The sequence below is a fragment of the Homalodisca vitripennis genome, chromosome 4, assembly GCF_021130785.1.
Source record: "Homalodisca vitripennis isolate AUS2020 chromosome 4, UT_GWSS_2.1, whole genome shotgun sequence".
In the NCBI taxonomy this organism is placed as follows: domain Eukaryota; kingdom Metazoa; phylum Arthropoda; class Insecta; order Hemiptera; family Cicadellidae; genus Homalodisca; species Homalodisca vitripennis.
In genome coordinates, this window is record NC_060210.1 from 124,135,535 (window position 1) to 124,207,623 (window position 72,089).

At 33.5% G+C, this 72,089-nt stretch overlaps 3 protein-coding genes across 6 annotated transcripts in view; 1 reads left to right on the forward strand and 2 right to left on the reverse strand.

Moving 5' to 3' along the window:
* Positions 1-3,599: 3,599 nt before the first annotated feature.
* LOC124361176 lies at positions 3,600-34,831 on the reverse strand. The gene is given in 10 exon segments (XM_046815216.1): positions 3,600-3,827; positions 11,350-11,598; positions 12,988-13,209; positions 14,502-14,907; positions 14,910-15,477; positions 28,174-28,228; positions 29,851-30,099; positions 30,819-31,040; positions 31,862-32,838; positions 34,678-34,831. Coding segments are annotated over 9 exon segments (3,102 nt in total). The 5' UTR covers positions 32,826-32,838; positions 34,678-34,831; the 3' UTR covers positions 3,600-3,660.
* Positions 34,832-37,246: 2,415 nt separating this feature from the next.
* LOC124360100 (cytochrome P450 6B1-like) lies at positions 37,247-44,710 on the forward strand. Of its 2 annotated transcripts, none has more exons than XM_046813411.1 (5): positions 37,247-37,605; positions 39,285-40,261; positions 40,402-40,623; positions 43,990-44,238; positions 44,375-44,710. In XM_046813411.1, exons 2-5 carry the CDS (start codon positions 39,298-39,300, stop codon positions 44,545-44,547), a joined length of 1,608 nt encoding a protein of 535 aa, XP_046669367.1. In that variant the 5' UTR covers positions 37,247-37,605; positions 39,285-39,297; the 3' UTR covers positions 44,548-44,710. The 2 variants fall into 2 exon arrangements, with proteins under 2 accessions (XP_046669367.1, XP_046669368.1); XM_046813412.1 differs by lacking the exon at positions 37,247-37,605 and adding an exon at positions 38,622-38,682.
* A 20,555-nt stretch (positions 44,711-65,265) lies between these two features.
* Positions 65,266-72,089, reverse strand: part of LOC124360101 (probable cytochrome P450 6a14) — a 13,367-nt gene continuing 6,543 nt past the window's right edge. For all 3 annotated transcript variants that reach the window (XM_046813413.1, XM_046813414.1, XM_046813415.1), the window contains 3 exons: positions 70,288-70,509; positions 69,140-69,388; positions 65,266-65,462 (listed from right to left, as the gene is read on the reverse strand). In XM_046813413.1, the coding sequence (XP_046669369.1) occupies positions 65,296-65,462; positions 69,140-69,388; positions 70,288-70,315 (444 nt within the window). In that variant the 5' untranslated portion in view covers positions 70,316-70,509 and the 3' untranslated portion in view covers positions 65,266-65,295. The remainder of the gene's footprint in view (positions 65,463-69,139; positions 69,389-70,287; positions 70,510-72,089) is intronic.

Sequence of the window (72,089 nt, forward strand, 5' to 3'; positions counted from 1 at the left end):
AGGTTTGATTGTAGGTCCATCTCTATTTGGTGACAATATAATCAATGAAGGATTTATTTGAATTGATTTCCATTTCAATGAACAATTTATTATTGTATTGTTGTACAGTGTTATTGATGCAGTAATATTTGAACAGGCATCAGAGCCAAACCGATAGCTTAAAGCTGTATTGTTTTTTTTCATTGTCACTGTCACTAGTGAGTGATTACTGCCAAAGTAATTTGTCTTCTTGACAATTACACTGGAGTTGTCTGGAGAGAAGAAATACTTACAAGATTCAATTGTTTCCATCCATAAAGGTGTCACATTGTATGTGATAAAAGCTTGAGATTCTTTAGGTTCAGAAACATTTTCATTAGAGGGCTGTAGAATTGGGATTTCGTTATGGACTTCCTCACCAAAATTTTCAAAGCTATCATCGACATCATCCCTACTTAGCTCAACTAAGTTTATGTCTCTACGAAGTTTGAATTTATAGAAGTCTCGGAATCCAAGAGGTGTTTCAAGAACATTTTCAAATTTTTGGATTGACATCATATCGTCTTGGTCAGTATTGTGAAACCATAATACAATTGAATCAGTAGGGGCAAAATATTCGTAATGAACAAATAAAAATGATTGAAATGCTGAATTTAAACTTTGACTCATAGTATTTAGATTGAGCTCCTCTATAAATTCATATTTTTTCATTTTGTTATCTATTTCACTATATACTTTGTCAAGAACTTCATATAAATTCACAAATTCCATACAAAGAAGAAATGATTTTAACTTCTCAAGCTTTTCTTTCTTGTAAAGTTTTTTCTTGAGTAATAGTGTTTCATCAGAGGAAATTTTAAAATATTCAGCTTTATACCATACTGGTGTTTCTATCAATGCAGGAAATCCATCACTTCTGGAAGATTTCTCCGAGCATTCCTCATTAAACTCAGTTATATTTAAAGAACTTTGACTCATCATCATTTTGGTAAGTTCGTCAACAATCTCAGAGAGCAGACTCTGTATAAACGACTCTGCGTTATCATCTGGAACTTGGCTACTGAGAGAGGAAAACGTGAATTTGTCACAACGAACAGTATCAGTCATGCGTATCTCATCATTTGTATAATTAACTAAAATACAATTCAGACCCAAGCTCATTGTATTGATTAAGGACTGATGTAAATATATCAGGAAAAATTTGTGTACACCGAGATAACAGTTCTCTGTGCTCTCTTTAAGTTTCTGCATCTGAAAATCGTACCATTTTGACTTAGAGGGAGGATGTGGAGGAAACCTCTGCCAGAGTCTATAAACTGGTGTTCTTGTCAACATATTAATGGTTATATTTTGAAAATTTAATTCTGGTAGGCTAAGGTGAAATGTGTTATATTTTAATTCATCTCTTTGATTGATCAAAATAGGGTTCACATTTTTAAAAACTTTTTGTGAAACTACAGATTCACTTTTCATTGATCTATTATTATTAGTTGTTGAGTTGTCAGTGGATATTTTGTCAAGATCATAGTCTTCATGCCACCAGCCTACTTGTTCAACCATGCAATGCAGTAGTACAGGTATACTTGTACATTCTAGAGGGACCATTGAGATCATCGTGTTATACAAATTAGCTTCTTGTAAGTCAAATGCTCTGCAATCTCTTGGTACATCTTGTATTGTTAAGTTTGCAGTGTACTTTTCAAATTCTTCCCAAGACTTTTTTATTTCAAATAATAATTTAGCAATATTAAGCTTAAATGTATTACTCCTCTCCTTAACATTGGAATCAATATCTCCAGTCCTATAATTCAAAAATAAAATATCCTTAATAAGCTCTAAGTATTCAATATTAGTTATTTTAGTATTCATTTTATCCAAGAAAGCATTGTACTCTTCTTTGAAACTTTCAGAAAATGGTTTCTTTTTACCAGCTACTGCATTTTTATTCTTATTTCCAGGCATGTTTGTGGGTTTGTCAGAACTAAGTTTAGTTAGATCACATGGCTCTGTTACATGTATAATGGCTTTTATCGGAATGACAAATTCTACCAACTCCTCGGATATTTGGGCTTCATGAAATCCCCACAGAATAATAAATCTATGTGTTATTTTTGAAGAATTTTCTTCTGATGGCTGAGTCGGATTTTTATCATTCACATTGGTTTTATTAACAACCTTTGGAGACTTCGGTTTATTTGCTGACTTATCAGCTTTTTTATCTAAGGAATGACTTACTACATTTTTCAAGTCATCATTTCTTAAGTTTATTATGAACTTCTTCAAGGATAAACATGTATTTGTACAACTTGATTGTTCATTAATGTACTCCTCTTTAGTATTATCCTGAACCACTTTACTTTTTTCGGGTTTTTTTGTGATTTTTGATGATTTTAAGGATGTTTTACCAGTCCTTGGACTTCCAGGACCTTTTGATTTGGACTTTCCCTTCTCAGAAGTGTTATTAAGAGTAGTTTTTGTAATGACAGTAAAGTATGTTGGTAAATCAAACAAACCTTGTAGCAGAACATCATGAAGTGCTTGTGTTTGTAATATGAATAACACCACAGTACACTGCCACTGACTGTCGTTAATAGTATAAGACTTAATTTCATCATTTTGCAATGAACGTTTTATTTCACCTTCTTCACCTTTTTTGAGTTTTGTTGTTTTCTTGCTTCCTGATTTTTCTCCTTTCTCCTGTTTATCCTCTTTGGCCATATTATTATTTCATGGAATCTGTTTCATTATCTTGCAATTTTGTTTATTATAATATCTATTTTCTAAATTGTTTTGGTCAGTATTAACCTTCTTACCTTTGAGCAATAACAATTGTTTTTTAAAGAACTGCTACAATATGTTCTATGGTATTGCATGAACAGCTGAAAATATAAATCATATCTGGCGGATTCTGCTGTTGTAATTTGAACAAAAAGTGAAGTAAGTTACATTAGAAAAATCATTTAAGAAATTTGGTTAAAATTTATAAAGTAGTTAGTTAGTACTATATTGGAACAAGAAAATTGGTTTAAAATTATTTTTTTATTTATCATTCATTCATATTTCTATGGGAGTCTGTTTTGTATCCTAACAACAGTTCTTGTACCTTTTAATCTTAGTTCTAATTGGGAATTGTAATTTTGGATTCCATCCAACTTTCAATTATTTACAATGAAGACTTAAAATAGAGCATCATAAAGATAGTGAACTTTTCTGGACATTGAGATATCCCTGTAAATATAGAAGATCCTCAATCACAATAATAAGACTTGCAATAGCAAGAAACACAACAAAGGAAACTAAATTATATTGGCAGACTAGCTAAAGCCAGAAATACCCTATTTATAAAATATTTGATGAACAAAATCGTTCTGATACCAGAAATAAAAGGAAGAAAACTGTAAGGTGAAAAAGCCAAGTTTGGTTATCGAATGCATATTTACAATTTCCCACCGGGAAATATATTTTGTCTACAAATCAATCTAGTGTCCATCATCGTAGGTAATTGTATTAAAATAATACAATAGTTAATTATTGGTTATCCGGTTATAGTATGAGTTGCTAGATGGTTTTGTTGGTAAAAAAGTATCATTATCAAGGTAAATACTTGTAATTGAGAAACATTTCTAATCAAATACTAATTTATTTATTGTCATTAATTTCAATATGATTGGCTTATCGTATCTAAGTTCTCTTCTGAAATTGAATCCAAATTCCTCCACATGGAGTAGGTGATACTATTTTGGGACTGAAACGCAGAGGAACTTGAGTTTTCTGGTCCAGCTTCACTGAATACTTGGACATCACCATGGCAACACAAGCCTTCACCTCCAGGAGTGCAAATCTCATTGCTGGAAATACAATCAGGCTTGTTAATTACTTTATGTTATGTTATAAATCAAATACATATTCTTCAAGTATTAATAAACGTATAGTTTTATACAAATTCAGTTCATGTTGCTTCTAAAAAAAATAAAAAATACTTTAATTGGATATTTTAGTTTAAATTCAAAAAAATATATAAACTAAATTAGCCTTCAATGATTTGTACAGTAATTTGTGAAGCAAATTCTAATATCATGATCAGTCCGGGAATTGTTAAAACTGTGGTTTAACAGAGCCACTGATCATTCACAGGTAGGAGACTCAAAGTTTATATGTGCATGAGTTCATTTACTCTCTTCACTCCCACTGAATGAACCCTTTTAAATTACCTAGATCCAAGCTGACATCATAAATTGTAGAATATCCAAAACCATTCAATATAGTTTGAGCTTATTGGACCACACAGGATCGTACTTGTGCCAACAGATGTCCTGGCACTATAAACTACTATACTTAGAACTACTATATTTTAGGGAATCAGTCCTTTGGTTATAGTGATTTCATTTTTAACTATTAATAGTTTAATCTTTAAGTTTTTGGGATTCAATCTGTATGTATGTGTTTTTTGTCAAAACATATTTTAATCTCAGTACATTGGTTTGCTTTATGGTTGACAACCAGCTGATTGTTTTGAACTTGTGTGTAAACAAATTCATTTAATTTTACCTGTATTGTGGTACTCACCAATGCCAGGCATGTTCTTATGATCGACTTTGTATGCATTTGCTGTAATCTTGTTTTTAGTTATTATGGAATAAACAATATATGCACAAGTTCCAAGCAATCAGCTGTTTGTTAATCATAATGCAAAGCAATATTATTAAAAAAATAAGGCACAGTATTTAATAATAACCGAAGATGAATTCAAAATATTTGGTATGGTAAAATCTTCAGATCTGTCTTATTTCTTTGACTTCTGAGCTGAACACTCTAATGACTAACTATCCAGAACTTGATTTCACTAACCTTAGTATACATATCAGTGATCTTCTAAATAAAATTGATAAACAAAACTCCTCATATAAATGCTGCCTAAGTGATCTCACTCATTCAAGTAATGAACTTCAGTTACTTTCAACGAAGCTTGACTTAGAAAAGGAACAGAGAAGGAACGAAATGAACAACTCTTTTAAAATCCTGGACGAATCGAACGTTGAGATTGTCGACCTTAAAAAACAAGTCCAATCGTTGCTTGACGAACTACGGCAGCGAGAGCTTCACATCTCAACGCTCATCGCCGAGAACAACACCTTGTCTGACGATGTTCGCAGTATTAAAGCCAAGCTTTTGTTGTCGTCTGAGTCCAATGAAAAAAACGATTTAACTATAAAAAATCTCAGTTATAAGCTAGATTTACTAACTGCTGAACTCAGTGTAAATAATATTAGTGACAAAAAATGTAGTTCTTACAAATGGGTTGAGGAGCATATTATTTCGGATTATTTTTCAGCTATTGCTAATAGTGTGAAGGGTAGAGATGAAATTTTATTGTTTAACCCAGCTGTTTCTCATTTGTTAAAAGTTGGTACACCTGAGGCGATTAATGACACTTTGTCCAACTCCACTTTCAATAATGCCAAGTATGTATTTCTTTGTGTAAATAACAGTGTTGATAAGCAGAGAGCTGACTCTGGAACACACTGGTCCCTTTTATTTATTGATCGAGGTGTATGTAAGGCTTACCACATTGACTCTGTTTTGGGTGTAAATTTGAGCTCAGCAGTAAACATTTTAAGAAATTTAAATGTACCTCAATCTAGTCTAGTAGAGATCAAATGTCAACAGCAGGCGAATGATTTTGAATGTGGTCTCAATGTAATTGTCAATGCAAAATTCATTGTTAATTACTATTGTTCTCCTAGACGTAAGGAAGAATTCACTGATTGGTTCTATTGTAATGTTGTAACTTTACCTGACTGTCCATCACCTGCCCTCAACTCTGTCATACCTTCGAGCACTCCTTCTCACAACCAGTCGCAATCATCCCCCCCTCAGTTAGATAACAATACTCATACTACTAGCTGTAAAGTTGACACTGTAAAACTTGTTAGATGTAAAGGTGACAAGTGGAAACTTGTAAAATCAAATTCAAAGCGTAAACGATCTAAACAAACAAAACTTCCTCGTCAAGAAGTGTCAATCGAGTGCGGGAATAAATATGCAGTCCTGAGTGATATTGATGTTGACGACTGTACAGAGTTAAACACGACCCCTGGTGTATGCGGGACTTCTAAGCCAGCTAAGGAGCTCTCAGTGATATCTCATTCCTCTGTCTCTGTAACAGATCGAAATCAGCCAAAAGAGAAAAACATACATGCAAATAAAAGTAATGTTAGTGATAGTCCCTTGACTGTTAATGATATTTCATGTAATGAAAACCTAAGTTGTAATGAGTTACCTTTAAAATCATGTTTGATTATTGGTGATTCGTTATTGAGATACTCGGGCAAGCAGTGTTCCGACTCAGGTGCTACAATTGATATGAATCCTGGAGCCAGAATACGTACAATAAAGCAAAAACTTATGTCTTATCTAAATGAAAAGCCTAAGGTTATTTATTTAAATGTTGGCACTAATGATGTACCCTTGTGCTATAATGGTGGACCTGGTTATAACGGGGGGTGTGGCAAACGTTTAATTCTAGATTCTATGGCAGATCTTTTGTATACTGTTAAAACTAAGTTCCCTACTTCTAAGGTATTTTTAAATTGTATTCCAATAAGGCGTGATTTGAAGTATGGTACTCTGTGCATGTTGAATGAGCAGATAGAGTTGATGTGTTTCAACTTTGGAGTACAGTATGTTGATTTAAACTTTTGCTTAAGACTGCGTCATCTTGCAAGGGATGGTAGACATCTGAATAAGGAGGGTAATTTTCTACTGGGTTTCATAATGCATCAGATTCTTTGTAAGATAAATGCTCATAAGGACGAAACACAATCCTTTGAACCAGGTACACCTGAACCTGATACTCCTACTGCTCCTGAAACTAAACCTTATACACCTGAACCCGAACCAGATACTCCTGCTCTCACGTCGGGAAACGATTCAACCCCTCATCCCAATCCCCCATCTTAGCACTACGTGACTTTTCCCCCGTTGCTTCTGCCTTGGACTTCAGTCCAGGTGATGTACGCAACGGCTTTCATAATAGCTCCCAGAAGGTCCTTCATCAGAATATACGGGGTTTAAATTCTAATTATGAAACTCTCCAGCTTTTCATTCAGGAAGAAAATCCAATGGTGGTGTGTATTAGTGAGCATCACGTTAACCAATTCGGCATTTTGCAATTGGATGGTTATGTGATGGCAAGTTCGTTCTGTAGATCCGGAATGGAAAAGGGTGGAGTTGCTCTCTTCATTAAACCAGATGCTTCCTTTTCCCTTATTGATGTCTCTAACTACTGCGTTGAAGGTTTCTGTGAATTGGTGGCCATTTCTGTTGAGCTAGGCAGTGGAAAACTTTATATAGTTGGGGTATATAGACCCCCCTTAATTGCAAGGAGGTCTTCTACAAAAATATTTATGATTGTCTTTCACAGGTTATGAAAGGGAGTGCAAATACAATTGTCCTGGGCGATTTCAATATTGATTTAGCGGGTTCTTCCAACGACTCCAAAACTATACTAAACGATATGCTGTCCTTTGGTCTTCGCCAAACCATTCGTTCGTATACACGAGAGTTTAAGAAGTCTAGGACCCTGATTGATCATATATACACAGATATACCTGAACCCTGTTTTTCGAGCTCTGTTATAGTGTCATACTTAAGTGACCATCATGCACAGGCTGCAATTGTTGGCTCTCAATCATCTTCAAAGTTATCCCCAGCTCTTTTCCGCTACAACCGTGTTTTCTCAGAGGAAAACATTAGTCTCTTCAAATATTACTTGAATAAGGAAAACTGGGCTGATTTGTATTCATTGACTGACTTAAATGCAAAGTTTGAGCTGTTCTTGAGTCACATTGACTATTATTTCAACGTTTGTTTCCCCTTGGTCAGGAGAAAGGTCCCTTCAGAGAGTAGGGACAAGTGTAGGATTAAGCTAGATGGTGAGGCAATAAGGGTTAGGGAACAGTTAAGATCCTCTTACTTGGAATCGAAAGATTTGCCTTCTGTCCACCCCCTTAGGCAAAGATATCTTGGCCTCAAGAAGTTGTATCGTAAGCTTATTCTGAAACTCAAGTCTGATAGTGTGGCTAAGCGGCTCAGAACGTCATCTAATAAAACCAAAACACTTTGGGGGATCGTTAATCAGAGTCGAGGTTCACATGACTTTAAAAAGTACCAAAAACCAGAAATCAGGAATAATTTAGGAGAGGTTGTTAATGATCCCTCAGAAGTGTGTAATATTTTCAATGATTATTTTCTTAATGTGGGTGATAAGTCCAACAAGGTTCCGCCTAATATTAGCTCTTCTGCCTTGAGCACATGTCCTTTGAATTCGTTTTTCTTGTCGCCTACTAATCCTATGGAGATTGCTGAGTCGGTTCGCAGCCTAAAATCAAAGAATTCCGCTGGTTCAGATGGAATATCATCTGCTTTGTTGAAAAACGTAGTCTTAGAGCTGGCAGAGCCACTCAGTGAATTGATTAATCATTCATTTTCAATGGGTATATTTCCTGACTGTTTGAAACTCGCTATGGTCACCCCTTTGTACAAGAAAGGCTGCAATCTGGACTGTTCAAATTACAGGCCGATTTCTGTAGTTTCAACCTTCTCTAAAGTTATAGAGAAAATAGTATTAAAAAGGCTTTGGAGTTTCCTACAGCACAACAAGCTGATGTTTCAACATCAATATGGGTTCACCCAAGGGAAAAGTACTGTTGACGCAATGTTCTGTGTCGTGCAGAACATTGTTGATACTATTGACTCGGGTAACCGGTCTAGTGGCTTATTTTTTGATTTAACTAAAGCCTTTGATTTAGTTGATCACGTTCTTCTTCTAAATAAATTGTCTATCATGGGGATTAGAGGTGTCGCACTTCAGTGGTTTCAATCATATCTGGTCAAAAGGGCACAGTTTGATAAGGAGTTCTATTGATGCGTCAAATAACATCTGCAATAGGTTTTCCACGAAAGGAACTATCAGCAAGGGTGTGCCCCAAGGTTCAATTTTGGGCCCTGTCCTTTTTTTAATCTTTATCAACGATCTTTGTAAGGGCTTAACTGTGCCAAACTTGTGCCTATATGCAGATGACACGTCACTAACGTTTTCTAATTCCTCCAGAGATCACCTGGAACTCGATACATTCTTAGAAGGGAATGCACTTGTTAATTGGCTTGAGCAAAACTGTCTTCAGGTAAATGTCTCAAAAACTACACTCATTGAATTTTCAATTAACAGCCATTCAAGCAAAAGTTTGCTCAGTATTCATTTGGGTGATGAAGCTGTTTTCTCAGAATGCTCCGTAAAATTTCTTGGCCTTATTATTGACTGCAATTTGTCTTTCCATCTCCACATAGAGCATGTATGTAGGAAGCTGAGTCAGGGTATTTTTGTGCTCAGAAATCTGGCTCGTTTCGCATCAACTGAAATTCTTACTGCTACTTATTATGGCATCATCTATCCATTCATATCTTACGGGGTTTCCATTTGGGGTTCTGAAAGCACCAAAACTAAGTCTGTGTTTAGGCTTCAAAAGAAAGCTTTAAGAATAATTTGTCATGTCCCATCCAGAACCTCATGTGCTAACCTTTTTTCCTCCAACAAACTTTTAACTTTTCCTTCCATTTATATTCTGGAAACCTTATCATTTCTTCATAAAAACTTTCACCTTTTTAATAGATTTTTTCCGACTCACATGTATGGAACAAGAAGTAAACCCAGATGCATTATGAATATCCCGCCACACTCCACCTCATTTTTTGAAAATCATTTAAAATATTCAGCAGTAATTCTTTTTAACAGTCTTCCATTAAGCTTAAGATTAGTCCAAGATTACACAGTTTTTAGAAAAAAATTGAAATGGTTGTTGATCGAGAAGGCTTACTATTCTGTTAAGGACTTTTTAGCTGATAAGATAGTGTAAACTTGAAAAAGTAAAATTATTTTATTGAGAGACATTATTATATTTTGTTATGATTTGTTGACTTGGCATATACATTGTTAACTCTGTCTACATGCTGAATAAAGAATTTGAATTTGAATTTGTGGTTTGAGTTATTTTAGGTCAACATTATAAACTGCCACCATTTTGAAATGGATAAATGTAAAATTTTCATCATACATTTTTTTAAAAAATAGATAATGTCAACGTCTAGAGATTTTAGGTTCACTTTGCTCATATTTTGGTTTGACAATGACTGTTTTTTTTTTTTTTTTTTTTTTTTTGTAAAAATACTGGTAGGTAAACCAAGTAAGTAGGCATTATTAAGATTTTTCCAAGCTTCTATTTGTGAGTACAACAGTGATTGAGCTAGGCGTTCACTCTCTGGCATTTGTCATACCTGACTTTGAACTCCTAACAAGCCTTTGAAGATTTTGTAAGTCAATCATCACAGTGGTGCAAATTGCTGGGCAAGCGCTTTTCACAGTTTAACAAAAAGGTTTTAGGTGAGTTTGAATTAGGGGAGTCTGAATGGCATTGGATAGGTGGATTCTATTGCTTCCCTTGGCTAGCCAGGTTTAGATCCATTTTGTTTATATTTAGACCAACTGCTTCAAAAAGAATACTCTTGGAAACTTGAAAATGATAGTTGAATGTCCAGTGGTAAGCTGGTTGCTACACATCTTTCTGTGACTGAAAACAATCACGCACATGATGTAAGATAGACATCTAGTCCGTCAGATAGTACATGAACAAGTTTTCTTGACGTTAATTGCGTACTATAGACCTGATATGGTCTCTAAACAAGAAAAGATGACCTTGTACAGTGTTATTGACACTATTGATTACAATTCATATTAATGTAGAGTGGATGTTGAGAGAATGGACAATTATAAAAATAACCATTCATTTAGGCTGGATATTTGTTACAAGTAGCCTACAGTATGTCTTTAGTTGTAAACAATTGCTTGGGGCAGATCTGATTGTCTCAGAGAATAGGGTTCTTAGTTTTGGTGTGAACTGTGCATGTTTAAGAGAATCACTTTTCAAGTTCTCCAAAGTAGCCATAGTAACTCTAGTACTGGCAGGATAAGACAACCAGAGGTACAGAGACTCTTTGGAACCAAATGGTCTGCCAAACTACCCCACATGTGGAATAGAGGAGTATTAAACAAATGTAATTGGTTTGGTTATGAGTACCCATCCTACTATTCCTGTTTCTTCCAACTTGTGTTTTGTTTAATAAGATATTTGATATGTTCCTCATTGTGCATTTTCCAACACTTACATTGTGTTCTGAAATCTTTTACACTCCTGAGCACATGCTCAGGACACTTAGAAAACCAAGACTTAGTATAATGAAACAACAGAAAATAATGCTTAATTTGTACATGACATTTTCTAATGCAATGTAGATAAATCTATGTCAGTAGCTTACCAATACAAATCCGAGGTCCATCCCCAAAGGGCAAATATTTGCCACCGTTTGAATGATGATTGTTCCCTTCAAATCTCTCTGGTATGAACTTTTCAGGCTCAGGATAAATGGATGGATCATTGTGGATAGCGTGCATCGGTATCACTATTTTTGTACCTTTCTCTATGACAACATCTGTGCCTGGGATTTGGTAAGGTATACTGCACACTCTTCTCATAAAGCCTGCCAGAGAGTATTTACGATTTGTCTCTGAAAAAAGTCGAATGTAATTAATTAAAAAAACTTATTCTGATTGAATTTTCCTTCTACCCCATGTTTTCTCTCTTTACAGAATCTGGTATGAGGATTATAAAAAGTCTGTTGTAATTTAAGTCCAAGTTCTGTAGTTAAAAAAAATGATAGTGCTTTCATGAAATATTTCAAAAGAAAATGCCCAGAAGGCTAAAGAGTAATATTACAGTTACCACAACATCATTAAGGACCCAAAAGACCCTTCTGAGAGTTCTGTATGTCTGCCTGTATGATTACTCTTGATAGAAGGGTCCTAGAGACTTGAACCCTGATATATAGGGCTCTTTTGGTCAAAAGAAGATCACTATTAATTTTGGGGTTAAATGGTCAAAAAGCAGCAAAGTTGCAATTATCTTGAAAAGTTTACAGTCAGTTCGGTAAAGAATTTGATACATTCTGTCAGATCCTTCAATACTCTGTTGTGTTAATTAATTTTATATGAAAAATTCAAATAACAATTATTTGAGTATTCTATAAAATAAACCTAATAAAGCAACGCAAACCTAATTTAAACTAGAATCATCTTGTCAAAAATATCTGACCATTATCCAATCACATTGAAATTAGAATGGGACAGATGTAAAGAGAGAGTTGAAAAGCATTTTTACAAGTACAATGAAGCACTAGTTAAATCAAAATCAAACAAAGTAAATTGGAATGAACTGATAGGAGCAGATACAACTGTGAACATAAATCGTAGCTTTGAAATATTCAATAATAAATTTAATTCAGTCTATAACAATTGCTTAATTAAAAAGGAGGTCAATACAAAAAGCATTAGACCTAAAAGAATGAAAATCTGGATGAATAATAATTCAATTAAAATGACGCAAGTGTGAGATAGGCTATTTAAGTTGTGGAAAGTGAACAAATCCATATAAACAACTAGGTATCTTTACTTTTCAACTTGCATAATAGATATATGTAATCCTTGCTAATTTTGAACTAAATTATTGATATGAATTCTTGAATCCAAGTGAATACTTAGCAATTTTATTGATTAATTTTTAAGATTTTACTGTATCAAGCAGGGCGAATATAATAATTTTTCCACAGGTATAATATCAACAAACTCTGTTTTTTAAATCTTATAAGCTTTAAACATTTTTTAGGCTTTGGCAGAGATGCTCAAGATGTTATAAAAACACCATTAGAAACAATCGTACCACCAGAACTGGACACGGAAACTGCTAATACGAGTAACAATACCACGGTTTTGCAGGTAATGAGTACAACATCCTGTGTACCTCCACAAACTGTGGCCCCCTCTCAGTTGGGTCAAACCTATCCAATTACTGAAGAGGAAGATACCTCCATCAAAAATAAATTTATTGAACCAATATTTACCTTGAATGACTAAATCCAGATAAGCCATATCTTTCATAGATTCATAAGACATTTTTCCTCCATACTTCTGGAGCACCAAATCAATTTCTTGTTGTAGCTGTTTTTGCACCAGTGGATTGAAGGCTAACTCATACAATACAAAAGTAATAGTGTTGGCTGTGGGATCAGAGCCTGCTGTTAAGAATACAAATGATTGTGCAGCAATACACTCATCAGTCATTCCTACAAAATATAGAAAATAAACATAATGTAATTTAAATTTTACATTAAACACATGTAAAAATGTCTGTACATGTCTTAATAAACAGTATATTATTATAATTATTCAATTTAATTTTAGTTTTATCAGTATCATACCTAATTAGCATGCTTTATACATCAATGGAAAACAGTAAATTTTAACAGTGAATTTGATAATATTAAATTTTAATATTACATATGAAGTACACAGTTTTAACTGATATATCTAGCTGTGACTGACTATGCATTTAAAATTAATAATGAAACCTGATTTCATAGACTTTTTACGACTACTTGGCCATTCCAAACCTTTATTCCTAATGTCACATGTTATTTCCATTCTCTGTAGACTTGCCAAAATTATTTTTAAAATCTTAGCTGTTTAAAATTTTGCAATGCCAACCAAGTATAGAAAGGTTTGAAATAGTCAAATTTTTATTTGCTCAGCATACAAACCAATAAAGTTTGTACGCACATTATGTTATTGAGGTCAAGGACCAAAACATAAGGCCGGAGGAGTCTTTATCTCATCACATCCAGACCATTGCCTTCCTGTTCTTTCTATTTCAGAAGATATGCCAGGTTACAACAGGAAATGCCAACATTGATTTCCTCATCAATATTCCACCTTCATCAGTGTGTGTTCACAGGTGTGACGTGTTTGTGTTCTTCACTCCTGTGCAGTGACATCGCTTGGGTTCATTCTCTCCAGTCTGGACTTCATGCTGTTGGTATACCTGTCAGGTATCACTTAACTATAATTTTCAGTGGCATTCCATTCCTGAACTTTTTAGTTTGTTAGCTTTTTAAATCTATTAAGATTTTGTACACATGAAGAAGAGAGTAGATTTCAATCCTAGAAACTTGGTAAAGATATTATCCATTTTTGTAACATATAATGATGACAAATATCAGAAGTCCTAGAATCCTTTCAAATCATCCATTGTCAATAACAAACTTTAAACAAAGAACTCAATGGAACTTAAAAAGTGTGGAGAAAGTAGTAGATGACTTGTAGCTTGTTGTTTTTAGAAAAGAGATCTCTCCTTACTCCTTCCCATACACATGTATTCAAGGATCACTCACTCAGCTATACTGGGTCAACTCTACCACTAGAGATATTTTTATGTGAATGTTATAGTGTTTGTAATTAAGCACTGATAAAGTGAAGACAGGACTTTTGGAGAAACAAAATTCTAAGAAATGGCAAATACGATAATAGAATTAATAATATATTATCAAACTGAGTACATAGTTATAAACTATTAACTTACCCCTAAGTCCAGTTTCTAGCTTTCCATTTCCTGAAGAATAATCCATCTGGTTGAGATATTCATCATCTTCAGTCAGCTCATGTTTCCAATTAATATCTTGTCCTTCTGTTGTTTGGTCTTTTATACTCATCATCAGCTGCATAAAGTCTGCTCTTTGGATGTTATTCTTTTCCCTGAACTGCATGGTTTGTTTAACTAGCCCAATGATGTAATCATTTATATGTTGAGGGACTTGTCTCAAGCCCAAGAGTTTTGCAAGACGTTTGAAAAAGAATACAAATATTAATCTAAATGTTTGTAATGTTGAAGGGTTAGAAATGGAATCCATCATTTTACGAAACTGTTTTCCTTCAGGTGTGTCAAGCTTGAACTGTAAGCCAAATGCACAACTGGCAATAACGTCAATACAATGGTGAAGCCAATACCCAACTTTTTGGCATCAACAGGTTTTTTTTGTTCTGTGGATTTCTCTATTTCATTCATGAGATCATCTCCACTGTTGCATATTTGCTCAACCATGCCCTTCAGTTTCCCAGTCGTGAAAGTTGGTGTTAATTTATTTCTTAGATTCCTCCAAGTGCGCCCTTTCAAACCAAAAAGAGTTTCAGAGAGTGGATCTTGTTTTACGTCAACTGCAAAATCTCTGTTTTGGAAGTATAAAAAATCTTTAATAAGAATTCTTTCTACTAAAGCTGGGTCACAGATCATTAATACAGGTGTTCTTGATTCAAAGTAACCACCAAATCTTGCTCCATTAAAATTGTTATATATATCTTGAATAACGTAAAACAAGTGTCTTTGAAGGAAAAACTGTTCTTTTAGGTTTCCGAAGATGATTGTTGGCTTGACATAAGGAACACCTTTTTTCTTCCAATAGTTAAAGGTTGATGTCAAGTAAAAATATAACAATCCAAGCAAGGTTGCTATTCCTAGCAAAGTATCTACCAAAATTGATTCACTTATGAACATTTTCAAACTGAAAACAAAACAGTAACTGAATTATTAAGAAAATTGCATGACAATTTTTTATACATAGGTATTATTTTATGTTCTTGAGTTTCTATAACACTTTTGCATTCAATTTCTGTATGGCATTAAATAATTTCATGAGCTATTATCCATCTAGTATAAAAATAAAATATTGTTGGTATATTGTTATTAATTTATATTTGCAATACATAAAATTTGAGCAAAACTGTTATAAACATCATAAAAGGTTCATAAACATTAAATAACTTCATTATTATGGTATTAACTCCACATTACAGGGTCATCTTTATTGATCTAGTTGACTATTCATTATTCTAATGTTCATTATTATATTAAAATGCCCTGAAAAGTGCATTTTTGCTATTATGCAGCCAAATATCAGCAGATGAATGGAATATTGTTTGTAATAACAATATAAATATATTTTCTCAGTAGTTTTATATGTGGTCTTAACAAATAATGTATCAACAACTGTATTTTTGGGTCAATGTTTTATGTTTTTGACTGAATATAAAAAGTGATGATTTTATAAAATATGAATATATTGAAATAATTACCACTCTGAAACCTGAAAAATTATTGCAATTATCAACCGTAGTGGTAGGAATGGAATGACCAGTTATAGCTGTCAACCCATTTACTGGCCAGTAGGGCACCAGCCATAACGACATAATATAGAGGTAGTTGCAGAAAAAAAACTTGTCGAAAAGTTTTAAAATACTGAATTTTTAACAAGTAAAACTGTGAATTAGTGAATGAATTAGTTTATTTCCAACAAGACTTTACAGTATTTATGAACAGAAAATATACACATTTCAATTTTTATTATATATAGGAACAAATAAAAGTAACTAAACACAGTTTTTATAATAAATTATTATCTTATCTGCCTGAGTGAAAGATTGCTCTAAGGAAATGGGTCAACATAGGCAATGTGGCCTGTGCGTAGATCAGAGTTGCTCAAGATAAAAACAATAAATGCAACAATTATTCCAAAGAGGATGATATGTAACTATTATTGTTTGATCTAATTGCTAAAAGCCACAACCCTAAACTATGTACAGGCAATGTCAATGTAAACTGGAGAAAAGAGGTTATTGGAATTTTTGTTAATAAAAAGTAGGAGATTCTTTATATAAATTTGTCTTATGGTAAATATTTGAGTTTTTCTATATAGAGTGTCTCCCTGTGGGAATCATGGTGGCTTTTTAAGTCTAATTTTTAATACAGATTTTTGAACAATATTGAGCAGTTTGAGTGTTGTTTTGTATGCACCCCCCTCCCCAAGCAATTATTCCAAAAGAGAGTAGCGACTGGACATACGCATAGTATATCAATCTGACCTCTTGCCTGCTTAGAACATCATTCAGCTGACTTACAGAGGTCCTTTTATAGAAATTCTATGTGCTCTGCCCATTCTAATCGGTGGTCAAGTGTGATGCCTAAGTATTTGTAACTACTCACATTTTCTATAGATCTACGTCCACATATAGTGCCGACATAATTGTCCCAGCTGTGTGATAACAAGGTCTTGAAGAAAGCAATCTGATTTTTAGACAGCGAGAGTGGCATAAATTTAGTTTTCAGAATGTTTAAAGAAAAAAAACGTTTTGATCAAACCATTTTTTTAGCATATAAAGATCTCTCAAAGCTTTTATTTGAATTTCTTATCATGATTTTGAACAAAAAAATAGTAGAGTGTTGTCTGTAAATAGGAAAACTTTACTTGTTAAATTCAATTTAGATATATTGTAAATATATTGGCTTTATACAGAGGAAATACTTTGGTAATTTTGAAATTGTGTGGAAATGTATGATAGTTTTGACATTTAAACAAAATAGAGGCAAAGTTATTGATTTAAAATACTTCAAATATACATTTATAAAACATTACATTAGGTGGGTATATACAATAAAAGACAAATCGTTTTACTTCTATAACTTTACAATATTCAATTCAAACGCAGGAGCAAAAAACAACAGTTGCAATGTCTTAACATGGATTGTTTATATAGAACAAATAATAATTATGAAAGAATTGAGATCAGAATAAAAACAGTTCAAGTATGCTAAATTAGACAAAAGGAGCTAAATTAGCAATCAACTATTAGCACATAACAATTTTCTTAATTAATCTCATGTAACAGTAATTTAAATATTTATGTGAATTTTTTAGAGAAATTTAAATAAACTTCAAAATTTAGTAAACTTGTGCATTTATTCATTGATGCCTTATAATTTACCAAATTATCTATGGAAGTCATCATAACTAAATTTACAATTAAAACAAATTGCAACATTTCTAAAAGCTCACGAGAAAGTAATTTACATTTTTTACTTGTCCTGGTATTAAAGATTTTAAATAAATGTCATTTTAAAGGCTACAAAAATATTATTTGTTCTGTTATAAACAAAAATACTTTTGTGACAAATCATCTTTTCCAGATAAGTATATCCTAGTAATGAAAATAGAAACTTAGTGTTGTACAAGAGAGTAAAATAGAGGCTGAGTATTTTCATTGATTGAAGATGTGCCCCTTCTTACATAATATATTACATACCTAGGAATGTTCTGAACTGATAGGGTTACTTACCAAGCAACTTTTGGAAAGTAACTATAACTAAAGGTCCTTATTATCCTTACTGATTACAACGTAACATTTTACGAGACACAAACAGAACAACTGTGATGAATAGAGGTGTTGAATGGTCTTCAATTGATTACAACTCAGCACATCATTCTGTCCTTGAAGATGCATTGATCTGTCTCCGTTTTACTATGTACTATCTCAAATAAATAATTTCTGTTTGTTTTTGCAGGAATTACTTTGTTTCCATCTAATATTGGTTTATTTATTACCTATATTCCACTTAATGTAGAAAAATTTGTTTTATCATAATATACAAGTTTTTATTCTTAAAACTTTCATAATGGTTTATTTCCTGACTTTTTTATTTGTTGTTGAAATATTTCAATAATAATGGGAAAACCGTAATCTTTTTTACGTTAAAGGTGTAAGTATAACAAGAAATGTATGTAGGCTTTGCAATTTTGGATAAAAATATTTATTTAAATGTGTTTTTCAATGTTTTTGTGTGTACTCCAAAGAATACCTAAAAATTTATTTATCTCAAAAATTAAGCAACCGTGCACCTGATGGGGTACACGATAGTCTGAGGTATTTATTTAAGTGTGGGATCAAATTTAACAAACCACCAAGACAGGCAAACAATAAAAATGCAATAAGGAAATGCATAGCAATGTGTACCTCATCGGGCGCACAACGCACTTTACGAAAGATCAGTGTGTTTCCGATTGGGTACATGACGGCAGTTGTGAAATATCACGTGTACCTGATGGGATACACATTGTCGTGAAGATTTCCTTTCTTTCCAGACAAAGAGATCCATAAATAGAAAATATTCATATCCTAAAGTGCAAAACCAAAATTCTGAAAATTATTTTGACTTAAAATCTTAAATTAATGACCTTAATATAAGAGGAGTCAGAATAAAAGTTCTTGTTGAAACAAATAAATCTCCTAAGAGAGCTAGCATCCTCTTTTGTCAAGATGAAATGACTGAGATATAATGTCTGCTACCCCTCCTCATGGTGAATGTAACATGGAAGTGGCATCTATCCCAAATCTTACCCATGCTCAATATCATGTCACTTCAGAAGCAGCGAAAAGTCCTTTTAGGATTAAGTACAAGGTTTTCTCAATTAATATCTATAGTGAACAGAAGAGAATTGAATAAATCTACCAACTTTAAATTAAATAAAAATCATGTTACACAGTTGAATAGTTTGACTATGATAATGCATAATTCATAAATACAGCAATTGCAGTTGTTAACTATAGTCAGCAACATCAACATGTTGACTACGGCAGATGCCTTACAGTGCAGACTCTGCTTGAGAGTAATCGCCATCTGCACTAACTTAATTTTTAATTCACTAAACTTCCTCTTGTGTGTGGTGGGTGGATCTACCATCTTACCCTGCATAACTGTCATACCTCTGATGGTAGCCATTTTCCACATAGAAAAATCTAATAGCTGCTTCAGAGAACTTGTGTGTTTAATCTCCCATTCCTTCAAACAGGCCTCAGATGATCAGATTTCTTCCAAAGTGTCTGAATGGATAAACAATTTTATTAGCATCAGTTAAGCCATACACAGCCATCAACTCTTTTGTATATTATATCGGGTGTACGTTGTCTCTATCTAAACAGTGTCGAACAACTAAGTGCTCTTGTGCAACCAAATATGCAGCCAGTCATATATCAAACCAGGAATGATTAAAGCCAGGGAGTGGAGGCCAAGTCCATCATGTGTATGATAGTGTGGAAAAATCCAGCGGGCTCATTGTTGGGTAGCTGCGCCATTGCTGAAAAAGCAGAACTATAGTGATCCAATGATTTCAACTTTTCCAACCCTACTTAATAAGCATATAACTGGGATCAAGAAGGAGAAAGAGAGATACAATTTTTAAGTCCTACAATCCATTTTGAATGTCCACAGTGAGATGATACAATTGGGGGGGAGGGGGGAACATGACATCTGGGGAGTGTCTTTACACCTTCCGCTAAGGTGAATGTAAGAGCTGTGACTATATCTTTTTAATTTGCTGATCAGGACGAGACAAAATAGTGAACTTATCTGATTTAAAGTTAGCCCATATGCCAAAACCTCCTGCTCTACCTTTTACAAAAATCTTGAGATGTTTGAAGACCCCACTTTGATTCTGTAAACGAAAAAAGATCATCATTAAAAGCAAAGGAATGGATTCATTGAATATCAACCTTAAAGCATGCAATAAACAAAACAAGGCAAAACGGAATATACTCATTGAATCACCCCGCCTTTAAACAATGCCCATTTCATAAATTATTAAACCCTTCAAATACATACAGGGAGATACTCTTCAATATTAAGAGTATTACTTCTTAATACTCTCAACACCCGAAACATTAGCAGTGGTATCATGGCTCATGCTGTCATATGCTTTTGTGATATCTGAGTTGTAATGTGAAACTGATACAATTTAGAATTTTTTTGTAACAAGATAACACTTTGAACTGTAACAATCTTAGAACAACATTTGTTTACAAACAACGGCTAGTTCATTTGTTTGTTATTGTTTTTTTTTATTTCTATAAATTGATAATTTGTTCCCTTCTATTATCAGATACTAATTTTTTGTTTATATATTACATTTTTCTTTATATTAAAATTTGGTACAGTGATAGATCTAAAATACTACAAAAAAGTATTTCCAAGGTTATGCCGTAACATATTTTATGCAATATCTTTACAAGTAAAACTTTACTTTTAAACGTTTGAGATAGAAAATGTAACATTTTATATTGTTTCACATACAGTTTCTGTAGCTATCAGAAAATCTAAGTATTTACTTATACTCAAAGAAATGCTAATAAGTATTATGGTATGACCGAAGATGACCAGTTTGTTCTAGATAATCTGCTAAAGTATACCACAGGTAGCCAAGGTTTTAACTGAATAATATTAGACATCCTAATACAATTTTGGATACAAAGGTGCAGTTTGTCTAATCAATAGGATATAGATCTTTCTACACCCTTCGGTTTCCTAGATAAGTTGATCCAGACACAAAGATTTATTGCACACATTTCTGTTTGAAAGACAGCCATGTAGGAACCCACCACACCCATGCCTTCATCTCTCCTTGATCCATCTGTTTACCAGATTTGTGCTCCCTTCTCAAAAGCTGGGAAACCTTGCTGCAATTCTTGGTGTTCTGGTTTGATCACTTGGAAAGAGCGATAAGATTTAAAGGAATGTTAACAAGAACTTTGCTTCTAATGTACCACTCAACAATTTTTTCAAGTGGAAAAGACACTTAACAAATGGGGTGATAAGATTTAGGCTCACCCAAAGTGCAACAGCTGTAGAAATGAAAATTTCGTCTTCACCCCCTCCATTAACACTTTTTAATGTGTCTCAGGGCAAAACTTGATTTACGGCATCAGTATGGATAGTAGAACCAAATCAAGCCCCTGTTGGAGAAGGGCTGGGAAAATCCCGTTCCCCCAAAAGACTTAAAGGGTTGGAAGGAATTCACTGCATACTTAACCCAGAGTGAAAAACGTTTTAGTCATGTGGTTATTTCAACTAGAAAAAAGGATGTATTCCTCAACAGGGGAAACTACCCAGGGCCGGATCTATCATTTCTTCTAGGTGGGGCAAGCTTGACTTTTGGCGCCCCCCCCCCCGATACCAAACTATTTACCATAAGTTTTACTACTATATGCTTTGTATATGGGGTTGAAATAAAATAAAACTTAGGTTGAATAAGAAAGTGTTATTTTAATGAAATAGAAATGTCTATTTTACATGAATCCAAAACAATACAATTGTGTTAGAAAAAAACAATACTAACAATTATAGAATCTTTATCTTCCGAGCCTTCTTTGCTGCAAATGTGTTAATTATCTGATCAAAATAAATCAAAGAAGCCCTTTCATGTTCAATTGATACAATGCTTAAATTAGTTAGTCTTTGCTGTTTCATAGACTTTCTTAAATAGGTTTTTATAAGCTTCAATTTGCTGAAACTTCTCTCTCCAGATGCTACAGAGACTGGAAGCGTTAGAAAGATTTTAAGAGCTGCATATATGTTTGGATAACCCTCTTTCAACTTGCTCTTATGCAATATTTTGAGCAAAGATGCTGCTGTTGCGTCTTCCAATCCATCTTCCATATTTAAGGCATGACATTTAAAACTCTCTATTTCATTCACAAGCTCTTCTTCATTTAAGTCACTGGCATATGTTGTAGCTAATTCTTTTGCTTTACTTTTCAAAGTTTTAACATCCTTTTTTTTATTTGATCCCCACACAAAAAATTAAACTTATCAGCAACGATTTTTAACGCATCATATCTGTTAGTTAGCTCACTAATAATTCTATCACATATTTGGAAAAGTGATCTTTTAAAAAGCTCTTCTTCTTCTTCAGTAAAATTTGGCCCATCATCTTCATGTGTGTCTCCTGTCATTTTCTTTTTCTTTCTCTTTCTTGTTTCCTTGTACTCTGCTGTTATGCCCATATTATTAGGTAAAAATGTTGCCTCATCAATTGCCTCTGAAACAGTTAAATCCCTAGTTGAAGATAATACATTTAGAAGACCTTGTATGTTTCTTGCAGCATTGTCTACTGTTGTATCCTCTCTTTGTAGAAACTTCTAACTCTATCAATTTTCTTGAGGACTGAATACCAAAAGCATGTAATAATAACATATTCAAACCTTTTCATGTTTTTAAGTAGCGATTTAGCTTCAGCTCTTGTTTCAGGAGATGAGAACTCATGGGTAGTTAAGTCTTCAAGAGAAGAGAGCACTTTGTCCATATGTTTATAAATAACCTCCACAGAATCAATCCTTGCTGACCATCTTGTTTTACTTTCTGATTTTAACGAAAGGGGAACATGTTGTTTTAAAACTTCCCACCTTGATGTAGAGCCATGAAAGAAGTTGTAGAGGCTGTTTATAATACCAAAATACGATTGTGCTTCAACACAGGCCTCTGCTGAATGAACCCCAACTAAATTTAAGGAATGGGCTGAGCATGGGACAAAGTTGGCCAGTTTGTTCTCTTGCACAATCCTTGACTGGACACCCTTGTATTTCCCAGCCATGTTTGCTCCGTTGTCATACGACTGGCCCCTGCAAAACATCAAGTCTAGACCATCTTCTTTGAGCTTTTTAGCAATGCTTTCAAAAAGCCCCTCGCCTGTTTTTTCACTCACAGTAAAAAAATCTAAAAAGCTTTCACATACCTCTGGCCCCTTCGTCAGTATATTTAATGTAACGAATGACTTCAGTCATTTGTTCATTTTTACTTACATCAGGGGTACAATCGAAAATCAATGAAAAATATTTAGCTTTTTTTATGCCCTGAATTATGTTTTCTCTAATTGCATTTGCAATGAGGTCAAGAAACTCATCTTGTACTGTGTGAGAAAAATAGCTGAGTTGCCCTTTCTTATGGCGACAAATATGCTCACGCAAGGTCTCATTATAGTGGGAAATTAAATCTATAGTGTTGAGAAATTTTCCACTATTTGGATCTGCAAAGTTACAAGTTTCGTTTGTCCCTTTGAATGCACTACCCTGTTTTGCCAAAAATAAGACAGCATCTAGTATACAGCGTAGTACTTCTCTCCAGTGGGATTCCTCCTTTTTTATCTGATCCTGCAACTCCTTGTCAATCCCTCCTTTACCAAGTGACGTTTCTAATGCTTTCCATGAAACAAAGGTTTTCCTATGGTACTGGGAGTTTTCATGTTCTGGCAATTTGTCACTGAGTTTTTTCCAATTTGTGAATCCCTCCTTTCTTGCTAAAAACGAAATTGTTGATTCATGTTCTGTGTTCAAATGACGAAAAAGCCTGCATGGAACACAGTACAAAGCATTCATTGTCTCGCTGTAAGCCAAATAAGATCTTTTGACCTTTGAACCATTTTTCAAAATTTTGTAAAACCAATCTTTTGTAAGGTTTCGGCCCTCCCTACCGCTTTTACTCAAATCAGGATTATGATCATCGTTTTCACATCTCCTTTGTATGATGTAACATCTTTGTTTGTCACTAAGCTGAGTTGGCCAAGTTCCAGGGTCATTAAAATTAAAATTGTACTCACATTCACTCTCCTGTTCTTCATGGTTAGGCCCTTTTGAGTCTGAAACTGAAACGGCTTCTTGAAATGACGTAGAAGAGGCCCAAAAATCAGTAGCATGCGAAGTATGTGGTTTTTCACAAATAAAGTCATTGTTGTCTTCTTCCTCTGCACAAACGTCCATGAGATCTTCTCCTCCAGCGTTTTCTTCTCCCACCACATCCTCTTGAACAGACGGTTTATTTCTCGTTGCTTCAGGTTCGGCTTCGTCTGTAAGCAACAGACATAAATGCACACATGACCAAACATTTTAATTTTTTAAGTAGGTTACATGTACAACATAAACAAATTATTACATTGTGTAACGTTTTATAAATCATGTAGGCCTAACTAAAAACGTTACAAAAATATAATGTTGTTAAATAGTGTCAATAATGCTAAAAAACATGCTATCTTAATTGGGATACTATTACAGTACTAGCCTACAGCCTATTCGATATATTAATTGTTTTAGTAGTAAGGGCCAAGGGGATATTATTACAATCAATGTATTGTTAACATTTTAGTACGTATGTTACCGTATTAAAACTATCGTTAATAATAGCATAGAAAGTAAGTGAAAGAAGCATTTTATGTATATGTTTTTTAATGTATTTAGTTCTGAATATTTAAATGTGTTTATGCTATGCAAGGTGTGGTGGGCGTCGGCCGACGAATGTGAACGGGAGAGGATTTTCATTCAGGCAACGAATCTATAAAATATCTATAAACTAAAACTATATTTACAATTAATGATCTATAACCACTATTTTTAACATTAAAACTGAAGTTTTTTTGTTATTATGCCGCTATAGCCTATAACTGTTTTGTACTCAAAATGAATCTTAACAAATTAAAATACAACAAAAATTAGTTACCTTGGTCCTTGATATTTTGCAACCATGATGACATTAAAGTTGACGATTTCGCGGCCTCTTGTTGTCTTGCTTTAGCTTTCTTTCTGTGGAAACACCCTGATGGTTTTTTCGACATGTTGATCTATGTTAGTCACAGGTAGAATATTCATACAACTGCGACATGAAATCTAACCTAAAACTCATCAAAAGTTCACGCTCACGTCAAGCGGGAACACTCACGAGTCACTAGTCAGGGGCGGGAGCGGGAGACTTGCGCTTGCGCTTTCTAGTCCTAGTCAAGCCGTAGACAATGTTGCCAACCCACAGCCTTAGTTATGAAAATACCCTGCCGCTTTAAAGATATTTCTTACTAGGCCTATGTTCTTTTGGTTTGCGCAAATATAGTTTACTGAAGTAAGAAATTGTATGTACGTAGACTATATTGTGCTATTGACACTTGACAGTAGAAATGGTAAATGTTTTTTTATGGTGGCCTCATCCCATCATTTGGCGCCCCCCCTAACTCGGCGCCCGGGTCACATGCCCCCCCTGCCCCTCCCTGGATCCGGCCCTGAAACTACCTCAATATCCACAAATGAGTTTAAATCAGGAAAGTGAGTTATCAAGAGAAGGCTGATAGTGTCTGTATATCCTTTCGTAAACGAAACATCATCATCCCTCCTGATACCAACTGGAATGAAATAGTCCCTTTGGAAGACTTTCTGCAGTCTGGACATTTAAAGAATTGATTCTATCCTACTGCAAACATTCCTTTATGTCCTGTGCTTGGACTTTCTCAGTTAGGTCAGTCCACGTTGTGCTTAAGTTAAGTTTATTTCACATTTAAACTTTATTTTTCCTCTTATGAAGATTTACCCAGGTATGATGTTCAAATTTTATCCAGTATATATTTTTCTTTACTAGTAGGATGACTTTAAGCAAAACATGTGTGTTGTTTATAGAGCTTATCCAATGTGATGTGGAATTACAATTGTACAACAAAAGCACCAAACATGGTGTTCTTTAACTAAGTGCCCTTTTAGGAATGTGTACATCCTTTTTTAACACTAGAGTAGACGGGCTGGGTCTGTAAGACCCAGGCGGTTTTGTTTTGTTCAGAGCTTCAAGGTCAAAGTGACTAAAGGTGGCGAGACTCCGTGTAGCTTTCCAAAACACTCCACATAGTGCTCTGCTGTCATTGTTTTTGTTTCCCACGTCTCAGTCTTTGCGTAGTAAGTGATTGATTACGTTTTGGGTCTGGTAGGCCCAGCCCGTCCGTTGGCGTCACGTTTTTACAGATATTTCTAATTATTCTTATTTTATTTCATCGCCTATTTTACATTGGAAAAGTGTTTATATACAATTGCTTTTTATTGTAATGAAATTTTAGAACATTTAAATAAATATGGCTCATAGACATATTGACAGAAGCAGTGAAAGTGACAGACTATCGTTACGAGACAGTGAGAGTGAATCTGATGACGCTGATCCAAACTTTGAAATATACAGTGACCATGATGCAGAAAGTGAATTCGATTTGGATGAAGTTTGTGAAGCAGGACAACATGAAGAGGAAAGTGACAGGATGGTCACTCTTACAACCTTACATGTCACTTTGGGCACAACAAGGCAACTTACCTAGGGAAATTCAAGCCTTAGCTGCAAAATTTTCGGGAACTCCTATTCCTGCAAAAGAAAACCCTGAACCAGGAAAACGAGGCAGGTACTCTTTGTGCAAAGACAGCAAAACCAAGTATTTTTGTAAGCAGTGTAAAGCGTGGCTGTGCTTGTCTCACGCAGAACTGCTGTGCCGGGATTGCGCTGAGTAGATCTAAGATAAGGACACAACCGACACCTACAGCTTGTGAAAGTAATTTAATATTTTTCCCCCTTCTTAAGTTAGTTATAGTGATAAGATTATAGGTTTTATTGTGTAAATATATATTTGTAGAGTAAGAACAGTACTTGTCTTCATTTTCCTTTTCTGTATACGGAAATGTACATTTGCAAAAGTAGATTTTTTACGCCTATATAATAAGAAATCGGTTTTATTTCAGAAAGATTTTACATTTTTATTTTATTATTTAGGTCTTTCTTATTTCAAAAATATGTATAGTTTAATTTTTATATACACATCATGGTAAGGATAATGTGTTTTTGAAAACATTTAATATTTTAAGTAAATTTGTAAGATCTAATTAGCTATATTTTTATAAAAGCTCTTCATTTAATTACGACATTAAAACTAGCCAATACTAATACAGTCATGCCTGTATTTTAATGTAAAAATAAATTTGTATTAATAAACTGGTTAAAACATTTTTTTTATTGTTTTTATTTGGGTCTGTCAGACCCAGCCCGTCCTGATACGTAACTTTTTTTGCCCGTCTACTCTAGGGTTAATATAAATTAAAGATTTTTATACATTTGATTAATAACAAATAATTATATGTTTATAATTTAAGCATATGTATAACATAAATAACCAATCATGAAATATGTTATGAACAGATTGGTGAAATACCAGAATAAAATAAAGAAATTTTTAAGGTTAATTAATTTTAGGATTATTCAATTCTCGGTGTGGTAAACAATGCTCCTTGACAATTAGGTAGGTAATTGCCCACTAGGCAATATATTTTGTCCATAAATTACATAGCTTACAGTCTCTCATTGGAGTTGTGTCAAAATAATGCAATAATTAGTTATCGGGTTTCCAGTTGAAGAACAGTTGCTAGTAGGTTGTGTTGGAATAAAGATGCCATCCTTAATATTTAAGAAGGTTTTAATTAACAATAACGTTCAATGCCATACTAATTTATTTTCATTGTTTTAAACACTCCCATCTACTTGTGTTTATCTAAGCTCTCTTCTGAAATCTTTTGTTGGTAAAAAAGTATCAATATCAAGGTAAATACTTGTAATTGAGAAACATTTCTAATCAAATACTAATTTATTTACTGTCATTAATTTCAGTATGATTGGCTTATCGTATCTAAGTTCTCTTCTGAAATTGAATCCAAATTCCTCCAATTGGGGAAGGTGATAAAGATAAAGATTGTAATGCAGAGGGACTTGAGTTTTCTGGTCCAGCTTCACTGAATAATCATTATATCATAATCATGAATACTTGGACATCACCATGGCAACACATGCCTTCACCTCCATGAGAGCAAATCTCATTGCTGGAAATAAAATCAGGATTGTTAATTATTTTATGTTTATAAATAAAGTACAAGTTCAATGTTATATTTAATAAACATTATTTATCAAAATTCGGTTCATCTTTACTTTAAAAGAAGTCTTTTCTTGTAGAGTATAATTAAAATTCCCAGAATACATAAATTAGATTACCCTTCCGTGATTTATAAAGTAATTTGTTAAGCAAATTCTAATTTCAGTCAGTTTGGGAACTTTTTAAAAGATCTGTGGTTAACCTGAGCCTTTGATCATTCACAGATAGGTAGTGATACTGAAAATTTCAACGAGTATGTGTTCATTTAATCTCTTCACTTCCATTCATTTAATGAACTGTTTAAGATTAAATATATCAGGTTGAGATCATAAATTATAGAAGATCTAAGAACAGTCATTACAGTTTGAGCCTAGTAGGCAGCCCAGAATTATGTTCAGTTATGCTCGACGATACAGTTACCATAAATAAAGTTGAGCCTTCTTTGAATTATCTTTACTGTCTTTAATACAGTACAACTGTCCTATAATATTGATTTTGTATACATGGTTAGAATCTTCAGACCTACAAGCTTCAGAATTTGTTGCAACAGATGCCTCAAGCCAGGTTAGTGCATTGTTGGATGTGATTTCTCCATATTTCTCTCACTGACATTGGAATGTTAAAGCATGCTTTATCATTAAAAAAACCTTCTTACGGTGAGAGCCTTCTAAGAAGTCTCAAAATTCCAGGTTTGGAATTAGGAATAGAGGTGCAATATAAATATTGTAAAATGGCACATAAAAGTTTTTTTTTAATTGATTGATTCTGGGGGATAGCACTACCTTAATGAAAATTTCAAGGTGAAGTCAAGATCAAGGAATGTAAGGACATTCATGCGTATCTTGAATGAATAATGAATTGGTTGGGAGAGAGTATTTCACTTTTCAACAGAAAGGTTTCAGGGGTTTTAGGATGCAGGGAGTCCAAATATCAATCACTTCATGGGTGGATTCTGTTGCTTCCCTTGGCTGCTTAGGATTACCTTAATTTTAACTATGTTCAGTCCAACTGCTTCCAAAAAAGAATACTCACGGCAACAAAAAGACAACATTTGTATGTCTAGTGCTGAGCTGGTTGCTACATGTTAATTTGAGACTGTGTACTAACCGTCATGCACATGATGGGAGTTAGACTGTGGTACATGAGCAGTTTTGACATTGAATAACACTGTAAATCTGGTATGTTCTATACAAGATAAGAGGATCTCCATGTGATTGACGGTCTTGTAATATCTGGAGTGGATGTTGACAAGATTGCCCATTATAAAGATAACCTTTTATTATGAGTATTAGAATGTATTAGAAGCACAGTATCAAGACCAATAACATAACTTTTCATTATGTATGATCACTTGGTTTGGGTCTGACCATCTCCTAGCATCTTGGTTTGAGCCTAATCTTTATACATTGTACTTTTTGGGGGCATCAGTGTCCAGAAACCTTTTTCATTCCTGAGCACATGCCTAGACCATGTATAGAACGGACAGTATATAAAAGTGCAGTAAATGATAGTTGATTTTTAAAATGGTTTGATTTCTAATGCACTATAAATAGATATATATTAGTAACTTACCAATACAAATCCGAGGTCCATCTCCAAAAGGTAAATATTTACCACCGTTTGAGTGATGGTTGTTCCCTTCAAATCTCTCTGGTATGAACTTTTCAGGCTCAGGATAAATGGATGGGTCGTTGTGGATAGCGTGCATCGGTATCACTATTTTTGTACCTTTCTCTATGACAACATCTGTGCCTGGGATTTGGTAAGGAATAGTACACTCTCTCCTCATAAAGCCTGCCAGAGAGTATTTACGATTTGTCTCTGAAAAACATAGGTTTAAACATCAATAACAGTACCAATTCAGGTTTGATTTTGCTCCTACTCTATGTATACTTATCCTGACAATATCTGGTGTGAGGTTTATAAAGGGTCTGCTGTAAATTTTGATGTGCTTTCATATAGAGTTCAAAGTGGCAAAATTCACAGAACACTAAAGAGTAATATGAATTATAGTTACCATAATATTATTTATGTAAATAATGCAAACAGCAATAACTTGAGTAATTCATAAAATATAATAAATCAGTGGTTAAATATATGATAGTAACATTAGGAAAATGGACATGAAGCTTTTCAGATTTTCATTTTGTCATATTAGATGGATTGCAGTTGTTTACTAGGTGAACAATACCAGAACTTGCTTTAATTGAATTGGTTGAGATTTAATCTTATGATTGGATAGTTTTTCTGTAAATAGATTTCTATTTCTATATCCATGCTATTCTACTAGTATTGTTCTATCCCTAGTGTCTTATCAGCTGTTAAGGTTACCCTTGGTGCTGAGGTTTACCTCCTTCTAGGAAACTTATTAATAATATAAGCAGAAAAAAATTTAGTTGCATATTAAGTGATACAATTTATTAGACAAACTAATGGTTTGGTTTCAATTCATCGGGCCAGCTCTTCTCAAAATATCTTAGAGGAAGTTGCTTCTCTCACAAATCCTGACTGTATAATCAGTTATTGAAAACAATACACACCTTGAATGACTAAATCTAGGTAAGCCATTTCACTTAGAGCTTCATAAGAAATTGTTCCTCCATACTTCTGGAGCACCAAATCAATTTCTTTTTGCAGCTGTTTTTGCACCAGAGGATTGAAGGCTAACTCATACATTACAACGGTAATAGTATTGGCTATGGGATCAGAGCCTGCTGCTAAGAATACAAATGCCTGTGCAGCAATACATTCATCAGTCATTCCTAGAAAAATATAAAAACAAATATCATAATATAGCATGTATAATTTAACCTCAGAACTGGCAATAGACATTATAATGACAATCTGAATCGATTTATGGGTGGAAATCAACATTATAATGTCTGTCTGACAGGCACGTGGTTTGACAGTTCATATAGTACATAAATCAACACTATCCTCACTATTTATATACCATTTCAAACAAAATTTGTTTTGTTGTTTTGGTAACAGTGATGTCACAGACATCACAAAACTTGCCAGAAAGATCGTCTTCAATGAGCCATTTTAAAAATTAGTGATATAATGGGTATGGTTTTTTTTGTGTTGGCTTATAACTTGTTATAGTTTTTTTTACGCTATACTATGCTACATTTTTGTATACAGTACTTTGGATATATTTAGTGTAAAAATTATATTTTATGTATTAATTTTTGAAAATAATTATATCCATAGTAACAAAATTATTTAGGTTGTTCCACCACTATTCAAAATGTTAAAACAATTTGAAATTGGTTATTAATCTATTTATTATTTTGTAGTGCATATGAATTGAATGCATATGCTATTGACTTTTTTATATTTTGGAAAAATTTAGTGTAAGAATTATATTTTTTTTATAAATTTAAAAGTTTTGCTCTGTCATCAGTACTCTGAAGACATCCAACAATGTGATCTTGTTAGTTTTTACTTACACAAAAGCATGATAAGGTGAAAACACGACTAAAGAAGCAAAAGAGGTAGATCAAATCGTAAGGATGGAAATCATGACAATTATTTAATATTATCCAATTGAATAATTAAATAATTATTAGCTATCACTCACCCCTAAGTCCAGTTTCTGACTTTCCGTTTTGTGAAGAATAATCCATCTGGTTGAGATATTCATCATCTTCAGTCAGCTCATTTTTCCAATTAATATCTTGTCCGTCAGTTGTTTGGTCTTTCATACTCATCATCAGCTGCATAAAATCGGCTCTCTGGATGTTATTCTTTTCCCTGAACTGCATGGTTTGTTTGACCAGTCCAATCATGTAATCATTTATATGATGAGGGACTTGTCTCAAGCCCAAGAGTTTTCCAAGACCTCCGCAAAAGAATACCAATATTATTCTCAATGTTTGTAATATTGATGGGTGAAAGAAGGAGTCAATCATTTTACGAAACTCTTTACCCTCAGGTGTATCTCGCTTGCACTGTAAGCCAAATGCACAACTGGCAATAACATCAATGGTGAAGCCAATACCCAGGTTTTTGGCATCAACAGGTATTTTATGTTCTATGGATTTCTCTATTTCATTCATGAGGTCTTCTCCACTGTTACATATCTGCGTAATCATGCCCCTCAGTTTCTTTGACGTGAAAGTTGGTGTTAATTTGTGTCTTAGATTTCTCCAAGTGCGCCCTTTCAAGCCAACAAGAGTTTCAGATAGTGGATCTCTTTTTACATCAACAACCAAATCTCTGTTTTGGAAGTATGAAAAATCCTTAATAAGAATTCTTTCTACTAAAGCTGGATCACGGATCATTAATACAGGAGTTCTTGATTCAAAGAACCCACCAATTCTTTCTCCCTTAAAACTGTTATATATATCTTGAACAACGTAAAACATGTGCTTTTGAAGGAAAAACTGTTCTTTTAAGTTTCCAAAGATTACTGTTGGCTTGACATAAGGAACACCTTTTTTCTTCCAATAGTTAAATGTTGATGTCAAGTAAAAATATAACAATCCAAGCAAGGTTGCTGTTGCTACTAAGGCATCTACCAGAACTGATTCACTAACAAACATTTTCTGTTCCAAACTGAAAACAAAACAATAATTTAACTATTTAAAAATTGAATTAAAACTTTTAAACATTATTTACAATTTATTCTATTATACTTGATTTTTCATAACACTCCTGCACTCAATTCTTATTTACGTAGTTAAATAATTTCATAAAATACCATCTGGTATAGTAATAAATGATTATTTTGTTTATTTATGTTTTATATTTGTAATATTATACAAAATTTGACAAAAACTGTTCTGAATATCAGAAAAGAGTACCTACAAAATTAAATGTTAGTCCCAACAAAATCTTTTTACCTTATCGTTAAAATGAAGTTGCCTGAGAATATTCAATTATACTGCTGGTATTAAGCCAAATTTCAATGGATGGATGGAACCATGTTTATTATAACAGTACAATTACATTTCCTAGTATTTTTATATGCAATATTAACATAAGATACTTAAAAACTGTATTTTTGGGTCAATGTTTGTTTTAAAAAAGTGAATTTTAGATTTTGTAAAATAATCATTGCTCCAAAACCCTAAAATACATCCATGGAACTATTTTTATTACTTTTATATAAAGAACAATTTCACCATTATAAATGATACAATTCAAAAACATGGTGCTACATACACAAGTCAAAAATAGACTGCCAAGCTTGAATAACAAATTTAACACATTTAACTAAGAAAACAAATCCTTAAAAGAATTTTTTCTAAGTAACTCCTCAAGCTACAAGTAGCTTTATACAAAATAAAACAATATATTGCAATTTTTAATGAACATATTAATTCTAGGAAGTATGTTACATTGTCTCCAATCAACATCCCTTTTTTACTGAGAAGAACAGGTTTTTAATCAAAGTAACAATTTATCAGTGTTTTTTTTTTATCTAAAAAAAGAATAAAATATCAAATAATTTTAAGGAGACATGTCATTTAAATGTCTTGAAAATCAAAACAAATGTTTTAATTGCTAGGTAGGAATACGCCATGTCATTTAACAGCCTTTGTAGATGGTCAATGCAAATTTTTATGTATATAGCTCATTTCATTATAGAGATAGAACAAAATACAAGAAAAGAATCATACAGAAAAGAAATTTTTACATCCCCCAGCAGCCCCAAAGAAAAATTGTATCATCCTACTGTGTGATATGCCTTGACAATACTTAGCCAAATTCCATTGGTGGATGTGTACCATCATATAACTCATTCTTGTGTATGTAGAAATAAAGCCTCATGCACAAATTCAAGTCTTTAGAATAGTTCAGACTTGAATTTTTCCAGACAGACAGAAATAAATTTTTTCCAGCCCCACAAGTGATCAACAAGTGGCATTATGGTAATGATTTTATTAAAATATAGTACTTATGTAAAGTTCTTAAGACAAATAACCATGTACTAAATTAAACACATTTATCGTATTATTACCATCTTCTATTTTTCTATATTTTAGAATGTTTTTTAATTAGTCTATTTAAAAGACAGTCTGTTGGATTGGTTTACATTTTGAAAAATAAATTAGCTGAAAGTGTTATTTTGAGCTAAGAAATTAGTTCTCATTTGTTTACACATATTACCAAAAATTTAAATGAATTAAAACAACTCAGATTCTAATATTTTCTATGCTTTGTAAAAGCATTACTTTTGTCTCTAATTATTATTTATTTACGAAAGGTTTCATAGCTTAATTTACAATTGAATCAAACTGTATTATTCTTAGGAGGTCATGAGGATGTATTATAGAATTTTACTTGCCCTGGTATTATAGACTTACATTGTTTACAAGTATTCAAGTAGAATACAGTGTTGGATAAGTGTATAAAATAGACATTGAGTGTTTCCATTGATTAAATACTTACCTTACCAAGCAGGTTCAGGAAGAAGCTTCTTACTGAAGGTAAAGAAGGTTAAGATTTCACCTATTTTATAGGAGAATAAGGAAATTAAAAATACAAATCCTTATTGATAATACAACTTGACATTTTACAAGAGGTACTCACAAGCAGGAGATGACTGTGATGAATAGAGGAGTTGGATGGTCTTAAATAGATTACAACTCAGCACATACATCTGGCCTTGAAGATGCATAAATCTGTCTTTTACTTTCAAACCTCATTTTGCGATGTTGTACCTCAAATAAATACTCCATATTTAGTTTTCATACTTGCAGGAATTACACTGTTTCCTTCTAACGTTGGCACTTACTTGTATTTACACTTTCATTCCATTTTGTGTACAAAATGTTGCTATTCTCATTTTAAAATTTGTTTCTCAACTGTGTACATTTCCTTTCATCACAGGCAAAGAGATACAATCATAATTAAACAAAACATATATGAAAACAAGCGGAGGAAATCTTTAATTCCACTTAGTCCAAAAGGACCTTTGCAGTGCTTCCGGGGTGACAGGATATTTAGGATTGGTAAGGTTGGAGGTAGAGGCTTGAGGAGGGATAGTGGGCATTATATCTCAGTCATTTTACATTTGGTAAAAGGTAAATTTATTCAATTATAAAGTGAAACAGATTAAAACTTAATAAATCTAAATGTATTTTTTCATAATATGTATATGTCATGTTACATCGCTGGAGTGTTGGATCACAATAGTACCTAACTCATATAATTGTCTCAAATACAGCATAAAAGCCTAATTATTATATCTACTGTAAATGAAATAAGTTAAAATTTCTTAATTTTTTGCTTAAAATAAAAGACGTGAAAATTACAATGTCATTTTCATGTGAAATCTTTAGAAAAATAGTCAATATTGCTGTTACTATACTAATACTTTTGATATAAAAGGAAGTTATTGCCGTCTACAAAAGAATTATTATACGATTTATGAGCTCATTGGTAGCACCAACCTAAATGCTCAGTGAATAATAACTTAAGTACTTTATATTAATTTGTAGTGTATATTTTTTTCTTTCATTGCCTTTTTGGAGCCCTTCTATATTTATGAATATATAAATGTATTTCTAATTCTATTATGTAACAGTTTCAAATTTGTAGTAACTAGTACTATGAACGTTAAATTTGGTTTTAAATGTTTAGGTATGTAATATGTTAACTTGTAGATTTTTTATAGTTTATAGGTTAGGTTTCCATGTCTGTTATCCACCATTTTGTATGTGTATAACCCTTAAGTGAGTGGTGGGAGAAATTGGAGGAAACGGGAGACAATTTCTTGGTAAAATCCATTGGCAGTTTTAAACCTGTATATTTTTTATTTGCAATGAAAGAGGGATAATGTATTGTTAATTTCACTAAGTAAATAAAATCTCATTAACTTAGTATTATAGTATACGCCTTAATTTTCACTACACATATGCCTGATCTGTTGTTTAACATCAATAACCAATCTCGATTCTAGCAAAATTTCTGAGAATGCAAACTGTACCTCAAATTTACTTTTTTCTCTGCAATCTTATTGGCAACCCTTCTGGTGCCGAGCTCTAGGCTGCGTTAGAAACTGTTTACTGGCTTTACAGAAATATTATAACTTACCAGTTTAATTGAAACACAGGGATAGGGTTTACCAGTAGGCTGGATTGATACATTTTAAGTGATAACTATTTATACATCACCGTGTTAATGGCAAAAACAATACTTTAGGGATTGAATGGTTTAAAATTTATAAAAATAATTCATTAAAAAGGTAAGACAGTGGTGTGAAGATAGTCCACACAAAGAATTCAATCAAAATGAAATCATACTATTGATGGTAAAAACAGGATTCCACTCATTTTACTTCTAGTAAAATAGTAAGCTTTTGCTACAACCAAAATCGTATCGATAATTTTAAACTGGGTCTCTAAATAGGTACGAGAAAGTAGGGGCTCCCAATTCTGGCGAGATAAGGAGGGCACTAAAGTTTTGGAGAGAAGTCAAATTTACACGTGATGTTAGTTATGCTGGATACTGACTTTTAACATGGACCGTTCACACTACTTTTTTTCTTTATTCCATGATGACAATTTTCAGTAATATTGCCGAAAGTGCTTCTAGTAGTAGGTACTTGTTTAATAAGCATAATTTCGTAAATAAAATAATCCTAGCTTCGTAGAATATTGGACTATAAAGTGCCTGAAAAAGAATATAATATGCATCTGCAAAAATGGGAGAAGCCTCTTCTCAAAAGAACAGATTGTCCTTTCATTAACGAAAAAAGAAGAATAATACAGATAATAAATAGTTTTTGTGTATCTTTAATGTCCAAGGAGTTTTGTATAAATAAGCATTATGGCTGAATGTAATATATTCAAATTAACTATGTAAGTCTAGATGTCTTTGTTGCTTAAGTATGATTAAACATACAGCCGTATGCGCAGTCTGATCTGCTCTTACTAGTATCAAGAAAAAAAAATAAACCACGTAATAGAAAAAAATTCTGCAATATATTTTGGACTATGAATTTAGAAGTGCACTTCAAGTAATGTAAGAACAAAATCAAATTTTAAAAAAACCCTGAAATTGCAGATAAGATAAGTAAAGTTATCATTATATTAAAACGTGATGTATGTTTATGTTTATCTACTTTCTAGGTACGAGGGAATACTGATGAATTATCATTTATCAGTTTTGCATAAAAATATTAAATTATACAGGAGACTGCGTGACTTTCAGTTTTTCTGAGCCTATCAAAACATTGCCTACTTGACACATTTGAAGTGGTACACATATGACACTATCTAATCATTGAATTCAAGGTCAAACTGTTTTAATGAGCAGGATTCAGTGTCGATTCTTCAAATGGTGAGTAGGCTACATTCAGCATCACGTTCACTGGTAAGTTGTTTATTAAGTTTATCACTCGTAATATGGACTGGATTATGGAGTAAATAATTTGTTTATTTATACAAACAGGTTATGGGTTATCATGACGAATATTTGATAATATTTGGTATTTGCTCATTAGAGCAAGAAGGAGCTTAGAAACAACTTATATTAATGTGTGTTAGATAAAGTAAAATTAGCGTTGTTTAGAACATCAGAGCGTTGTTTAATAAAGCATAAAGCGAAGTTTTAAAAGTATATATACGTTATCTGTTTGATTAGAATTTAACTATGAAACTCATCAGTTTCACATAAAGTAAACATAAACTAAATGCATTTTTTAAATTGAGAATGTAGTTAATAGTTTTATATTATTTTTGTATAAAAATAAATTTTAAACTTTTATATGTTATAGTTAATTCTTGTTTTATTATTCAGCTGAACTAGACAATATACAAATTTATAAAAGTAGACATTCTTTACCTTCAATCATATATCCTACAAAACATGTAAAGGCCAGATTGAGTTTTGATATTTATTGTTTTATTACATTTTTGTGTCATACCATGTTTATTGGAAATAATGGATATTTATTATTACATCACATTTATATGATTTGTTTATAGCTTACTTTTATCACCCCTTATTAGACCCAAAGTATTGAAATTTATACTGAATTCTCCAATTTTAACTGTCGAGAACATTACAAAGACACATACATCATAGTCGATTGTACTAATAAATTATATTTACTTCATTTTGCGCTGTTAGAATAACATTTCAGTTATTGGGGTTAATTAACCTGATCACTACTTTTTTTTTTTTTTTTTTTTTTCTCTTAGGACAAGAAGCTTATAAATTGCACTTAGTCCTGTAAGAACCTTTGCGCTGCTTCCGGAGTGACAGGATATTCAGGATGGGTAAGGTTAGGGAGTAGGTGCGGCCTCCTATCGAGATCCATGAGGAAGAATTAGGGCACTACATCTCAAAGTCATCCCGGAAGAAGGGGAGGCCAGCTCTGAACCAGCCTCTCCAGTCAAAGTAGGCAGGGGTGGCACACCCTTGTTGAGGTTAACAAGAACCTCTGAGGTAAGGGAACAAACCCCACCAACTCCAACAGTCATCTTCCACAGTAGACTAAACTTATCGAATTGCCCATGATTTCCAGAATCTCAACATTTGCGGTTAGTGATGTGCCGCTACTGGACATCCATAAGGTTGCCCAGATTGAAGTGGCACATCGGTTTTTGCTGTGCCCAGTGGTGGGTTCAACTGGTAGGTATAAACCAGCCAGAAGTGATCCCTGCTGGGTACTGATCACTACTTGTATTCAGGGTAATTCTAAATACATTTTATTTGTGTATGTTTTGTTGTTAATTCAAACCTCTTGATTGGAGACGATGTGGGAGTTTTTTCCGCCCTTAAATATATTTTCTGCGCATAAATCTTGTATATTTTGTAAATGTAAGGATTTTAGTCAATATCAAGATAAACTTTTAATAAGAGAACTGTTAACAGATAGACTTTGAACTCAAAGGGTGGAGAGCTTTAGGGTTAAAACCATTTGTATACAACTTTCTTGAACATATGTGTGGATTTACATCAAAATCATTAATTGAAAAGCATAATTAACGCTCCTTTTGTCTTGATGAGTAGTAAAAATTGAAACTAACTTTCTTTTTTATTCACAGATTTGGAACAAATATGTGGTTAACAGGCTCCTTTTTGGTAGATGCTTTGCTTGGAGTAGCTACTGTACTAGGACTGGTTTATTACTACATGACTGTAACATTTGACTTTTGGAAGAAAAAAGGGATTCCTTTCATCCAACCAACATTTTTCTATGGAAACCTAAAAGAGCAAATTACATTTAAAAAGTCTCTATATTATGTTCTTCAAGATATATACAATAAATTTCCCAATGAAAGATTCTGTGGATATTTTGAATCAAGAACACCTGTCCTAATGATTCGAGATCCAGTCTTGGCAGAAAGAATTCTCATTAAAGACTTTTCATACTTCGTCGACAGAGATTTTCCAGCTGATATGAAACGAGACCCTTTGTCTGGAAATCTGTTTAGTTTGAGGGGCGATGTTTGGAGAAATTTGAGAAACAAACTTACACCAACTTTTACAACTGGAAAATTGAAGGGCATGCTCGAGCAAATTTGCAAGAGCGGAGATGACCTATTGTCTGAAATAGAAAAGAGCACCAAGAGTAGTAAAGCAGCTGATCTCAAAAAGTTATGCAGTGCCTTCACGATTGATGTTATTGCTAGTTGTGCATTTGGCCTACAGTTCAGGCCTAATAGTCCAGAGGGCAAGCGGTTCCGGGAAATGATAGATTTGATGTCCGCTCCTTCATCGAGCAGGATGTTAAAAAGATTTTTATTCTTGTTTATTGAGCCATTTGCAAAGTTTTTGGGGATGACACAGTTTCCTGAAGCAGTTAACACTTATTTTATTGAGCTTGTGAAGGAAACAATGGACTTCCGAGAAAAGAATAATATTCAGAGAAGTGATTTCTTACAGCTTATGATGGACCTGAAAGTTCAAGAAGCTGAAGGTAAAGATATAAGCTGGAAAAAGGAACTTACTGAAGAAGATACTTATTTGAACCAAATGGACTACACTCCAAAACAAGGACAACAAGAACTTGAAATCAAAGGTAGCATTGCTTTGTTTTATTAATTGTAAGCAAATAACTACAATCTACACATAAAACCAAAATGTTTTGTACAGGCATTTTTGTAGTGATGACCGAGAAGTGTACTTTTGTAGTAATAACTAACAAGTGTACTTTTGTAGTGATGACTGACAAGTGTATTGCTGCACAGTCGTTTGTATTTTTGACGGCTGGCTCCGAGGCGACAGCCAACGCACTTGTCTACAACTTCTTTGAACTTGCCAATAATCTTCAAATACAAAAGCGTCTGCAACAGGAGGTTGATTCTGTTTTGGAACAACATGAAGGCAAAATTACTTATGAAAGTCTGAAACAGATGACATATTTAGATTTGATCATTCAAGGTAAGAATAATTTATTTCATTTTACACGTTTTTAACTTAACATAAAAGTTTTAACTAAACATATTTTGAAATTAACGTTTATCAAATAAGTGTATATTTAATTTTATATAGTAGCATATTAGTGAAGAGTTTCTCCTATCTATTAGTTCGTCTTAGCTAGGAAAGTTTTAGTAGGAGAGTATAGTCTTCTATACTGGCCGGGATGATACTCGAAGAGAGAGCAAAGCTCTCAATCTACAACTTAATCCGCTGACTGTATATTAGTATACTCATAAAAGATATATCCGTCTGTTTATAGTAACAAGTCAGATGCAGGTGACATGAACTAAGTCTTTAAAACGGTGCTCCTTTTTAGTACTGCATGATTTCACTAGAGAAGAATATATCATTTAATGATAAATAGGAACTTGAGCCCAAGGAAGGTCCCAATATTGGCTTCCTTGCTGGATATAAATACACACCTATCCACATTATGGCCCGTTACAGTCACCTCATTGTCATAGGCGACCTGAACTCGGACTTGACTGGACCTCCTAATATGACTAAGCATACTTGACTATAATGTTTCAATCTAGTAACCTAACGTTACTGCCACTTCAACCTACTCATCATATCGTTACACCCGACACTTGGCTGGACGTCATTGATGTCTATGACACGACCCACGTGGCGCACCACGGACAACTTCCTGCCCCTGGACTTTCATTTTAAAGTATGGTCTAATATTTTGCACCTTATGAGGTCAAAGTCACAATTAGGTTACATACAAACGCCTCATGAATCATTAGCAACAGCAGATCTGAAATACCAAGGTAGGTTTACTCATAGTACTCTGTCTAAGCAACAATCTGTGAGGTTACTGTGGAATAGGTTTAAGAATCTAAGCATTGGAATATCAAATGCCAACACCCCTGTACCTTTCGGTCTTAACATAATTCATGATTATTTTGTAAATATTTCAGTAGATCAATCTGTAGCTCGCGATTATGCAGCTGACCAAGGGCGACAGGTTCTCGTTTGCATCTTTGAGTGAGGCTGACGTCCTGGCTAATTTCTCGAGAATGACCAGCAACGTGGTCGGAGCTGATAATACATATCTGCACTTTCTGAAATATATGCTGCGAATCACTCTGCCTATTACAGTAGGAATTTTCAATTCCTCATTGAATTCTTCTGTTACCCGTGATATTTGGAAATATGCTCTAGTTCGCCCATTGAAGAAAACTTCTAACCCTCAAACTCCCTCTGAATGACGCTCAATAAGTATTCTGTCATGTCTCGAAAGAGTAGTTTACCAACAAAATTTCTACTTATCTTAATACTTATAATATTTTGAACAAATTCCAATCAGGATTCAGATCTAATTACAGTACCACAACAGCTTTAATGAAAATCACCAATGATATCAATCAATAAGAGGCTCTTGACCATTTTAATACTTTTTGACTTTTCTAAGGCTTTCGACTGCGTATACCACATCCTTTTCTCATTAAATTAAAGAAGTATGGTTTTTTTGTCGGGTTGAGTTAACTAGGCAGACGTCGTACCTCACTGGACGTCGATGATGTGTGAAGGAAGGGGATAAAATGTCTGACTGGAAAATTGTTACGAGGGAGTTCCACAGGGCTCTGTTCTTAGGCCTTTTCTCTTCTCACTTTACATAAACGATATTACTTTAATCACGGCAAATAAACATCTTTACTTCGATGCTTTATAAACATACTTTAGCTGTTAACTTAACGTACTCGATACCGCTGTCACTGCTCAACTTGGGTATTGAAGTTAACTTTTGGGCTAAACAACATGGACTGAAACTGAATGAAAACACGACGGGAGCAATGATTATAGGTAACTCGAGACTCATTAACGTTATTAATCTTGATACTGCACCGAAACTAAAACTTAACAGTCGTGAACTAAATTATCAAAATAAACTAAAGAATCTTGGACTGACTATTAATACAAACCTGAAATGGGTAGACCATTTAACAATAAAATGTAACAAAGTCTTTGATGATATCCATAGTTCAAAGAAATTGGATTTGTATTTGCCATTTAATATAAAGGTGATGCTGCTTAAGACACTTACATATTTTCACACTTAACTACTGTGACGTTGTGTTCAGTGATTTTACTGTTGAGCAATCAGACGGACTACAGCGTGCACAGAATTACTGTATTAGATTTATTTTAATTTCAGACGTCGTAAGCACGTTTCACTATTTTTTCAGCAGTTATCACTTATGAAACTCCAAGAACTTCGCCGATTTCATATTCTTTTCATTGTACATTCAGTTATCAAAGCTAAAACTCCTACTTATCGGTCCAATCACTTCAATTTTATCTATCGATATTAGTGAACAACCCACTAGAAGGAGTGCCACTTTACTATCAATTCCCATTCATAGATCAACAATTTTTAATAGTTTGTTTACTGTTAAGTCTTGCCGCCTTTGGAACGTTCTCCCTGATGATATTACAAGTATTGAGGGTCATGCGTGCTTCGGGGCAAGGGTCAGTGACATGCTTCTGGGGAACTGTGGGGGTGACGGGTGGTGGTGCTTGCGGTGCGTGTGAAGTCAGACAGTGTGTTGGAACAGTTGAATGTGTTATTGTTCTTCTTATTTTTTATTTTGCATTGTTAGCTTTTTTTCTTTATCTTTCATTAATAAGTATATTATTAAGTTCATGAGTTATGTTGTGTGAATTAGGCAATTTTGTTTACATTGTTTTCTAAGTTGATTATGTAAAAGGTTTACATGTCTGTATTATATAATTGTTAATTTACTGTTTATGATATGAGGTTAAGTGGTAGAGAGAGCTTAGAAACAGTCCTAACTCCATCTCTTTAATAAAGGCATTTTTAATTTCAGTTTCGTACAGAACAAATATTAGAGAACATATTTAGAATGAAGTTTAAGATGGGTTATTTTCAAGATCTGCCAAGAAATATACTTAGATCTATAAATTCTGATAATGGACAAAGACAAGTTTTCAGCATCTTTTAAAATAACTGCTGTTTGTTTTATATTAATTAAAATAATACGAAATTCAAAATAATTTGTGTGTTCTTCTTACACTTAAAATTATTAATACTTGACTCTGCGTGTAAAATTGAAATCAAACGCGATAATCGGCATCGAAGAAATGTTAGTTCAGGATGTAAGATTCCTTAAGGATGCACGTTAATGCCACCATTAAATGGTCTTATTGAAAATATTAAACAATACATTTAAATTAGAAACACCAAGGAGTTTTCTTAAGATTTTAGGAGAATGAATGATTAAATTTTAGTTTTTTTACTGCCTACCAAAGGAGGCCTACTAAATAAATTAAATTATAGTCTATTGTGATTTTACTTTTCAGAAACAAATCGAAGGTACTCTCTTGGTGCATTCTTGCGAAGAGTGTGTACCACTCCGTATACAATACCGGATTCTGATATCGTGATAGAGAAAGGTACAAAAGTACTCATCCCTTTATTGGCAATCCACAATGACCCAGTCAACTATCCAGAGCCTGAGAAGTTCATTCCAGAGAGGTTTGAGGGCAACCACCATCGCAGCAACGGTGGAACATTTTTGCCCTTTGGAGATGGGCCAAGAATTTGCATAGGTGATAACTTTTATACCGTTTAAAGTGTGTTTATTATTTAGTTTAGTTTAGTATATAAATAAAATGTAAGTTTAATATTGCACAGTATGTGTTATGGAAATTACTAATATGTTTGTATGTTTTCATTATTTTTCAGCAATGCGATTTGTAATTTTCGAGGTGAAAGCTTGTCTTGCCACAGTGATGTCCAAGTACACAATCTCCCTGGACCCCAAAACTCAGGTGCCACCTCACTTTGACCCCAAATCATTCTCTTTGACACCTCAAGGTGGAATTTGGGTCAAGTTTAAGCAGAGGATGCACAATTGATCACTATGCATTTAACCTCAAGGCTGCGTCCCTCAATATTTTTTGTTAGCCATTAAACTAAGCAATAAAAGATATAGCGTATATTTACGTCTTGTATTACATGTTGTTGTACATTATAAAATGTTATTACGCATTTTTAATAAAAAGTATTTGAAAAATTAAAGAGTCTATAAAGAAGTCTTTTAGTATTTCCTCTAAACAAAAGCCGTAAATGCTTATATAAGTCATTACATCATTACATACACAGTGTTTGATATATCAATACCCTTATATTTTAAATAACACATTTTATTGTATGATGGAAATTGTGACTAGCATACATATAAAGCTCAATTTACGTAAATAGTTTCTTCAAACGCCGTCGTATATCTACCACTGAGGCTTCCATCGTGTGTGCTGGGATGTTTGTTTCTTTCCGTACTCTCTTCTTGAGATCCGGTAACGTTTTTGGCTTGGTTTTGTACTCTAATTCTTTGGCCCAACCAACAAGTTCATTTTTATACAACTGAAAAAAAGAAAATTGGGCATTGTCTTATCAAACACACTGTAGATATAACACGAATATCTACATTATCAAATTAATAGTTACTCAAGCCATACAGTCATATGACCAAAACGAAAAATTGTTTAAGATTCATATCCGAGGTCCCCGGATTCTCGGCGAACCCGGCTCGCGGCCTTTTTTTATGAGAAAATTTTTAAAGTACCAAGTCTCTCGGTACTTGAAAAAAATACAATGAAGAAATTTTTAATTTCCTACCCTCATATATGATGATTATATTCATGTGATACAACATACAGATGTATGTGTGCATTAAGAGTAAAATGTAGTATTTAATTAATAAAAACAATATATCGTATTAAGATCAAGGACTGCTTTCCTATCCTGGCCTAAAAAGAATCTTCAATCGTTTGTCAATAGAAGCAAGGTACAGAGATCAGGGCATTAAAAAAGAATGTAGACTTTGACTTTGAATGTGAATTGTATGTTTGAGCAATTCTGTTGCTTAATAATATGCTTCCACTGAGTTGTAAATGAGCTATGAGAGAAATCCACATATAATGTAAAGAGATATGAAGCTAGACAGGTTATCTCCTGCACTATTTTCGTAAATTTGAAATATTGACTCTCTAAATAATAAAGTACTTTACGCTGTACACTGATCACTTCCTTAAAGATTATAGATATCTAAATATACATAAACAACCATTTCTGGCCACTACAACCATAACTATTGGATATGAGTTATAACACACAGTATAACAAAGTCAAAACTTGCTTGACCTTCCACCTGTCGTTTGTATATTAGTTAGTATATTTTCTTTCCATCCGGGGCCAGTCCAAAAATATAGAGGAAAGTATCAAAGGTCAAATTAATTTTATTTTTATCCAATCAATTTGAACATAATGCAATTAATTGAATTGTATTATTGTATATCTAAAACAATATGTTTTATAAACTTTTTTTAAATTAGCTCCTGTGCAGATTAAGAAAAAATGTAAACTTAAAGTGAGTGAACCAATATCTGGCCTGGAGGACCAAACAACCGATACAAACAATTACTATTGGTAACTAGCCAACTCTTAACAATTGAAATAAAATTTATAAACGTAAAAAGATCAGCCAGCAGCCTCAATTCTTGACAATTTAAACGGAGTAGGTTGAGAGTAGGATAAAGAAGGAGGTAGGTTAAACTTGCAAGCGAAAAGAAAAAAAGGATGCACGGCAGACGTAGTTGAGTTGTAAATTGAGGAGCGGAATGCTATTAGTGTCATAATTACTTTAAGAGAAACAAACTACAAGGTAAACCCGTCAAAAGCTAAGAGAGATGGTTATATGGAATTTAAATTACACTATCCTCTGACTACTGGGATGAGAGATAAACAAGCTTAAAGCCTCCCTCTTCTAACTCTCTACCTCCCTCCTTTGGCCTTACAATTTTAATAAGGGAACTATTAAAGATCATGAACAAAGCATAATCTACATTAATCATGATTTTGATCGCATTACTACCCAGAATGAACTAGAAATAACTTACAGTTAATCTACATTACAGCATAACAGACCGTGCGATGTTTATTATTAAAACACAATTCTTAGGGGAAAAAAGAATTCCATCTACTAACAAAAGTATTCATATATCAATTGAATTGACAGGTGGTCTAGCTTTAATCATCAGTGTTCTACTGTTAGAAATATATAGGGACAGATAAGTGCCCGTAAAAATGAAAATGTTGTAGAGATTTTTAAACGTTTTAAAAATATATTAACAAAGGAAATGGACAACTGCAAATGTATGGTCGCCAAGTAGCAGAGGATTTCACATACTTCAAGTTAGATTACAAATAATTATTTACTGTCCACAATACAAAAAAGAAAAGAGATTTACTAACTATGTTTGTGAAACACCCAGAATATAAGTATAAAAGTATACTACAAGAGATTAAGGAGTAAACTAAGCTTAATATTAATTTAGCTCAAAAGAATATTACGTAATGAAGCGATGGAGTTTTTTAATGATTTCTTTGGAAAAGCGTAATAAGATACATATTGCTGCTACTTTAATGAAAAAGCACGTTCATTACATGATTAGTTTACTTTTAAGAAACACTCCATTAGAAATCCAAATCAACTCAAAGTTGGAGTATCTAGGAATTGTAGCACCTAAAAAGTGCATAAGTGTATCTAGGATGACCTAATGAGGGGGGAGGGTTACCACTAAACATTTTCCGTACTTCCCAGTCAAGATGGTGTACGGGAACATCCTCCCCCACCCAGATTTTGTTAAATGCTAATAATATTTAAATTTGTATATTCGACAGCCATCTCAGAGCATTATTATTATTATTATTTTATACTCTACAACAACGGCTATAATATAAACAAAAATTTACCCTTTTCGAGGAGATGGAGCGATAACACAAAAGAATATCAAGAAAATGAAGCTGTGTTAATGAGAATAACAGATGCTTGGAAAAATTGCTATATCTTAAGAATTTAAAGACACATCCTCCACATTTAACTTGAATTTACACATTCTAATTTGGGTTTCCAGGATACATATATTTTACGTGAAAATATGGGCGTGTATTTGTGTAATTTAAACAATATGTATTTTCATGTTTTAATTTAAATTTGTACATTTTAATGTTTTTACATTTCAAACCAAGTCATCTATGATAAAAGATATTGTCATGTCAATTTATATGCATTTTTATAGAGGATATATTTTTGCGTATACAATACACAAATTTTGAAACGTGAAATTAGTAATTGTGTTTTTTTACCGCAACTGAGCGGTTGGCGTCATGGACGGAAAATACAAAATGTGAACTTAAAGTTAAATAGAATAAGAATATTTATTTTCTCTTACTCACAAACATAATTTATAAAACAAACAGAAGGAAACATGACATATAAAATTTATTGATAAAAAAATAATCATTACTTAAAGAAATTAAAAGAAAATAATACTCTACTATAAGCGAGTATCATTTAAACAAAAAATATTACGTTTTCAAATAAAATACAGGACATTTAAATACAATTGACTTCTTAATTACTGGCTAGAAAATGTATTTACTTCTAATTTATTATAAATATAAGTTATAATATTATTTACAAATCACGATATTTTGTTACTTTTGTTGCGTAATGTTGGATTTTTATACCAGAAACACGTTATAGCGATTGGTTAATAATCATCGTAATAATTGAACGTACACAAATATATATCGACAAAAAATAAAACTATTTTGTTTTTGGAGATTTTTATGTTATCATACTAGTGATAACAAAGACTTTATTTAATCATACAATTAGAAATTTACCGACGAGAACTTCAAGATGCTTATAGTTTGCATATCAATGGCCCACCAGAATTAATATTTATTATACATTGAAAATGTTTGAACATAAAACTTATTGCTAAAATAAAATGTGACCATACCATGGGCTTGATTGTTGCTGTTGGCAACCCTTTAAGGGCAACTTAGAAAACTATCACAAATCCTGTTTTGTTATTATTAATTATTTCGATTTTATTCCGGAAATTGATGTAAACAAAACATGTTATAGTGTGTCAAATAAAGCATTAAAATATTTCAAACTTCAAGTCAGATACTATTTAAATGACCACAAAAGTTATTTACTTTGATTGTGGACTTACAGTATTTGTAAACTTTTGATTAAAATGTGTTATAAAAAAAATTAAATGGGTTATTCCATAACCTCAGATATATCAAGTTCACCACCAAACACTTGAAAGTTAATTATTTTATTTTTGTAGGTAAGTTAAGTATAAAACACGTTTTGATAAGCATCTAATTTTGTATACCGGTACGTATTACACAATTTGGGTTGAAACATTACAGAAGAAGTATAATAATACCAAGAAAGAAGAAGAAGTATATTTGCTTGTATAATAACAAGCAAATTTAATCACTTTTAAGAATTATATGGTATTATAAATATTTATAAATGGTAAAATCCGTAGTCTAAAGATTTAATAACTTTATTTTATTCTTGTTAGTACTACATTATCAGTATTCATTAACAACAAAAGTCGATAATATATCACTAGCAAACTCTAAACTAAACCATGTTAAGACTATTATAGATTAGCCGTTCAAAGATATGGCTGGTAGGCAAGCGGCCATGGCTTTTGCTCTCTGTCTCTCTCGCCCGAGGAGCGGTAAGTGAGGTCTGTATTATACTTGTCAATCCCACGGGTCGCAGACGAACTCGTCATTTCGAAGAACTATGAAACATGAGTGTTGTGTTGTTTGACGTTCAGGTTGCAACCTGTGGCAGAGGTGGTAAGTAACTGCTTCCGTGCCTGTGCGGTGCGGGGCTACCTGGATGCAGCCTTAGAATTGATGTCAAGGGCGATTGAAGACACCAAAGTATGAAATACTCCACTAATCATTATGGGAGATATAAACGTAAACATACTAAAACCAGATCTAAAATCAACTAAACTTAATGAAACTCTGGAATCTCATGAAATCCAGCGGATCAACCTACCACCCATAAGAATAACACCGGAATCTGAATCTTCCATAGACTGCATCTGCACAAACATCACTACAAGTGAAGTAAACTATCATGTTGTAAATGCAAAATTGTCAGACCACACAGCTCAGATATGCACTCTCTACATAGGAAGTTTAACTCAAAGGCCAAACACCCTGCACTGAGACCTTAGACCACAAAACCTCCAGAACTTAAAAATGCTTCTTTCTGGAGAAAAATGGGAAAATGTCACCTGTGCTTCATCTGCAGAAGAGGCCTACAGCTTCTTCTCAATCCCCTCTATAGCTCTCAGTTCATTATGTCCCTTAAAAACTCAAAATTTTAAAAATAAACAAAAACCAAAGCACTTTATTGACCAAGAAACTTTCATACTCAAAAACTCCTATATAACTGCACAGAACAAATATGAGCAAACAGGAAACCTCAGGAATAAATAGAACACAGTTCAAGAATCAAGAATCAAGAAATTTATTGCAACATAACATCCACAGTTATACAACTATACATGTTGTGTGAACAGGTTGCTTGTTAATAATACATACTATATGGTAAAAACAGTTTGTACAACATTTCATACATTAACAACGTTTTTGTCAAATTCACTAAAACTACACAAGCTGCAGATTGTCCTGCAAGAATTCAGAAATATTATAATAGGCCTTATTAATTAGTAAGCTTTTCACTGATTTTTTAAAACTGAATCGTGTTAGCTGCTTTACATGTAGAGGTAATTTGTTGTAAAATTTAATTCCCATATAATTTGGAGAGCTTTCAAATAATGTTAATTTGTGAAGAGGAAATTGCAGATTGTCTTTAAAACGGGTGCCATACTGATGTTCATGATGAATTATAGTTTCTGAATTTAGGCGATTATGAATAAATATTAAACAGCTATAGATATACAATGATGGAATGGTCAATATTTTCATATCTCTAAAAATATCTTTACATGAATCTCTCTGATTTAAAAATAGCATGGTTCTAATATATCTCTTTTGAGCTTTAAAACAGAGAAAATACCTGAACTACATCCCCACACTTGGATCCCATATTGTGCCAATGAACAAAAGCAAGCATAATAAACTATGAGCCTAGTCTTAATATCAACCAGCTCTCTCAATGTGTACATTTGGTAGCAAGCTGAGCTCAGTTTTTTTATTTAGCAGTTCTATGTGTGGTCTCCAAGAAAGATTCTTATCAATAACTAGCCCCAAAAACTTAGTGGTATTTACTGTAACAATCACTGAGTTCTTAAAGTCTATATTAAAATTGGACATAGCCTTATTTTGTACAGTCTGAAATTTTACAATTTGTGTCTTATCACTGTTTAATGCTAGCCCATTACAAGTAAACCAATTTTCTAAGTCTATTAGGGAATTAATTATTTCTAATTTTAAATCTTGCTCCCTGTTACATTTTACCAGAGATGTTGTGTCATCAGCATACAAAATCAGGTCATTTCTAATATTATGTGGCATGTCATTTACAAAGATAATGAACAACAAAGGGCCCAGAATGGACCCCTGTGGTACACCAGCACATATATTCACCCATGATGATATACTTTTTATGCCATTATTGTTGATTAGCGTTCTTTGCTTTCTACCATGAAGAAAAGATTGAAACCATGCTAAAGAGTTGCCCAAAATCCCATAAAATTTTAGTTTACTAACAAGTAAGGAATGATTTACACAGTCAAAGGCCTTGGAGAGGTCACAGAATACACCAGCAGTACTCTGTGACCCATCCAAAGCCCCCAGGATCTGCTCAACCATATTAGAGGCAGCCTCAACTGTACTATGGCCAGAGCGAAAACCATACTGACTTTTACACAGAAAACTATTACTCTCTAGGTAGTTACATAACTGTTTGTGTGCTATTTTTTCAAAGACTTTGGAGATACTGGATAGGATGGAGACTGGTCTGTAATTGTTTGGATCCTGTTTTTCACCTTTTTTAAAAACTGGTTTTACATCTGCATATTTCAGTTGGATGGGAAATTCACCAGACATTAATGATTGGTTAATAATCAAAGCCAGAGGATGTGAGATGTACATTGCAGTAGCTTTGAGCACTCCCACTGGGATCTCATCCCATGCTACAGACTTCGTGTCTCTCAGACTCATTATGACACTATAAACCTCTTGAGCACAAACACACTTAAATACAAATGAGGCTTGTTTATTACAAGAAACGTTACTTAGTAGCTGAACAGCTGAATTGATCTGTGGTTTGGCACCAATATTCTTAGTTATATTTACAAACATTGTATTGAAATAATGTGCAATATGCTTAGCATCTGTATACATTTCATCTTGTACCTTGAGATTCATGCAGTCAGATTTTTTAATTGTATTCATACCTAATTCAGTTTTTATCACATTCCACACAGCTTTGCTTTTATTTTCAGAATCTTTGATATATTTACAGTTATACATTCTTTTAGCAGCAGCACAAACTTTTTTAAAAATATGTTTATAATCTTTTACATATTTCTTAAAATTTACATCATTGCTATATTTTGCCATTTTGTAAAGAGCCCTTTTTTTCTTACTTGACACAATTATCCCATTCGTAACCCATTTCTTATTTTTAAATGCACTTTGGGAACCACATTTAAATTTGACAGATGTATAAGGAAAAGAAACTTCAAAACATGTTTTAAAACTATCTAGAAACCTATTAAAATTCTCTTGTGCTGTGCTAAACTCACAAAATTTCCATGAACTCTTACTAACAGAGCCTACCATACAAGCCATATTCTGAGTTGAAAAAATTCTTTTTCTTGTCGAAAAGTGTTGTACTGACAAGTCATTTCTGTATTCAATAGACATCAACAAAGCCCTATGATCAGACAATCCTAGTTCAATATTTTCAAATTCAAATTCAAATTCAAATGGTTTATTGTCAGAATACAAAATATGTATATAACAACGTCATATTATAAATAATCTATAGCTTACTTTAAATAGCCTTACTTCTTATCACAGTTAAAAATTCATCAACAGTGTACAAACATGAATCTACTAACATTTTCTTTACAACATTTTTAAAGTTTGATCTGTTTAATACCTTGATATGATTGGGCAAAGCATTGTAATATTTGATTCCCTGATATCTAAAACTGACTTGAGTGCTAGCAAAGTTACATTTTGGTACAACTACATTATTTCTATTACGAGTACTATAACTATGAACATCACATTGATTAATAAATAATGATAAATTATCTCTGACATATAACAAAACATTTAATACATAAATAGACGGCAATGTTAATACACCTAATTTTACAAACAGTGGTTTACAGTGCTCACGACTCTGGACATTACATATAAGCCTGACTGCTCTTTTTTGTAACACAAACAGTTTATTCGCAATCTGAGATTGGCCCCACAAAGTTACTCCATATGTTAAGAAACTATGAATATAGGCATAGTACATAAAAAGCAAGTGTTTAGCAGATATAGTTCCATTAAGGGATCTTATAAGAAAAATACCTCGGGAAATTCGAGAAGCTACATAATCAATATGAGTTTGCCATTTAGGATTGGGTTGTATAAAAATGCCAAGAAACTTAAGACTTAAGTCCTCATTATCACTAGGCCTATTAGATAAGGTAATATGTAAATCTTGAATTTTTTTATCATTTACACAGAGCTTATTTGCTGCACACCAATCATCTACAATTAATTGCGGTCTTAACACTAAGTAGCTCATTACATTCGTTCCTCGTTTTTGCGCAGACCTTGAGACCCAAGTCATCTGCAAACAAATACGTACTAACATAATTGTCATTGAGATTAAAAGGCAAGTCATTTATATACAAAATAAATAGAGTAGGTCCCAAAATGGATCCCTGAGGAACACCTAGCTTAACAGGCCTAGTTTCTGACATAGAGCCATTTAAATGTACATATTGACACCTATTTGAGAGATATGAGTTAAAGAAACTGACAGCAAGTTGACTAAAACCATAAGACCTAAGTTTATTTAATAGAATATGATGATTTACAGTATCAAAGGCTCTGGATAAGTCATAAGATCTGAACTTGACAGATTTTTTTAGTTCCAAACCATCAAAGCAATCATTTATGAAGGACTGGACTGCGCCAACGGTACACCGCTCAGCTCGAAACCCAAATTGACAAGTGCTGAGTAAATTATTGGTTTCGAGATAGCAAACCAACTGCTTATGAACTAGCCGCTCCAACACCTTTGACACTGCTGTAACAATAGTTATAGGCCTATAATTACAAGTTTGGTCCTTTGGACCCCTCTTATGTACTGGAATCACTTTGTTTATCTTTAGTACATCAGGAAAAATACCTGTCCTAACACTTTCATTATATAAATAAGTTAGAATTTCACAGATTGAGTTGGCAGCCATTTTCAGAATAGGAGCACTTATACCATAACAATCGAGACATGTGCTATTACTTAAACTAAGTATAGCTGCATGAACATCTTCCACTTTAAATTCATTCAGGCAAAAGCTTACTGTAGAGTTCCACTGAGCACAGTGCTTACCAAGGTAGAAAGAATAGTCATTATTGCTAGGTGGAATACTTTTGCAAGTCTCCAAAACTGAGCCAACAAAATATGAATTAAAACTATCAGGTTCCAGTACATGAGATGAGTTAGATGACATACTATTAGCCCTGACAGATTTATTAATAATGCTCTAAGCTATATTACATTTATTATAATGCAGGAAGGACAGAATGTCATATAACTTATCATAGAATAGTGATAAGTTACCTGCTGGAGATCTATAGAAAGTTACCACTAGAGTTTTCCAAGTTGGCAGCATTATTGCTGCTAATTCACAAACAAGTTCCTCCGAGAAACAAGACAATTTATCATAAAAAAACAAATTCAGTTCCTTCCTTAACACAGATAAGCACACCCCCATGAATATGTTTTTCTCTTGCGAAAAAGTCAGCGATAACATAGCCAGGTATCACTAAATTGTTAATATCAGTTGAGGACAACCAGTGTTCTGCAATACACATTATATTGACCAGTGTATCTGTCTTATATTGACTATTTAAAATATCGATGAGAGGAAGTTTGTTTAGTATACTACACACATTCCAGAACATCAAATTAAAGTTAGGCTGTTCTTCTAAATAACCTGTACATGTTATGGATGGTGGTTTGAGGTGGTTACTGTTAAGTTTTCCGAAGGTGCTAATAAAGGTTGTATTAATTCCAGTTCCTCTGTAGAGTCATCACACCCAGGCGGTAGTGGTTGCTTGGTACTCTCCGCGGCCTTGCAGATTTCCTGCGCCAGCCAAATCTTTCCTATTTGATTTAGGTGCATACCATGCCTTGTATGTAATCCTCTACTTGCCTGACTAGCCCTTACCAGAGTCACATTGCTGACATTATTACTAATACTTAGCAGCTCATTGTTAGTTCTTTTAATTTCTAAATTTACGCACGACCAGTCAGGTAGATCGTACCTAAGAGGCAGGTCAACCAAGATAATTGGTTTTCCACTCATACTGTTAATAGTATTTGTGATGATGTCAATTGCTGTGTTGGCCTCATTTCTAGATACATCATTTGAGCCGCAAGCAATAACCATGGTGCTATTTTCCTCTAACTTTCCTTCATCCCTTTTAGGACGACAAAAATTTTGGTTATTTTTTAGGTACGCATTTTTTGACGTGACCATATTTCATAGCGAACATACCAAAGAAGACGACGGTGAAATTGGGCAAAATGTAGTAGTTTGATAAATATATTATAAGTCCATTATTTTAAATTGTCCTTACACCATTTTTTATCCACATGTACATAATTAAATTGTCTACAATATGGTAGCATTTATTACTATTTACAATAACCAGAAAAATTAAAAATTAAATAAAATTTTAGAATTTTTATTTTATTTTTTTATTTTATTAGTTTGGCTTCAGTTTACTATGATAAAAAAAAATTTTTTTACAGTGGGAACTAATATTACTATGTTTCTTACATAGTTTTCAGTTTAAATACAAAATTTTATTAACATTGGTTGAGAAATAATTGTTTTACAACAAAAAAACTTACATTACTACAAATGTTCAGATGCACTTTCTGAGTATTGTAACTCACGGTCCAGTTCACTGCTGTGATCAGCTAAGTTAAATTGATCCATATTCACAAAAGAAGTTGAACAAAACACATTTCACTATAAATCTATAAACACTAAGTTTATAACTGATCTGAAACAATCAACTATAGTCAACGCGACCGCACTGTGACTGACTGAATGTAAACAAACTAGACGGAATTGGCGCGCTCCGCCGACTGGCACTACAATAGGCGCTCACGTGCAGCTGTTCTAAAAATAGACATATGTTGTATTGTTTGGCCAAGATAAGTTCCGAAATACTCCATTTCCTGTCTCAGGATGTGCCTCTACAAGGAAAACTAATTTTGTTCATCGTATTTTCGATATTACGTGAGTATTATGCAAACGTAAACCGGCGGGCACATAAAAGTCCGCTCGTCTTCTTCGGTAAAACTAGTGCGGACTATTGAAAGCCCGCATCGTCTTCTTCGGCAAAACTAGTGCGGACTATTAATAGTCCGCTCGTCCTAAAAGGGTTAAATTGATTTCATTCAAAATCTGTTGAGCACGGCCACCAGGTTTTATAAAACTGTACGATTCCAGATCTGATGATTTTTTATTAATGTACCATGCTAGGTCTCTACCATGGCTGTCAGTGCACAAAAACATTGTACGTTTCTTCTTATTCTTTTTTCTAACAACTTCCTTGTCCATAGCTTTACTAGTAGACTCACTGTCATCTTCAGCCGCTAGAGGGCCAAATGGGTTGGGAGTTACAAAGTTTGGTGTAGGAACCTGTATTTGAGAATTGCTACAATTTCTAGAATTCTTTTGTTTTGTTTTATTAATAGTAAATATCTGTTCCCCAGTGTAGCAAGCCTGGTTAGTTGAGAGGTCATTATTTTTAGTATTAACTGCACATGTTGAGCTGCTATTATTAGGTGGGAAGCAGTGAAAGCAGGGCGGGTTTATGGTATCTTTACTTTTAATATGATTTGTTAAAGTTTCATTTTCCTTTTGCAAGATTTCAGATGCAGCTTCCAACGATTTTATTGAGTTTAACATTTTTGATAATTCATCTTTGTAGATACTGCAGGAAGTGCATTCATAATTTTTAAGTTTGTTTTTCTCTAAATCATAGAACTCTTTGTCATTCTCAGCTTGTAAGATTACTTCAGCAGTCAGTTTCTTTTCAAGAGATAACATTTTATCAACTGATTTTAATTTCTCTTGAACCTCAGTTTCCTTTACAGTGTAAATTTTAGTTAGATTTTTCACCTCTTCCTCCAAATACTTTACTTTATCTTCTAGCTCAAACACATATGCAGATTTCCTATTTTTTAAGTCATGTAACTCTTGCTTCAGACTTTCATTTTCCTGATGAAAAGTATTTTCTAATTCCGAGGCAATGGAAATTGAAAATTCAGGAATGCTATCATCCGGTGAGTCAGGAGTGCTATTTTGTACACAATTTGGGCACTTCCATACCTCCAGTTGCTCATCTGTCATATCCCTTACACTGGAGTAAGGCAGACCAAAACATCTAAGATGTATCCATGTACAATAAATTCCTCCTTGTCGTACACTTTTACCACATTTACATTTTTTATTCTGACCTTCCATCTCATCCAATTTGGTCAAATAAGCAACAACAATGCCACAGAGGCTACTCGGTTCACCCCAGTAAGCAATATATACTTAATAAAATAATATAATAAATAGCAATATTTAGTTCAATAAAACAAAACAATTTGTGTGTTGAATATTGATAAACTGATATACTGATATAGATTGATATACTGTTGTTGAATATACCAGTAAAAACAATATAGTTGTTTTCAGTCAACAATATTTTCCATAACAGTGCAAGATGTGATTATCAAGTTCTGATAATATCAGGTTGGGTATATGATCTTCCTTTCAATAATAGTCCACAGATATCAAACTAAAACACTTAATCAAAACAGTACAAAGTTCAGTCTTGAAGGAAGACTGAGTGAGCTCTTATCTGAGAGGGCAAAGGTGAGCTCCTATATCAGAGTGCCAATGGTGATTAATATCTAAGAGAATGTTGTAATATCTTGAATTGAAAATTAGGTTTTCCTTTTTTTCTCTATTGATACTAAAATATGAATGAAACAGTACCTGTCATTGATGCACTATTACTTATTACCAACTTAACTGCAAAAAAAAAACTCACAAAACTGTTAAAAACCCTTCAAAATTTACATATTCAACAGAGCACAACCAAACAAGACCGGCTCTTCTCCAACGCTGTAACGCTATATTTAACAACTTACTTTCATTAACTCTCTTATTAGTGGTAATGTTATCTATACAAGATCTAGATTCTTTCGTCACTCTGGTTGGCATTTTAAAATTATTTACAAAACCATATGCAGACAATAAATTAATAAACCTATTTCTTATATTGTAATTTCTACAGGACTCCAAAGTGTCAATATTGAAGTCTGACATAATATAGATCTTCTTCCTTTTAGATTCCTTTTTAAGTGCCCTAAATAGCTTCTCAAGTTTCAAGAGAAACTGATCCACATTGGAAACATTTGTATTGTGGTAAATGGAAACAATTATTAAATTCTCATGACAGGATCCAGAAACTTCAATGCAACAGCTCTCAAAAACAAAATCTTCTTTTAGAGATATCAACAGATCATCCCTAGCAGTGAAGTGCATGCCTTTTCTAACTAAAATACAAGAACCTCCCCTGATACCATTCTCTCTAATAAAATGAGAAGCCAATTCAAAACAGCCCAAAGAATTTAATTTTGATATTTGAGTTTTGTTAAGCCAATGTTCGTTGAGACTAATTATTCTTACAGGAAATTTATTTACAAATATTTGTAATTCTGTTATTTTAGCCAAAGAAATAAGACCCTGTACATTATAATGCATTATCCAATTAGTTTTGTTCACAAAAGTATTCTCTAAAATTTCTAAATTATCAATATAGTTTTCGTAACCATCAGCATTATAAATCTTGTCTACAGCATCCACTGATAATGTACAACATTCCGTTAATTTTTCCTTGTACACATAGTTACATCCTCCACTTATGTTATAACCATTGTTATTTGTCACTTTTGTATTAAACGAGGCCAAACACTTGAGTTTAAAGTGTAGGTTTCTTGGTTATTGCTGACGCTAGAGAATCTTCCTAAAGATGCCTCTTCCTCCTCTTCTTCCGCAACTAGTAGCTCTGGGCTTGATGTAAGGTCCGTGACACCAGCAGCAATGGTAGAGTTGATGGTCTCATTGTGCAGCATACTGTGATCTGTGTTGCTGTGATCTTCTACTCGTGCTGAAGGTGGCAGTAATCCTGTTGTCTGGTCATTGTCTGTGCCCTGGGACAAGGGCAGTTCCGGTTCAGTTATTTTGATCAGTGCCTCACAGATTCTCTTTGCAAGCCAATCTTTTCCCATTTGATTCAAATGTCTTCCATGCCTTGTGTGGAAAAGTCTATCTGCTTTACTAATCTTGACCAGAGAAACATTAGGAAATTTTTTACTTAAATTCTCAAGTGCGGTATTTGATTTTATGACTTTTTTATTAACACAGGACCATCCCTTTAAATCATGCCTAAAAGGTAAATCTAGTAGTATTATTCTGGTATCACTGTATTTTTTCAATGTTTCGCAAATTGGACCGAGTGCTCTCTCAGCCTCATTATGAGCCACATCATTTGACCCACATGCTATTACTAGAACATCCTCAGAACCTAATTCCTCCCTATCAATGTTATCATAATTTAATATCTGCCCAGCCAAACCCCCAGGCCTAACGAAACCAACGGCCTCGAATGATTTTGATTGTTTGTTCAAGTGAAAAGCTAAGTTGCGCCCATGGCTATCAGCACATACAAGCATTTTTTGTTTTCTTGTGCTATTAACGGTTTTGTACTTGTGGAGAGGTTTTTCTTGTACTGAGTTAGCTTTCTTTAGGTTTGAACGCTGGCTGACATTTGAGGTGTTTACACTGTTACAGTCCTGTTCAACAGACTTGTCAAATACAAAATCATTTTGTAACACATCATAAGGATTTTTTGAAGTAAAGTCAGGTTCTATTATTTTCTTATTTGTGTGGTGATAATTGCGTGGCTTACGATCGCAAATTGTAGAAACTTTCTGCCATTTGTTAGCAACAGGGAGAGTTCAATTTAAGAAAAACTATTACCAAGTGCTGAAGGCTTTAAGAAAGAAGGTTTTTTTTTCGATTTCATTAAAAGGACCAAAAACCAGTCACAAGGAGTATGGCAAGTGGTAAATTCTGCACAGAATAAAATTAAAGATTGCCCTGTGCTTAAATTAAAAAAATGGGAGAGGATAATAAAAATCCATGAAAAGTAGTAAATTGCCTCAATAAACATTTTGTAACAATATTGCGGAGGCTATATTTGCTAAAGTATCTTCCCTCAACACTAAACCACTTCTGCCATTATAATAAATATCAAGCAACATTTTTCTTTCATTTCAAAAACAACTAAAAAAGAAGTAGTATCTCTTATATCATTTAAGGAAGGTAAATTTCCATTGGGAATGACATGAATGGAAACTAAAGGCCAATTTCACTTCTCTCAACTTTTTCAAAACTATGTGAAAATATTGTTCTCAAAAGGCTTCTAAAATCACTGTTGCCAATACAACTTGCTAGCAAAAAACCAACATGATTTTTGACCTGGGAGGTCAACAACCACTGCAATAATAAAGCTGATAAATACTGTTATTGACAATGTTGAGGAGGGCGAGCTTCAAACGTCAATATTTTGGACTTTAGTAAGGTTTTTGACTTTCTAATTCATTGTCTTATTATAGAATTACTGGAAAGTCTACATCTCTGCAAGGAAGAAGATAATTAGTGGAAATTAGACTTACAAGTAAGGGTGTTACATAGATCTGACCTTTTCCCAACAGACAGAGGAGTACCAAAGGGAACTTTAATGGGACCAGTTCTTTTCATCTTATTCACCAACGATATGACTCAGTATCTTGGTGAATATTGCACACCCTTGCTCTATGCTGATGAAATCACCCAGATTCTATATGGAAAAACACCTAATGACATTGAAATATCATCCTATATTGCTCTTAACATGTCATGTTAGTATTGTTTTGGAAATCCTTCCTTTGAAATTAACAATTGGGATTTGGAAAAAAACGGGCAGCAGATATACCAATTCTCCCTGATATAGAAACACACAAGTAACATACCTTGGGAAGACAATAGAGATGTAGAAACTTCACCTGGATACCACATCTCGACAACCTTAGTAAAAAATTGAACACCTGCCTTTATGTTCTAAAGCAAATAAAATCAATAAGTTGTACCGTTATTACAGCACATATTTTGTAATTTATATGGAGCTAATACTTTATAAATTAAACAACTTTTCGGAAATACTTGGTTTATTCCGAAATTCAAGTTCACCCAAAAGTTTACAAAGTTTACAAACTTTTGATTCAATTTTATTCAAAAATCACTCAATCAATCAAATCTAATTAAGAGTCTGATTAAAAGATATTAAAATTAAAATTAAACTAAAAATGTATACTTCTCCAAAATGGTTTAAATTAACAAAACAAAATAAAAAGTTCTCTTCTCAAAATACTCAAAATTAATATAACACAAAACTTGATATTTACTTTATCACCAAAATTTAATTCACAAAACTTCAAAAATTTGAATTAAATTTTCAGACTCTGAAAGATGGGAAACTTTAGAAATTTTTAATACAGTATTATAAAATAAAAGATATTAACTATACGCTGGTACGGGACTTACTACTTTGAAAGATTACGGAGGCAGATCGATCTTAAAACGCACTAAAAAATTTTAAATACTTCAAATTGACTTTACCCACGAAAAATAAATTACTCTAAATCCCAACTATTGGGTTAGAGAAAGAACTTCAGCTACTAACTCGACCGCTACACGTACTCCTCAAATCGCCAAGACTCGACTGAACTCTTCTCCTCCAGCGAGCCGGGAGGAACGCATCACCCGATACGTCACTGACCGATCAGCTGATTGCCGGTCCGACTGAAACAAACAATGTCCCCGCACCGCGTCTAGTTAATAAGAGCCTACTTCCTACCGCGATTCAGCATAAATGAATTTGAACTATGGTACATATTTTCCCCTAGCCCGAAGCTGCAATCACGGTAGGAACCTAAACCTTTAAACACTCATCCCGGACTAAGTACAATAATATCCCTCCACATGCACACTTTTAAATAACAATTCTTTTTGTACTTATCACTACGTGGAGGCTGTGATGTGTAGTCCGAGGGGTGATGTGGTAGAAGGTGTCCGACGTCCAGTGTGGGTCCCCAGGTAGCCATCGCAGAGGGATGTGGTAGGTGAGGAGGTCGAGGCAGGTAGCATCTCCAATGATTGCGCGGGCCGGTTGCAGTGCGGCGGCCTTGTTGTATCTCGTGGTTGGCTGGCTCTGGTTCGCTAATAGCACTGCTACCTGCTCCTCCAATCTAATAACAATTTCAGCCAGCGAGGCATTGAGCTCTTGGAGGACATTCCTTTTTACAAAATATTCCCTCCGTATAAATTGTATGGCTGTCAGTCTTTCACGGTGTTCTTATTGTACGCCTGCGCCAGTGTCACGAATGTAAACCATTACCAGATGTTGTTAATTACAATACAATCAATTTACAGGGATTACAATGGCACAATAATCAATTGTTTACACACAATAAACCTCATATAGTGATAAAAAAAAAAACAATATTACCCCTGTCCTTCTACATTTGAAGGAACAGGGAAGAAATATCACTATCAAATACAACTCATTGTATACCAAAAAATATTACCCTGTCTTCTCTATTGGAAGGAACAGGGGACAACAACACCACAACATTACCAAAATTACCCTGTCCTTCTACATTTGAAGGGAACAGGGAAGAAATATATCTCATGATATATCACAATACCTCTGTGTATTTACTTTATACACCATTAATGCCATACATTGTCCCTGAAAATTACATGGTTTACAACCACACTCCTATCACACACTTACACTGGCATTTTATATTATGACTTCTCATCTTAGCCATACAATTGCTGAAATTAAAACGTCGTCACATCACCCTTTTAATATTCCAATATTTTATTTGTATTATTATAATAAACTACTGGACTCTCATACTTAACTTGTTTTGTGTTTTGGGCCAAATTAATACATAATATAATCAATTCTTGAAGTTAATTTGGAAATAAATTATATTGCCAATATTTTATTGTTTTAGACCCATCTTCAATTCCTTTTCAACAATATAATTGTCCTGAAAATAAAAACATACTGACCTTTGCCGGGGGGCTAATGTTTATTGAGTTCTCAATTTTCACATTTCGAATTTAAATTTAAATTTAGAAATTGTACCTTATTATTTTGTTAATACTTTATGCACCTTAAAAAAAAGAAAACAAGCTATCTTTATTTTAAAAACAAAAAAAAAAAACATTTTACCAGGATCAATATTTCCTTGTTATTTCCGATAAGCATTTCACATGAAAATATTCAATCATATTGCCCAGTCCTATCTTTACTGCCGTGTCATAAACTCTTTCACTTATCGGGCCCCACTTAGTTTTCACTTATCAGAGTCACTTCGCTTTCACTTATCGGGTTCACTTGTAATTAAACTTTACGATACGGACTCTACAAACAAATCCTTTTTACAAGGGGGCTGGGCTATTGTGGCTTGGGCACATCCGGACCTTTTTAAAATGTACACAGGAAATTCTCAACAATATTCCTATCTCCTGCCCTTATTGTTCTTGACCCTTTCTACAATAACTATAATTATTTTATAACCCCTTTACGGTTACTAGCACTGGCCCTTATATTTAACTTCCGAAGGGACCTCGACATTTTTCTAAGATTCTAACAGCGTCGTATTTAAAAAGCATTTCCGTCCCTAAAAGTTTATTTCAAATATTAATTCCTCTTTGAGCAACAGATCTACATGCGCTAGCTCCATTTTTATTTTAAAATAATTTTTCTTAAAATAAATCAAATATTCCAAACTCACAATATTATTCTAAGTCCTAAGTCTTACTCACTACACAAAATTATTGCAGGTTTATACACAATGTTCAAGTTCATACAAGTCTTATACAAGTTACACACACTTTCATGAATTATACAAGTTTATACCAGTTTACAAGTTCTTTCCTGTAAATAACCTGTTGTACAAGTTTATGCTCAAAAAGAAATAGCAGATTCGCGCAAATTATGTACCGTTATTACAGCACATATTTTAAATTTATATGGAGCTAATACTTTATAAATTAAACAACTTTTCGGGAAATACTTGGTTTTATTCCGAAATTCAAGTTCACCCAAAAGTTTACAAAGTTTACAAACTTTTGATTCAATTTTATTCAAAAAATCACTCAATCAATCAAATCTAATTAAGAGTCTGATCAAAAGGTACTGAAATTAAAATTAAACTAAAGATGTATAACTTCTCCAAAAATGGTTTAAATTAACAAAACAAAATAAAAAGTTCTCTTCTCAAAATACTCAAAATTAATATAACACAAAACTTGATATTTACTTTATCACCAAAATTTAATTCACAAAACTTCAAAAATTTGAATTAAATTTTCAGACTCTGAAAGATGGGAAACTTTAGAAATTTTTAATACAGTATTATAAAATAAAAGATATTAACTATACGCTGGTACGGGACTTACTACTTTTGAAGATTACGGAGGCAGATCGGATCTTAAAAAACGCACTAAAAATTTTAAATACTTCAAATTGACTTTACCCACGGAAAAATAAATTACTCTAAATCCCAACTATTGGGTTAGAGAAAGAACTTCAGCTACTAACTCGACCGCTACACACGTACTCCTCAATCGCCAAGACTCGACTGAAACTCTTCTCCTCCAGCGAGCCGGGAGGAACGCATCAACCGATACGTCACTGACCGATCAGCTGATTGCCGGTCCCGACTGAACAAACAATGTCCCCGCACCGCGTCTAGTTAATAAGAGCCTACTTCCTACCGCGATTCAGCAATAAATGAATTTGAACTATGGTACAAAGTGGCAATCATAAAGCAAATACTACATACTTCTCTCTTTTTGAGGTACATTTTCGATATGGTCTAATAGTTTGGGATACTTCTGTTACAAATTTGAAAATAATCCTTGTCTTGCAAAAAAAGCCCATTAGGTTCATCTTTGACCTCCAAAGCTGAGAATCCTGTAGAAAAGGTTTTAAAGCACAAAATGTCTTGACAGTGGTTGAGCTATATATATCTATATATTCAGGAAGTAATCCTGTTTGTGGGCGGATAAGATCTCTATACTATACTACATTATTGCATTTTTCTTTCCTGATGATACTTGTAATTTTAATAATGAGAAATAAAGATAATTCTGATTCTGATAATTTGTCCATAAATTACATAGCTTACTATCTGTCAACAGAGTTGTGTCATAATAATGCATAATTAATTATCCGGTTTCCAGTTGATGGACAGTTGCTATAAGTTGTAGTGGTATAAAGATGTTGTCCTTAAAAAAAGTTTAAATTAACAAGAAGGTTCAATAAAACACGGTTTGTTCAAATTGTTTTTAAAATTTCTATTTTGTGTATATCTAAGTTCTCTTCTGATATCTAATCCAAATTCCTCCAATTGGAGTAGGCGATACACTTTTTGGATTGTAACACAGAGGGACTTGAGTTTTCTGGTCCAGCTTCACAGAATACTTGGACATCACCATGGCAACACATGTCTTCACCTCCAGCAGTGCAAATCTCATTGCTGGAAATAAAATCAGGATTGTTAATTGTTTTATGTTTATAAATAAAGTACAAGTTAAAAGTTATATTAAATAAAAATGGTTTATAATAATTCAGTTCATCTTTGCTTCTGACATAAAAACTGTCCTTGTGGAGTTTCATTTAAATTCCCAGAATACATAAATTAGATTACACTCCCATGATTAATATAGTAATTTGTTAAACAAATTATAATATCACAGCCAGTCTGGGAACTGTTAAAAAAGATTTTTGGTTTAACAGAGCCACTGATCGTTCACAGGTAGGAAGACTGAAAGTTTCAATGAATATGTGTTTATTTACTCTCTTCACTTCTATTGAATGAACTATTTTAGATTAAATAGATTAGGTTGACATCATAAATTGTAGAAGATCCAAGACCAGTCAATATAGTTTGAGCCTAGCAGAAAGCCCAGAATTGTGTTTGTGCCTTAAAATTCAAGTCGTGCTCAACTATGCGATTCCATAAACAAAGTCGAGAGTTTCTTCGAATTATCTTTACTGACTAATGTATACAACTGTCCTATAATATTTGTACAAGACCACTACGGTCCAGTGCTAAGCTGGTTTACTACATGTTACTTTGTGACTGTACACCGATCGTCATGCACATGATGAAGTTAGACTGTGAGTTCTTGACATCAAATAACACTGTAAACCTGGTATGTTCTACACAAGATAAGAGGATCTCTGTGTGATTGACGGTCTTGTAATATCTGGAGTGGATACTGACAAGATGCCCCATTATGAAGATAATCTGTCATTATGAGTGAATCTGTATTAGAAGTACAGTATAAGACCAATAACATGACTTTTCATTATGTATGATCACTTAGTTCAGGCATGATCATCCCCTAACATGGAGTTCTAGGTTATTTTGGGCCTAAACAAAACATTTTTTGGAGGCATCAATACTTTAATTTACCCAGGAAGCTGTATGAACTTCAGTTCCCAAATATTAGTCAACCATCAGAGCTGTAGAGAGAGTTAGGAATTAGATAATCCACCCAACTACCCTACATATGGGAAAGAGATGGATTAAAAAAGGTAATTAATTAAGAGTGAAATTCCCATCCTAAATATTGATCCAGTTTATTGTAAGTTATTCCTATTTTTTGACATTGATGTCCTTTTTGTTTATTTTAGTAGCATCAATGCCTTTCGTGAGATGTTTTAAATGTCTGTTATTTTACATTTTCCACCACCTATATTGTGTCCAGAAGCCTTTTGCATCCCTGATTATATGGGTAGATCATTTTTAGAACTGACTTATTATGTAAAATTGCAGTAAATGATAGCTGATTTTCAGAAATCAGAAATCAGAAATTCTTTATTGTCAGACAGTAGAACACTGCAAAATAGCGTCAACAATATTATGTAATAGTTAATTACATTAAGTTATTTTTCAGAATAGCCCAATAAAATTAAATATAAAAACGTCAGATTAATTTAAACAGCACTAAAGTTTTTGTCAATGCTAAAATAAATCAAACTAAAGCTTACATAGGTGGCTGGTCTTAACATAAAGCTTAACATAAGCTAGTCTGACCAGAGCACTCGACAAAGTCCCTGACACTGTAGTAAGCCCGCTGTAAACCAAATGCCGCTTGACCTCCCTCTCAAAAGAAGGACTATGTTTTTTGTTTTCATAGAGTCTGTGAGTGCATTATATAGTTTAATGCCGCTGGTTAATAAATGTCTTTCAAAAAAACTTGTTCTATGGGCAGGAATGGTAAATCATATTGGAGTGACGTAGATTGTGACGATGTAGGGGATTTTGAGATTTTGAAAAGGTGGAGTTTTTTTGTGAACAAATGTCACGCAGTACAAGATATAAATCGATGGGAATGTTAGAACCTTTGCCTCCCTAAAAAGCGACCTAACAAGAAGCTCTACAACACGGTTTCCCCAAAAACCGCTCTCAACGCCCTTTTCTGGAGTTTAAAAACGAATTTTGTACGTACACTTTCACATCCCCAAATGACTACAGCATAAGTGAGAAAGGGGTAGATAAGCCCATAGTAAAGCAGCCAAGGTCACTCTGGTATCAGCAAACTTTGACAGGTTTTCTAAATAACAAAAATCCCCGAGCTTAGTTTCCTACAAACGAGCTCAATATGATCGTGGAAGCTTAATTTATTGTCAATCTGAACGCCTAGAAACTTTAGCGACTTACCAGATGAAATCTCTTCATCCCCCAAGTGGAATGGAATTTGCTCCAAATCCTGAGAACTTCTGATAGAAAAATGGATCATTTGAGTTTTCTCGTTATTTTACTACGAGCTGGTTATGCTGAAACCACTGGGATATTTTTTGTGCTTCTTCAGAAGCCAGAGTCATGAGGTCCAAGTGGTTTGGGGGCTTTCACTGTGAGGGATGTAATCGTCCTGCAAAAAGACAAATTTTGGCATTGGGACCAGAAATGCAATTTGGGAGGTCATTCACAAACAAGAGGAACAAGATTGGTCCCAGTACTGAACCCTGCGGGGACTCCTCTTATTACCTCACATGGTTTTGACGAGGCTGTTCTTTGACAGCCATAGCTGTCCCAAAAAAAGGAAGCTGAACTGATTGCGTCCTCCCACGCAGGTAAGATGAAATCCAACAGTACGATACACCTCTAATGCCAAGTAAGTGAAGTTTTTTTTAGCAAAAGTTTATGATTAACCATATCAAAGGCCTTGGTCAAGTCGAAAAACAATCCCATAGCTAAATTGCCCGAGTCCCAGAGCCTGTGTCAAAAATGAAATAACAGAGTCAACTGCGTCAGTGGTTGATTTTCCTTTAATGAAACCAAACTGACTTGCAGAGAGAACTCCGTTTCTCGCCAGAAAAGACAACAATCTATCCAGAAATATTCTTTCAAATATCTTAGAAAAGGTTGTAACCAGCGAAATAGGTCTGAAGTTACTACAAACGTTCCTAGCTCCTCTCTTGTAGAGAGGGGTGGGACTATAGCGTGTTTTTGTGAATTAGGAAATTCACACCCACTGAAAAAGATAAATTAATTAAATAAGCAAGTGGGGAAGAAATTAAATCATGGATCTGCCTGAAAAGCTTAGACGATAGTCCCATCATTTCCACAAGATGGCTTAGGTTTTAAAGCAAGTATCACACGCGATACTTCCTGCTCTGTGGTGGGGGACAAGAACAGCGACTTGGTTACAGATTGTGGTGTAGTAGTTTGTGTTGACTTCGCTTAGGCCATGAGAAATATTTCCACTGGTGTCATGGTATTGACCAATAGTCGAGAAGAAGTTGTTAAACATATTGGCAACCCTGACAGGATCCCTAACTTCATTGTCATCAGAATCAAGCAAAGTGGGGGAAAAACATTATTATTTTTTCTGGAAGGCTTGCTGTCATTAATGAGAGTCCAAATGGTTTTTGTCTTATTTGCTGATTCAGAGATCCTACTCAGGAGTTGATCCGACTTAGACTTCCTTATTGCACTTTTATAGGAACGCCTTAATTTTCTGTATGCCAATCTGGAGGGATGTGAGGATTCTAGGTCCTTCGTAAAGGAATAGCAAAACTGTAGCTGATCCTTGAGTCTTAGAATTTCGGGACTCTCCGTGACGATCCTGTTAGAAGAATTAAGAATTTTTAAAATGACTTGATTTTTAATGCACTATAAATAAATATATGTTGGTAATTTACCAATACAGATCCGAGGTCCATCTCCAAAAGGTAAATATTTGCCACCATTTGAGCGATGATTGTTTCCTTCAAATCTCTCTGGTATGAACTTTTCAGGCTCAGGATAAATGGATGGGTCATTGTGGATAGCGTACATCGGTATCAGTATTTTTGTACCTTTCTCTATAACAACATCTGTGTCTGGGATTTGGTAAGGAATAGTACATTCTCTCCTCATAAAGCCTGACAGAGAGTATTTACGATTTGTCTCTGAAAAACGTAGATTTAAACATCAATAATAATACTAATTCAGGTTTGATTTTGCTTCTACTTTAATCTATGTATACTTCCCCCTGCTGAATCTGGTATGAAGTTTATAAGTATCTGCTGAAAAGTTTTATGTCATACACTTTCATGAAGATCTCAAAATGGCAAATTTCTCAAAATGCTGGAAGAGCAATATAAGTATAGTTACCATAAAATTATTTATGTGAATACCTAATTCGAATAACAATTATTTGATTCATGAAATGTAACACATTAATGGATTAATATGTGATACTAAAATTAGGAAAATGGAACAGAAGCTTTTTAATCAGAGTAACAAAACAATCAAGCATCAGACTTTTGTTTTTTTTTCCAAATATTTTCAATTTTTATGTCCATGTTATTATACTTGTTATTACTACACTACTTGCATTATTCTGTCCCTAATATCTTATCAGCTGTTAAGGTTAATAGGTCAACCTTGTTTCTGATAGAATGGTTTAGAATTATTTCTGGGAAACTTATTAATACTGTAAATAGAAAAAATCAAGTTGGATATTAAGTGATGCAATTAGACAAACTACTGCTTTGGCTTCAATTGATTTTATTTCACGTATTCACTTAAAACTTATCTGTTCAGTTACACACTTCTAAACTTATACTATTACACTCTATTACTTTATGTGCAGATAAATGTAATTTATCTCAGATCCAGCTGATTTGTTTTGAATTAATTTTCTTAAAGGCTTATCTCGAACTCTTGAATAAGTGAAATATTTACTACTGCTTTCCCAAACTATGCTCTTATCCCTGTTGGGCCATCTCTTCGCAAAGTATCTTAGAGGAAGTTGCCTCTCTCACAAATCCTGACTGTATAATCAGTTATTGAAAACAATACACACCTTGAATGACTGAATCCAGGTACGCCATTTAACTCAAAGCTTCATAAGAAATGTTTCCTCCATACTTCTGGAGCACCAAATCAATTTCCTGTTACAACTGTTTTTGCACCAGAGGACTGAAGGCTAACTCATACAATACAAAAGCAATAGTGTTAGCTACCGGATCAGAGCCTGCTGCTAAGAAAATAAATGCTTGTGCAGCAATACACTCATCGGTAATTCCTAAAAGAAATAGAAAACAAACATCATAATATAGCATGTGTAATTTAAATTTTACATTGAACGCATGGTGAAATTGTACATTGTTATGGTCTTAAAAAACAGTATACTATTATGATTATTGTACTTATTTTAGTGTTGTCAGTCTGATATCAAACCAGTCTCATTATGTTATTCAAGCCAGAGACTACAGACTAATGGAAAACAGTATTATAAGTACTCCAAACAAATTGCATATATAGATGTATTTTTATTTAGCAAAGTTGTTTATCTGAATTAAATAAACCAATAATATATAGGCTACAGCTTTAAGTGTAAAAACCAACCTTACATGTAACAAAAAATTATAAAACTACATTTAAAGGATTGAAATCTCTTCTTTTCTTCAGATGTAAAATCCCTAAGACATTAAAAAACTAAAAAATGTTGCAGTTGTGTTATAAATTTGTGTAATATATTATGACAATGATGTCTGAAATCCTACTATCCTATCAAATCATCCATTGTCAAATCAAGCTGTGGCTGACTGCCTATTTTACGATAATAATCAACATTGATTCAATAGACTGTTTATGATTGTTTAACCATTCAAAATCTTTTTCCATGTGTAATTGGATTTAAAAAGTTAAACTATGGGTGGTTATAAGAGTGACTTCACTCTTTAACCAACTATTGATCAAATTTTGTTTTAGACGACATGTTAGTTATATGTTTAGTGGATTTTGACATTTTGTTTACACCTAAGAACAACATAGATATGGTACAAAACATTGGATCCACTAACTTAAGTCCAAAATTCTAAATAAATCAGAACTAGATAGAATTATGCAATCCGTTGTTTTTGTTGTTAATTTGTTGACTTATACCCACTCTTACAATTCATGATTCTTGCACTGAACAATAACGCCTGACCATTTAAAAAGGTCAAGTATCCAAAACAGCCAGAAACTCAAGCATACAATCCTTAAGAAACATGGAGCTTTACTTAAACAAGCTGACTGTGAAAATGAGTCACACAGCTACAACTCATATATTATCATTTTCATTATAATTTTTAATTAGTTAAAGAAAAATCTCAGTTCAATATAAATTTGCTTTATGGAAAGAAATAAGGGTGTAACAAGTTACAGAGTGGAGGATTCACCTCAAAGACTTGTGTTAGATTGTTTGCTCGATAATGAAGAACAGTACAAGTGGAGGAGAGTGACGGTAGTTCACTACTACCGACTGACATATTTTATAATGCTAAATGTTCCACACTGAACCCTTTCCTCTGTTTTTTGTAGGTGTTCTTTTTATTATACAAACGTATAATCAGGGCCGTACCAGCTTTGGAAGATCCCAAAAAGATATTCGGCTACTGCGCCCCCGTTTACAGTAAACATCTTTCTATTTTGTTAATAATAGTAGCTTCAGTTACAGTTAATACATAAGGCTAACTAGTCTATCGACATGGTCCCTTCAAATAGATGTGTGGGCCTGGCCCCAGCAAAAGTTGTCTGAAAAAACCAATCTGAGTATAGGCCTTGCGTATGCTTTGGTATTTTATTAACAGTGAAATACTCATTATAGCAAGTAATTAT

Coding starts and splice junctions, on each gene's coding strand:
- LOC124360100 (XM_046813411.1), top strand. CDS start 39,298: ATGTGGTTAACAGGCTCCTTTTTGGTAGATGCTTTGCTTGGAGTAGCT. Junction 40,262..40,401: donor ACAAGAACTTGAAATCAAAG/GTAGCATTGCTT, acceptor GTACTTTTGTAG/TGATGACTGACAAGTGTATT. Junction 40,624..43,989: donor TTTAGATTTGATCATTCAAG/GTAAGAATAATT, acceptor TTTACTTTTCAG/AAACAAATCGAAGGTACTCT.